Below are 72,089 nucleotides of genomic sequence, written 5' to 3'. Positions count from 1 at the left end.
CCCAAACACCCAGAAAAGCAGACGGTTGCTATTTTCCTATATTTTCACTTTTCCCTTAGAAATATTTCTTATTTGGCCTTGCCATGCTGCAAAAATTATTATGATCTTTCATAATGGAACTAAATTTACTCTATTATTTTAGTTAGTGGAAATAGAAAAGCCAATCAGCTGACTGGAATTGTAAAATAGAGCCAAGGGAAGTTCACTTCAATCCTTGTTCCATAATACTTATATAATTCAGACCTGGAGACAAAAGCACTAAGGTCATGGATTAACTGTGGCTTAAAGTTGAAAATAGCCTGAGGAAGTAAGGATGACAAAATAATTACTAGTGGGCAAATCATATGTTAATGGGTATGGGAATTATTTAGTGTGTGACATTTAATCAATGTAAATAAAAGAAATATAAAAGCAAATTCAACTTTTAGGGTCTCTATGTATATATTTATGGCCAGTCTCTATAACTAGAATAAATCTACAAAAAATTAGCTTTGAAATCATAACACATCAAAATAATTAACTGATTCAGTCATAATTAAAAAGATTCTTGAAAGACGGAGATAGTTCTCATGTGTAGGGCTTTATACGTTTGCTTTCTTCAGTCATGTATAAGATTAAAATCTGTGGCATTGAACTTGGGCACTAAGCAATTGAAAAACACGCTGTGCAGAAACCCATCCCCAAACGCTTGCCATAAACCGCACTTTTCTAGTTAAAAGATCACAGTTCAGAGGTAAATCATTTTGGCAATTCACTTTGCTATAGTATTTGAGGTAAATCACATCAAAGCCTTCCTGTGCATACCCAAACAAATTAGTAAAAGTCAATAATAAAAGCTCTGGTGGGGTCCGTGCTTACCAGTGCTGGAATTTCACGAGACACCTAGCAATGTTCATTAGGATTGCCTATTGCAAGAATTACAGCTGGTACAATAATAGTTGCTATACCAAAGATAATTGCAGAGATTGTGAGAGTGCAAAATGCAGGAAAATTCATAAAGGAATATTATGACAAGAATGCCATGCAGTTGTTACCACAACAAATAAGGGGAGAAAATTAGATTTATAAGCAGAGGGTAAACAGTTATTTGCCAGAGTAACAGCTCTGCATTGAAACCGTCCCTGGGAGCCTCTGGCGTGTTCAGGGTGGAGAACAGTTGAGTGCATCCAAAGACAACAGCAGTAATGAATTTTTAGTGCCTCTGCACTAGAAGAAATTACACTTGCGCACATAATCGTTGGGTGAAAAAACATGCGATCAGTAAAAATGTGCATGAGCTAGCTCTACTGCTGAACAGACCTCCAGCCTCATTGCCCAGACCCCTCTCTGAAAGTGAGCATCTGTCTCTGTGGTCAGGACTTAACGTTAAGACGTTCATCCCAGTCTTAATTCATAGTTCATGCAGAGCAGAGAGTTTACAGTCCTTTTGGTTCTTCCTGACATAGCATTACTAATAGCAGAAATAAGACCACCTTGAATAACGCACCTTCTTTTATACAAGTATTTCTGCTCAAAACCTTAAAAAGGGAATAAAACAATATTTAGAGTCTTGTGAATCTTCTTTGTTCGGGTTCATAATGTGCCAACCACATACGTACCTCATGTTCAGAACACCTAGAAACCTCTATTTTTCAGTCACCTACCCCAAAGCAAAAGTACCATTTGATTCAAAGATGTTCTAAAGAAGGCTGCTAGCCACGTCCAGTGGATACAGGAACGTAAGATGCTCTTGATTATTGGAAAAAATAAAAAAATATTTCGAGCATCAGAGGTGAATTTTGCACATCCTTATTCAAGCCCATGCTTTCTTAATTTGGATGTAGTTAGGGACCTTTAGGAAATATCTGCTGAGACCTTGATTATTGCCAGCCTTTGGATGCCACAGCGGGAAGAGGAGACATGGCAGAGTTTGCATGTATACACAGAGCAGTATCTCAGGCTTCTTCACAGTGTTTACCTTTCCTTCACTTGCCCCATGCAGAAGCAAAAAGATTCTTATATATACGTTTGGTACAATTTAAAGACTGCTTAACAGGCTGCTCCTGATTCTCTGTGTCCTAGGAGCCACATAATCCCATCTAGGGTTTTGGTTGTTTCATATATGGAATTGGTGATTCGGTACTGTTCCTTCACGAGTGATAGTAGATATTAATGCCCTTGGCATAGAGTGCTCAGCTAAAGTCATTACTGAAAGTGTTAAAGGCAGGATAATGTCCCAGTCTGTTGAAGTAAAAAATAAATAAATACGGGATTTACTACAATTTAAGGCTTAATGTGAGATCAGATACTTGTCAATCCCAAACACCTCTCAATCAGCAAAAAATAATCCTTCACAAAAATAGATTGTTATTTTCTGGGGAAAGTTTTCCTGGGGGAAATGGAGCCATACATTATTCCTCTGCAGACTGGAGGGAGGAGAAGTTTGAACTCAGCTGAAAACTTATCCTGGGCTTCTGGCAAGTGCAGGCCAGAAATGTGCGATTTGTACGGCTCACCAGACCGCTGTATTTCATGAATCCCAGATGACGTGCATGGGGATCTCTTTAAAAGGATGCAAGAAATTAAAACTGTCATCAGCTAACGAAGAGGGGAGGGAAAGGAGAGAGTGGGTCCGAGCTCTGCCCCCGTTGCGGCGTGCAAGAGGGAGGACCAGCTTGTCTTYGTGGGAATTGCTGCCTTGAGTCACCTGACTATAGGGTTAACTTATTCCCATCTTTATTTCAAATAAGGGGAGTCAACCTGACCTTTACTTTCAGATCTAAGAGAAGCCTTGAAAACGAGAACAGTGAAGCAGTCCAAATGCAAACACTGGCTACAGTAGACCTATTTATAAATAGTTTAGAAGAACACCATGAACTGCAGAAGCGGGGAATTTTCTCCCCCCTCCCTTAAGTTTGCTGCCTCAGTGAACATAGTGGCATGCTTGGATTTGCTTTGTGACATGCCAGGAGGCCCGCAGCAGAAAACGAAGCTAAATCCACACGCCGGCCCCGATTCAGCCAAGCGGCGTCAGCTCCAGCCCTGCTGCAGTGCATGAAAGGAGACATTCTGCAAAGCAAGTCCCAAACACCACCCTTAAACACAGTCCCGCAGACTTCGTTAGTGATCCTGCCTTCTGAGAATGGGCCCCTGGGGTCAGCCAGCACCCGAGTCGGACAGGGCTGCCGACCGGAAAATCCTCCACCGGGTCAGCCGGCAGGGAGGTGAGCCACCTCCGACAGGTTGGAGAGAGCCTCTGAGGCTGTTCTCGTCCTTCTCTTCCAGCTTTCTCCAATCTAAAAAGGTTTCTCTTTATAGGGTTCGTAAAGAATAAATAAACAAACAAATCAACTTGGCTGAGTGCAATAGTTAGCTATATTAAAAATTGAGAAAGTGAGAAAATGACCGAAAGAGCCAACATGCAAGTCCTTATGAATTCTTACAATAATTCAGATTTACTGTAACCCTCAACTTGCCACACAGATCTCAATCACAGATAAACCACACAGACCCAGCACACTTCTGCTGGGTTGCTGCTTTTGGTTTTGAACCTTAGCATTACAAGGACTTGTCTGACCAGATGGCTAAGCATTGTTTTAAAGGGTGTAATAAGTAAAAACAAACTATGGCCTTGCAAAGCTTTTCTGTCTGTACTTTCCCCCAAATGCCTCAGAAAAGTAATCCAATAGATTAAATTTCCCTTTCTGATAAGTGTCATCTAATGGCAAACCAGTGCTAATGTCATTGTGCAGATGATCCATTCACTAACGTGCAGATACTTGGTCAGTAGAGATGGCTTAGATGCTTAAAAAGACATTTCAGAACAAGGTACTCCCCTCTAGCAAAACTTTCAGGCCTTTTCATTCTTTCCTCTTGCAGCTCTGGTATTTTATGCTTTCATTTCATCCATTTTCTACCTGTCCAACACACATGCACAAATCAAGATCCTAGATTGCTTCCTTGATTCTGTCTGGCCAAAGCTAGAGCAGATCACAGCTGGTCATATTATCATCTAGATAGCTATATTATTGATATGCCCTGTTTTGTCCTATCTACAGATATCCCAGGCTCTTTCTTGTCCCCATTTGAATGACTTCACAGGTGGCACTAGAGCTATTTGAGAACTGGGAATAGAAGTCAATTAAAGGTGAGCTGCAGGGAAGAAAAATGCACATTTTTGGCACATCAGCACAGAAGAAAATTAACCAGCTTTTCTCTTTTGCAGGTCACATTGAAGGTGGGTGAAATTTTACCAATCCAGCCATCCCCAGTTACTGCTATCTTCTTTTTCCAGTCTCATTTCTCCTTAAGTCTCTATAACAAACTTCAYGGGTGAATTCTGGAGCCAGGATGGTGTCTTTGTATTTCATAGCCCTCAATGGAATTGCTTTCCATGAACTCATTTGGTTGCCCCTGAACTCAGGAAGCTCATAGAGAGCCAACTGTAAAATGCAATAAAAGTGAGATTTTKTTTGTTTGTTTGTTATGGGTGATAATCTCCAACAGGCTCCTCTCTCCAGCTAGTTGCCCAAAGCATCCCACTGCATTTCATAGTAAATGATCTTGTACACAGGCTTAGCTTGAAGGGTCATTGAGTTGCTGGCTACATGATCTGCTCTTCTCGAGTGGCTATGGCTAAGTTACATGAATTTCTCACAAGTCCTAAGAAGCAACACTCTTAAATTCAAGAAGAATAAGAAAAAAATGTATAGAGGAGACCTGGGCCCACTGTGTTGGTTAGGCATGGCAGCCCCAACCTTGGACAACCTGCTGGTTAAAAGGCAGAGTCCTCAGAGGCTAAAGCATGAGACTCGGGACCTTTGCAAATAAGCTCYAACAGGAGCCCAGGAACACCCAGGGTGACAAGGCAGGAGCTCTGGAAATGCTGTGCCTGAACCAAAGTCCCGGATGTTACTGGAAAAGCACCCACTGGATTTGTGTGCTTTGGATTAGGCTGATTAGAGAAGCAGCTGGAAAGGTGGGTGTCTTTAATTAAATGAACAATAATTTATAATTTACATTGGATGCCTCACTAAAAAATAAACTGTTTATTAATAATGGTTTTAAGGCTCAGTTCCTGTTTTTAGCAAAATTAATTTAAGTAAGCAGTTCCAGCTGAACTTCTGGTGGGAGGGAGTTTACTGGAAAGATTAAACAAGTTAAAAAAAAAAGGACTCAGAATTTACAAGTATTCATTTGCCACCTATAAGTTTTGAGGAGAACCTACCGCTTGCACTTCAAATTTTTTCATGGGCTACTACTAACAAACATAATCCTCCTTTGGAGGAGAATCAGAAYCTATATATCATAAATATATTTTATAAATATACATATATATACACACATACATGCACACAAAGTATATATATTTTTCTGTATTTCTGATGCAGAACAGCTTGAGAGTGTTCCTCAATAAAGATCTGGGCAGCTGATACATGCCCAGTTCAAACTGGCAAACTCTCTCTAGAATGTACCACACAAGAGAAGAAAAGGCCAGTAATTAAACACWGGTTTTGTTGCTGAAGAAGGATCAGTTCCCTGTGATGCTTCATATTCCTTCTGTAAGCATGGGTGGATGATTTAGTGCTAGACATTTGAGGGATTTAGGCTTGCAAAGATTCGGATAGAAGACATAGGAATTTCTTTAATGCCTGGTGCCAAGGGGAGCTGAACATCTGGGGAGAATTTTGAGAATTGCATTGTGTGCCTCTTTCTCTCCTAACTCATTTCAACAGATTTAGTTTTCTCTGCCTCACTCTTCCCATTTAGAAAATGGTAAAAATAGTAATTTTCTCCTTCATAAAGAAAGATCAAGGGCATGAGGTGCTCTGATAAGCAAGTCCACTGAAGAGAGAGATGGAGGAATGAATACCAGAACTTGATCAGAATTGCTTCTCACCTTTAACAGGCATGAATGACCTATGAAATATTTTCCAGCAGAAAAGTATGAAGAGAATATCAGAATCATTGTCCTCATTCTGTCAGGTGATGCTACTTAAAGTCTATACGATATTTTTGCTTCATATAGGAATCTTCTTTTACAATTTGCAAACAAATATTTGTGCAGAGCTGGAGGAAAGCTTTTGACCTGAAAGTGTGGTTCAGCTCCAGCACCTTTTCCCAGCAATGATAGGCGTGCAGTTGGTAAGGATGGTCTACTGAAACCACAGAGGTGAAAAACAGGCCCCCGTGTGTTTCCTGCCATGCAGTAAGCCTGATATCTAGCAGAAGCTCACTGTTTGATCAGCATTCAGAGGACTACTATGGGCCAAAACCTTGATACTGAAAGCATATGTTCCAGTCAGAGCTCTGGGATCACGGAGACRTCACACCATGTCATATTTATCTGATAAGTTTGTGTTTTGTTCATATACAAGCCTCTGTCTCACACCTGACGTTCTCAGATTGCCATCCAACTGCTGCAAGAAAGCTTCTGTGCCCTCTGCCCTCAAGTTCCTTTTCCTCTCTGTGTTTAAGAACTATGAGTAAAGAAAATACTGGAAATGTATCTCTCAGGACAGTTGCACAATGTTTAATGGAAAAAAAAAAATCTTTGTATGTTTTTAATAAGAGCTGACACGCAGATCTGAAGGTGAGGTTAAAAAAGCATTTAAGAAGCAAATCTATAAGCAACAGAAGCTGCAAAGCCTTGTTTCCCTTGGCTCCATGGCTCAGGGTTGGGCTCGTCTCTGGTTAACAATACACAAAGCCAAATCAAAGCATCTCCTACAGCAGGAGCAGTCTCTCCTGTTAGTATTCTGTGGGGTCTAATAATTTACTTGAGATTACATGGCAACTTCTTTCTTGAGTAGGAGCACAAATTTCAYCTCTCTCTCCTTTCCCCAGTTGCTTAGCTTGATATTGCTGACATTTCTACCTGCCTGCCAAATCTGGATGAAACCTAGCAACATATTCAGATGCAGAGTCTGACCGACAGTCTGATTACAGAAATCTGCTCTTTTAGAAACCAGGCTAAATAACAAACCGGAAAACCCCACCACCACCAACAAAAACCCACTCACTATTTAGTTGTAGTTTGACGTTTCTGCCTCAACTGTGTGAGCTGATCTCATGATTTGTGGGGAGTTACAGAAGTGAGTTCATGAACCATTCCTGAYGCATACTGTGGGAACCCTGCTGATTGCAATTACTAGTAGGTTTGGTTGGAACATKAAATGACAGCCCTTTATTGGACTAATAAACACACAGATTAATGTTCCTGTAGGAAAGGTCAGCAACTTCTGACACTAGACAAGAGTCCATGGAAGATCCTTTCCTTGTGGATATAGTACATGCAAAGAAGTAAACATATTTGCTGCATTAGAGTCACAACATGCTTCTAAGTAATGTTTCCAAGTGAAGGACCATGAAGAAATCCAGACACTGTCCATTCACTCCTCAGGATACACCTTGCTGGGTGCTCTTACAGGCCATTAATTTGTGTTATCTGCTGAGCTCAAGGCAACAAGCAAAGCCAGAGAAATCCAGCCTACTGAAGTTTGACAAGAGCAGAGGATGCATCATCAGTTTGCTACTTAAATAAATAATTGTTTAAATATTAAACAAAACTTTTTGTTTTAAAGGAAAAGCACCAATTGAGAGAGAGGCCAGATGGAAGCTGCGTTTTTTGGGACCAACAACAAATATAACAACTGATCCAAAAAACTTAAATATAGAAAGCATTGCCAGGTTCATGTTTGGATGGATAATGAATGGTTGAAGTAGTTATGTGAAAAGTGATGTTATGCTATGCTAATATGCAGTGTTCCAAAAGAATGTAATCTGACTGCTTCGATCAAGCGAAGAAAGAAGAAATTCCCACCTTGGCTGTCTCTCCACAGCAGAGATGGTTGTCTTGGCAAAGCTGAGAAGGAGAAGTAGCTAGGCTCACTCTGAATTAACATCGGCAGTCTCCTGCGGGCTGTCCATCTTACTGTATTGTAAAGAAAGCCACGAGACAGAGGAGAGGAGTAGCCTGAGTAAGAGTTTGGTGAAGTGACCCTGTTTTATCCAGATGGTGCTATTCCACTGCACCCTCAGATTTCAGCGGTTCATACAACATTGTTAGGAATGGCAAGGGCAGCCCCTGTTCACTCCTGGCATTTGGGATCCCTTGTGTGATAAAAAAACTCAACAGGCCCTAGGTTCTCCTCTGAAGGTGACTGCCAAATAGGACCATTCTGCTTTCTGGACTATGCTATGAAAGCTTAATCCAACAGCAAAAGACTGAACTAGGATATAATTCTGTCCTGAGCATTAGAAACCAAATAACCAAAGTGTGCATTATTTTGCAATCCTCTCTCAGGGAGGGTGATGCCCTTGAGCTCCAGGAACTCTGTGTGTTTTCTCTCTTTGTATACTCACCAGGAGAATATCTCATCTACCTAAATTTTACATACCTCCAACATCCCTTTCACTCCAGCTGTTCAACAAACTCCAGCCACTTTTTACTTCCAGAGCTGGTAGAATATGTGATTGTGAGAATATCTCGAGGGACTGTAACCAGTGAGTGAAAATACCAAATACAAGTTATTCAGCTATTGTTCTTTCAGTACCATGCTGGAGAAAAAAAGGAAATTCTGACCTTAGGCTATTTCATAATCTAAAAACTGCTGCATATTTGTGAGAGGCATCTGCTGAAGTCAAAGGAAAGATTCCCACCTCCTTTAGAGTTGAGTACTTCAGGCTTTAGAACAACTGAAGCTTTCAGAATGACTTATGATTGAGGATGCCCAGTCTGTCACCATTAAAAGGTGCACTCCCATTTCATGGTGCACATTCAGTGCTTTCTAAAAATCAGGAATCTTTGGCTCCAGCAGAAGTTACATATACGCAACAGAGCAGGCCAGAAGTGATCAGGCACAATGTGATATAGGCCCCTTTTTTCCTTCGGAGAGGCGTCTCCACACAAGTTCACTTTCTGGTATTGACTCAGCACCATTACCAGCAAGAGCCTGACACATATCCCTAGTTTTACTTTGAACACCTTGATCCTTAACTGTAGACCTGAGTTTGCAAAAGGACTAGCAGTCATGTCCTGTCTTCATAAATCTGAAGACCAACATCTTCAAGCTTGTAAAATCTGCTTAGTTTGAAGATCTCTTACGATCTGTGGTTTCAGAATATCTCACTACCGGCACATCCATAGATTAGGTTGGAATATTATCTCAATAACTGCACAACACAAAACCCAAAAGCTGCTTAAAGCCTCACTGACCTCTAAAACCAAGCTCTTCGCAGGTTTCATTCCATTGTAACAATATGTACTTCCTTAAATAATCTAGTGCTCAAAACCCTGATATATTTTAAAATGAAGTAGAACATTTCATGTGTCAGATTAGAAGTTGCACAGAAAACTTCATATGGACCATCTGTGTTTGACCACTCAGTTAACATTCATTTCTTGAGTTCTGGGTCACAAAATTAAATTCGTTTCACAAGCCGGCTAAAAGATCACTTGGATTTTATCCTRTTGGCTTGGATCTTGTATATCTTGTACAACTTCCTGGCTGTGTAGATGACATGTTGCAGCAGTAAGCACAGAACACTTGGAGGAATAAAACTGAGCAGTCTTTGGGCACTGGGATAGTTTTCAAAGGCCATTGCAAATGCACTCAATCCATCATTTGTTTTACGTTACTCTAAAGCGTGTATATTCCCTGGGAAATATAAGTAAATCTGGGGCCTGGGGGGAGGGCAAGGGAGGGAAAGCAAGCAAATGTAAATACTTGAAGTCAAAATTAATATCAAAGAAATAGTTATTTGTGGTAAACAAATATTCTCAGACTGAATATTYAATGTTTTATAAAAAGAAAATATCCGTTTTATGTAAGCATAGTTGACAAAGGGGAGTTTATTTCAAATAAACATCTATTTTTTTCAATAAAAATAATCAGTCAGGCTGGTGAGTGAATAATGCCTCAACCAAGTTTACAGTAACTTAACTGTGACTCTGCATGACTGCTAGGATTTTGCATAGAAACCAAGCCTTTGGTGTACATCACAGCATCAGAAGGTAGAGACTGTCCTACTGCACAATGCTGCTTCTAGAAGCTCTCTTGAGTCTGTAAAGTCCTGCCCGAGCTTTCTCCTCCAAGATTCCCTTTCTTGCAAAATAGAGGCAAAAGTAGGAAACAGAGCATTGCTGACCTGAGCTTTGCTCTCTAAATGCCATCACATATCACCTGCAACTCCTTGCCTAACATCAACGGGATAGAAAAGGGAGTATTCAGTCCACCTCTCTGCTCCGCTCCTGGCTTGGGAGAGCTTTAGGGTAAGAATCCCCACCATTCCCTAGTTTTACACTATTGATCATGTAACCCTCCCCACTCCCCCCCCCCTTTTTTTTTGTTTTCTTCTCATCCCCCAGTTGTTGTCCCCCATAATCAGTCTGTTTCACATGGGTTTCTTCTTCCTTTAGTCCGTTCCCCACTGGGGAGGCTTTTAAGGTTTTGTCTGGCTCTAAAAAGAAATCAAGTTGAAACAGTAGGCAGTACCAGGCTTAGGGAAAGAGCCTGGACAACAGGACAAGTATGGCTTGTTCCTCCCCACAGTCCTCCAGTTTCTAGAAAACTTGAGCCTGAGATTGTGTCTGAACCATCATTTGTAAGGCATTCATGGGCCTATTTTTCCACATATTTATGTGATTCCTTTTGATCCCATTCATGATTTAGCTTCCTCAACTTCCAGGGGCAAGGAGTTTCACAACTGAATCACACTCTTCTGGACAGCAGTACAATAAAACAAAGAATGCCAGGGACAGATGGCTTTTTGGCTTTCCTCCCTGCTCCTCCTCAGTCCACTCACAGCTGCAAACATTCATGCAAAAGAGCTGCAAATCCGATACGCTCAAGTACAGATGCCCTGTACTGAGCTCGCACTCAGAGAGTACATCAAAACACTGTAATCCGGTATGTTAGTTCTGTCCACAGCTCTCTCCTGTTTTATTGGAAACATAAATCTCAGAGAATCGAGCTGGAAGGTTGTCCAGCTCATCCCTTTGCTCTGAGGCAGAATCTGTTATAGCTGAACCCTTCCCAAAAGATCTCTTACCTGCTCTTAGACACCTCCAGTGATGGAGGTTCACACCCTCCAGAGCAACCTACCTCCATTCTCAAATATCCTTGCAGTTACAAAGCTTACCCTGGTGCCCAGTCTGAGTCTCCCTCACCACACCTGAAGCCCAGTACTTCTCGTAATGTGTTTCCTGTAATGATTTCTGGTTCCCTTTCCTGCTTCTAGAATGAAAGGGGATAAAATGAGGAAATGTAAACTGCAAGATGCCTGAGCAGGGGAGAAAATCTCCCCTGGTCAGTGTTCAGAGCAGGTGGATTCTCTTCCGAATTATGGCTGTGTTCACTGTCCCTCTCCATACCCACAAATTCCCCAGGTCCCTATTAGTCTTTCAAGGTGGGCGGGAAGCAGGGATAAGCTCCCTCAGTTCCTTTGAGGTAGTGCTGAGGAGCAGAAGTATATTTCTTGAGGCAGTTGCAAGTGGAAGTCCAAGCTTTCATTCCTTGGTCCTTCCCTAACATGAGACACACATTCAGTTCACCAGTAACGCAGAAGAACCTCATGGAGCTAATGATGTATAGTCAAATCTTTGCAAGACRAAACAGTGACAATGGATGCAATTCAAGTACTAGTAAGAAAAACCTTGCTAGAACTAAATAGTTTCCAGATTAGAGAGTTCAGGGAACGTTATCTTCAGAGAAGTGGATTTCTGAATTGCTTTGATCGAACGAGTTTCAAAGGTGATTACAGACCCGTAAGTGTTTCTCTAAGAAGTATCCTGTGGGATGAGGAAGACCAGAATTTAGGCAGAAGCTTTCTCCCGTACAAAAGCCTAGCCACCGACATTATCAAGGGATCTGTTGCACTCCATTGTGTCCATAATCTTCAAATTAAAGCACCCTAAATCCACAATAGTCTAATAAACCACAAGTCTGTAACAACCCCTTCAATTTTCCATGTTAATAATCCCTGGATTAAGAGTCCCTTTGCTGATACAATAGACAGAACTGATCTTCTCTATTATGTCAATGACCCATGAATTATAGGGCTGTCTCTCAGACGGTTAGAYAATACTTCACTCAAGTCGCTGAGATAGATTTTTCTAACATGGCAAATTCAGGACTCTGTTTTGGAGTAAAGACRCATTGTGGCATTCTCATTTTGGGGGCTACTCTTCCTCTCCCTCTTGGGACTACCCCCACACAAAAGCACAAACCCTTTTTTCATCATACTGATCCATTTATTCTTCAATAAATGGCCTAGTCACCCTTCATTTACAACTGTGYGTTTAATATGGCATATGAAAGTGGAATAAGAAAGACATACAGTTGCATAATTACTTAATCAACCGATGAAAAATCCTCCTTTTTTTGGTAMTAAGGTCTTATAATAACCTAGAATATTTTATACTGATTTATGGATAACACTTCTTAACACATTTACATCACTTAATAACCTTTTATTATATCATTTACTATGAAGTATGTACAGCATCTACCACAGTCARATGAGAGGGCAGAAGGAAGCAGAGTGAAGTCACTTCAGAAGAACTGCCTAAACCTGTCATCCGTAAAATGCTCATTGACTTTTCTGATCAGGAGCAAGCAAGCTTTTTCAACGGCTGCATGATTTCACCTTTGCAAATACCACTGTAGCTGGCAGCCTGGATTTTGCATATGGACAGAAGTGCACTGCCAGCAACTGGCATGGAAAGAAATGTGATAGGTAGGAATGGACAGATTGTCTCCATGGCATTTCCACGGGAGAGCATGTCCCTGGTGGCACATTGTCTGCCAGAACAGAATGCCGATGTAATTTTATTTTATTATTATTTTCTAAGTAGAAACCTACRTGTTGAACTTATAGCCACCCAAATCACTGCACATTGTTGCAAGGTTGTTGAAGGCAGGGAATGCCTATTAGGTTAGCCATCCATGTCTCCATCAAAGCCTAGGTGATCCATACCACATCTTTTACAGCCTTTGGTCCAGACTCCTATTACCTGGAACATTTGAAACTATACTGTCAGCTCAGATAGAAATGAGAGGACACTCTACTCTGCATGTAGTCGGCTACTTACATCTCTGCTGCTGCATCTCATAAAATGCATCGAACAAGCAGTTAGTATTTCTTTTGCCCTTGTTTAAAAGTTAGAGGAGATGATGCCTTTGGGCAGGTAAGACTTGTGGCCATGACTTAAAGGSCAGGATGATTCCCCATAAGGCAGGCTCTGTTACGTGCTGAAGAGGAGTCCTTGCCAATTCTCTGGTTTCCCACACTCAGCCACCAAAGGCCAGTTTTGTAAATCACCCTTAGTATCTATGAGACTCTATTAAATAAAATAGTCTCAAATAAAGACTTGTTAGCATTGATTCTGAAGCTTCACTCCACCACTAAATCTTTCAGTGTCAGAATAAAGATCAGTGCAGCCTCTGTGGACAATTAAAATTACAGTCAAAGTAACAGTGGTAGGAACCACTGTGGTGGCCATCAGAGGGTAAAGACAAATCTTTTCCAAGCAACAGCAAGAAGCTGATAGGAGCACGGAACGGTAACAGATGATGCATTTTTACTGTTTGCGTAGCAGTTATGAAAACAAATGTCAAGCCAAAGTAAGTTTTATGCTGCTGGCTACTCTGCATGATGTATTTCTGCAGCGAAAACCTGCAATACCACAAATAACTGGATTCACCTTAGCTGGCTGCCTGGTTTTACAGCTATCAGTGTCTTACCTCTTATTTCACCCTGGTGGAGATTTTCATGACTTACTTTATCGTCCTTTAGAAGATGATAAAACAAGGGTCTGAATTGCCTACATATATATCTTGGGCTGCAGCTCATATTTGTGAAACCGGATGTGCTGCGATAAATGGCAAAAAAAGAAACTTGACCCATTTGCCCCATGGATAGCCACTAAAATTCAGTCATTGGTTCATTTCCCTCTGCAAACAGGTGTAATAACAAGAGCTGTATTGTCGTTAGCCAGCATATAGAATAAATAAAAAGAAYGAGCCCCTGTTAGCTGATCCACGTGTGATAGAAAGCACTGTGTTATCTCCTGCTATTGCCAGGACTGTGTGATGAGTCTCTCCTGACTGTGACACGTCGTCAGTATTGTCTTCTGAATCCATCTCAGCCTTTACATTGACTTAGCAATATTTTTCCTGGTTGTCATGCTGAGCGCAATGTTAATCTTGTTATGTTATTTGTACAGACTGGACTATTTTTCCATAAGGGAGTTATCATGTGTCAAGCATTGGAAGCTCCAGAGAACCATATGCTTGGGCCGGGCTCCCTGCTCCAGCGATGGAGGGACCTTGCTGTAGTGTAGTGGGAATTTTATGCCATTGCTAAGTTCCCAGTGTCCAGCATGACATCCTTGGAATGTTCCTACAATACAAACCTTAATGGCATCTAATGCATCTGCTTATTCAGCCCATATTAGCAGAATAATTTTTTATTATGAGACCTATAGTAACATTTCAGGTGGGGAAATGCTATTATTCCATTTTATGGTAAAACACTAAGCCCAAGAAGCAAGGACTGTGGTACACACACGATCACTGCTCCAGTACCTGAGCCCATCACTCCTCTCAAGTGCAATCACCGCAATTCCCAGAGCAGACGGGACAAAGAAACGCTCCACTAATGTACTCCCTAGCCAGGCATGGGTCCACTTGAGAGGTGGGCAGAGGGGCGCCTAAAGGACGCTCGGGATAACCCCAGGCCCGTCGTGCTGAAAAGCACCTAGCACCTGCTCTGGGTCACCAGAGCGATGTAGCTTTCACACCCCTCCAACGTCCTCCTTCGTGCACTCAATATGCAGACAACTTGTTAGCAACTCCACAGGGGGCCCAGAAGCAATAAAGGAATAGGAGCCGGGAGTGTACGATCATAACAGGTTCTGCTGTCTTCTAAACTTCTCTCCCAAAGTAACGGGAGGAGTGGCTCCAGGGGAARGGTCGGGAATTTTTTATTTCCCTGACCAGAGGGCGATTTTTGCCTGGTCTAAGCCACGTACATTGTTCCCTGTTACTAAGGCAACAGGTACCTTACAAACGCCGATAATACACAAATACAACTCTACAGTTTGTTCTTTCTTTCCAGCGCAGCTTAATAAACAGCGTGGATGCTGCTAGCTGCCTCCTTCCCGCTGGGCTCAATGAGCGCTTCAGGAAGTATTATCTCCCTTCCAGCGCGGACGCCGCGGCGCGGGCACAAAGCCGGGGCACTGAACTGGGGAGCTGGGGCAGGCTCCAAAGGCAAAGGGCTTTCAGAGAGCTCCAGGGAGGAGTGGGAACTGCTGCAGGAGCACCACGGCCGAAGGGGAAGGGGGGAGCGGTGGSAGGAAGCCGCGGCTGGAGGAAAGATTTCCTTGCAAGTGGTCTGCAGTGCTGTTGGCTTCCTAAAAACAGCAAAGGATCCTTAAGGTTTGCCCTTCGCAGGGGACAGGTCACTTTTACATTCCTGTAGAAAAACCTTAAGCGCAAACTCTTCACTTCCAAGTTGTGTCCCCATCGTCAGCACCAAGAGCTAAGGATTAAGGACTGTGTGTTAAACTCCACTTCGCCCCCCCCATATACCAGCCTCTTTGATACACATGCCCAGTTACTAAGTGAGCACGCCAGGTCCCCGCTGCTCTCGTGGTGAGAGCAGGGTTAAAATGCTCCTTTGGTCTCCGTCTTAATCCCTCTCACATGATGTAGTCAACACCGGCGGGGGAGAAGGAGTGAGGAAGGTTTTGCGTCCCTTGCTCCCCCCCGCTCCAGAGGTCAGGGAGAAGAGAGAAATCGAATATTGCGCTTGTGCTGGATACAGCGGGAGCTGCTGAAGAGCGACAGGAACTACGAACCCCAAACGCACCCGCGGCAGCGTGCTGCAGCCTACCCCAGCTGCAGCCTGGGTGCTTGCTTTTTTCACTACTCGGCTCCGTTTCAGCCTTGAAAAGGAAAAAGGCAAGGAAAACCACAAGCGGATATTTAAAACACAGGTTCCTGGGCAGCTGCTCTGGAGAACATGTTTGTTCCCAGGGCAGTGAAAGCTGTGACTACAGAGAGGCAACACACACGCTTGCCCGTACTGGCATTCCCACTCTGAACTTGGCCAGGAGCGGCTTTCAGTCCTTTAAAATAGGTGCAGTGCGCTTCATTAATCTCCAAGGCTAGACTGAACCACTTGAGCTTCTCCCATACTCACCTCCACAGAGCTAGATACCTCCTTCCTCAGCAGGACCCAGGGAAGGGTGGGGGCGAAGGTGGACACAAACAAGTCAGAGCACGTTAGCGAGGCTAGACATTTTCTAGGGAAGAGATGAGCACAGATCACGGCTAATTCTCTTGCTTGAAGACGTTTGCTGGAAACACTGGGAATGTGTTCACAAATGCTGAAGAGACTTGAGACAGAGGTAACACGGCTATCTCACCTGCCACCAATCTCTCGCAGAAAGAGGCTGAGCCATGGTTGCATAGAGGCAAAGCCTTGTGCCATAGCATTAGTTCAGTGATGGGAAGGCAATCACTGTGCCATAACAGAAGGAAGAGCCACCAGGAAAGAGGCGTGATTGCGCACTGTGCTGCATGCATTCCTTCCYGGTGGACCTGATATGCCAATGAACTACCTACAGAATTTCCTTCTTAAGTGTAATTGCTCTGTTAGAGTAACTGAACAGGCGGTCCCCTGCTTCTAGGGGCCAAAGAGAGCCTGAGATGAACAGCACACAACCTTACAATATCCTAATAACTGCCCTGGAGAAACAAATCCAGAAACCAAAAGGACTTAGAACCTAATCGCTGATCCTCACTTTTTTTTCTTTTTCTGTTCCTTTTTTTGAAAAGGATCACTGGGGCATATATTTCAACTATTTCATACTTGCTACCRGCAGCCCCTTTGTCCTGATGATCTAACCATAACATAAATAACTTAAAATACTGTATGTTTAACTTCCTTCCAAAAGCATAACACAGGATGGGTAGTGCAGTCTCTCTCAAAGAGCTTTACAAGCACAAAACGAGGACAGTTTTACAGACTCTATTCTTGTGCTGGATGACTTGCTGCTGCTGTTGTTGCAAGACAAGGTTTTTTTATTGAAATCCCAGCAGAAAAGTAAACATTTGAAATAAAGCTAAACAAGAATTTAGTTGTTGAGGAAGAGACAGTCATCTGTCAGCATTTGGCAAACAAGCTCTTCTTAAGAGTGGCCTTCCGCAACACTGGACTGGGACTCCAGCACTCAGATTAAACCACTGTAGTCTGAATCCCTTTTACCTAATGAGAGGGATCCCCGCTGCATCCCCTGCTGTATGAAATTTGCAGAAGTGTTGTCTGCTGGAAGCCACATTCATTCAGGTTATTCATTTGCCAAGTAGACCTCAAGAAAACAAACCTGGGCTCCAAGTCTCAGGAGCACCAAAATAGGCTACTGAAGATTTCCCAGGAGAAAACACTGAGCGAGCTCATCACCACCCTTTGAAAGTCAGCAGCAAGGGGTGCCTATCTTCCAACTATCCATTCAGAAGCTTCCCATTTTGCCTCCCCAGACCTTGTCTGTGCTATCCTCTACTCAAACTGGTGCTTCAGTGAACACTTGGAGATGTATGGAAGAGATGGATGGGCCATAGGGTGGGCAGAAAAGTGGCTGGGCTGCCTGACTCAAAGAGCAATCATCAGTGATTTGACATTTGACTGGCAGCTAGTTATCAGTGGAACTCCTCAGGATTAGAGGCTGGGGCTAACAGTGTTTAGTATCCTCAATAATGACCTAGATAACAGGATAGAGTACACCCTCAGCATGTTCACATAAGATACCAAACTTGATGAGAATGGCTGATATGTCAGAGGGCAGGGCTGCCTTCAATTAGATCTTGACAGGCAGGAGAAATCAGCTGATAGAAACATCACGAAGTTCAACAAAGGCCAATGCAGACTCCTGCACCTGAAACAATAATTCCCATGCATGCTGGGGATTAGAAAACTGTGTTGCAGAGAAGGAGCTGCAGGACCAGGTGAACAGCAAGTTGAATCTGAGTCAGCCATGCACCAAAGAAGGCCGACCTCCTATCGCATTGAATTCACAAGAGTTTAGCTGGCAGGTCAAGGGAAGTGATTATTCTCCTGTATTCCCACCTGAAAGCTGCATCTAGAGTACTCTGTCCAAGAAGGACATGAATATACTGTGGGGAGTCCAGTGGAGGCCACCAAGATGGCCAAGGACTGGAGCACAGGATGTACAAGGACAGGCAGAGAGTTGTGTTTGTTCAGCCTGGAAAAGAGAAGGCTAAGGATGAAGGGGGTCTAATTGCTTTCTGTAACTATCTCATGGGTGGTTACAGAGAAGAAAAAGGCGCTTGGCCCTACTTTGAGCAGGGATTGCCCTAGATGACCTGCAATTTTTCCTTCCAAAAAGGTAAGGAAGGAATTAATTATTCCATGATTCTATGAAATCATTCCAACGATTATTGTTTGCAGAACACAACATAAGAAGTAATTGACTCCTGGAGAATTTGCTAAGCCCAGTTTCACCAAAAACTCACAGAAAAAAAAAAAAAAGTTACAGAACTGCTTCTCATCTACCAAGTCCTCTCCTTGCCTCTGGGTGACTTGCCAACCCAAACACCTGTTTCATGTGGGTAGAATGCAACAAATAGCTGACCCGTATCTGTAATTAATCTTGAGGGTGTTTAGATATTTCAGAAGATTAATGCACCCAATGTCCTTAATAAAAACAAAAAGCCAAAACAATCCCAACCCTTCTTGAAATCAAGCAAAACCTAAAGCAGATGGGTAGACAATGGTTGCAAAACAAGCAAATATTCTCCGGTTCAGCTAAACTTCAAATAAGTTCAGCACTAAAAACCTGAGTAAGCAAAGCTAGTGTGTTACCTTTGGCAATCTACATGACTTCAGCTTTGCAGTATCATTTCTGATCTTTGTAGTCTGCTAATCAAAAATGACTATTCAGATTCTTATCAAAACAGACCTCCAAATTACTTCAGATGTAAACCATAGTTGAGACTAAAATGTCAAGTGCTCACGTATTTGAAAAAGTTCTTTGTCTGYACACCCTAGTTCAGTCCCCTTGTGCCAATAGATTATGCTTCAGTCTGTGCTTATGTAAAGTGTACCTAAACTAACACGAGGGAAGTGGCCTACCACCCCCATTTCCCRTTTTGCTTTATCAGAATGACGCAATTTGACCTCCACAAGAGCAAGACAAGATCCAGTGTGCTCAGGAAACAGTAAGACCCAAAGGCACTCCACGGACACACTATAATCACCGAGATGCTTTTTCTTCATGAGGTATCACATTGATCTCATCCCATTTCTCACACTCTCTGATATCTACCAGCAACATAATGGCTGACCCTGGCAGATGTACAAGAAGCCAACTTTCTCCCCACTATGCCCCAGCACACAGAAGCTAACTTGAAGCCATCTATAATGTTTCTCAAACATGTATCTTCTTGCTTTGAAATTTTATGGTATTTTGGTACCAGCCTCTAACAAACACAGTTTAAGTTTCAGCATATTAATCACAAACTCCTCCACACCCTGTCAATGCTGACCTTGGCATGCAGCTATTTTGTCTCAGAGACTCCTTGAACTCTGTGGCCTGAGTCTACAAAAATTCCCTTCGTCTCCCAAACTCAGGAGGCAGACAGGGTTATGGTCCTGGTGAGGTGTGCTGAGAATATGTCCTCTGAAGACAACTGGGCACTGATAGCTTATAAGTATTAGTATTTCTACACTTGAAGGTAAGTTAGTACTAGAACAAAGCCTAAACCATGCAACATGAATAGCACTGAAAATGTGAGGCTAGAGAGATGCCTTAGACTTTTTCTGGTCTTTGCTGTAACTGCAATGGAAAATGGTGAGGAAGAAGGAACAGCTCTCCGTTCYTTGCAGAAGTCAGGATGGCTTTTCATGACACAAAATATTCCTGACAGTCTTATGATCTCTTCTAGGTCACTCCAGCTGACTGTGAAAACTCAGTTTATAAGTGGAAYAGGAAGCATCCTGAATGCAACAAACCTGCATTTCCTCCTAATGCTACCTCGGAGTGCCCAGGACTGGAGAACAGGCATCTGAAGTCCCGTCCACCCCTCACATTGGCCCRCTGTTCATTACTCAGGTTTTATTTGCTGCTGTAAGACACTGCTAGACCATTGCCTGTAATCAGATATGTTGCACAAATCCACATGAATAAGAGTTCCTTTGATCTTCAAAAGAGTTTTACTTCTTTGATTGTGAGTTTATCAGTAGCACATAAAAAGGCTGCAGACACACACACTCAGTTTAGTCTTAACCATTTTGATTGCAGGTACATAACCAGCAAGTGTCCTTTATTTTGTATCCAAGTATTTATTGAGATAAACTGCCTGAGCCTTTCCAGGAGACGGTCTTTCCTGGCAGGTGTAACAGGATGAGTTTCTCAAGATATCAAGAGCCATCACAGCTAATAAACTACCTGCATTGTGACTTTTCCCCTCAGGATGAACTTTCAAATCCTCCATATCTCATGTTGATCCGAAGAGCAGTGTTTTAAACATACAGCATCTTTGCATGTGGTTTGACTCTGAGACCAGGTTTAAGCAGAGGTGTGTCAGAACAAACTTAGTAAGATCTGGAAGTGGGGCTAGGAAAGGACATTTCTCTTTTGACTTGCACTGAGTTGAAAACAGAAAGGTAGCCAGAGACACAAAACCAGGAGCTTCACTGCATAGGCAGGTACACTCCATAAATAAGAAGAAATGTAATGTTTGAAAAGGAGAATTGAGAAATATTGTAGAAATAATTAATTACTTTGCTTCAGTATTTAGTAGCTGATTTGATTTCCTGAGCCCAGCAGAAATGCTGGCAGGGCAACTCAGAATGCACAGAATGCCTACTGTCATTTAACCCCCAAAAAAMCCAAACACCAAAAACAACCAAAAAAAAAAGGGGGGGGGGAAGCTTTTGACTATTTTGTGTTTGCAATCCTACAGCTAGTACTATGAAATCCATTCGATTTTAATAGCATCCTCAGCTCTTCATTCATTAGAGGGAGACAAAATTCTGTTCTAGGTGCATGCGATGAAGTGTGTTATCCTAAGGTACAGAGGAAAAGGGACTTGCCATGCAAGCTCCTCTGGCCGTGCCTTGCAGTCTCATCTCCTTCCTGATCCTTCTAATTTCATTGCTGCTTTCTCCAGCTTTCTGTTGCTATTCCAGAGTCAAGAGTTTTTTGCATTTCTTTCTTGTAGGCAGCACCAAACCAAATATGAGGCTCCAGTCAAAAACTGAAAGTGTTTCCAAAAAATAGTCAGAATCAGAAAAACAAAGGGTCAGATTTTTTGAAAGAGTATGAATCCCTTCCATAGCAGCCAAGAGAGGACCAGATTTTTCAGAAGAGTTCAACTTACTGTTTAATGTATCCAAGTGTCTCAAAAAACCCAGCCTCCATTACAAGCACTGAACACCTGGAACTGGCGTGCTTGTTTTTGGAAGTCTGGTCTTAAGAACAACAATAGCTTATGCTGTTGTGAATAATTCAGTGTTGGAAGCAGAATTCCTGTTTTATATGAACTCTGTGCTAATGGAGAATTACTTCCAGTTTGTTACAGATTTCAGCACTGAAATTAGGTGGCTTTCTTGACAAATTTGGGCCCAAAGCGATTCCAAGTGAACGGGTTTTGAAGAGCTCCAGTTCTAATATAACACTGCAGCATAGCTTGCAACCAGCTTTTACATGTTTGGGGTTACCCAGCACTACAAATTGTTGTTTTATCAGATGCAGCTGACTGAAAAATGAAAAAAAATACTCCCTCTGTCCTCCCACTCTAAAAACATTTGAACTACAGTGTTTCCAGGAACCTGGCTGGGTGGAGGGAATTGGCAGAGTAGGTTGTACTGTATAAAATATGGAGGGACAGATGTTCAGCTGATCATTTTAACAGATACAATGGTGACATGAGGATGACAGCTCTATTAGATTTCAAGAGGTGATGTGTCACTCGTGCAGTAGGCCACTCCACATCTTCATAAAAAGCACTTTTTATGGGGTGAGACAAGAGAGATCCTGATAAAAGTGACATAAGAATGCTAGCCAGCCATAATCATGAATTTGATTAAACATTTGCTGGAAATCACATTAAAATGGGAGCTCAGATCTGCAGATCRGCTCTGTGGTGTTCCCACTTGGCAGAGCTGGCCATGCAGCAGTAGGGCCCTTTCTCCTTCCAGGTCACTGATTCCTGGTGGATCATTTCACCTTATATTTGCATCCAGGTTGCTCAGAGAGGTTTGTTGCTCTTTTCAGATGTAGAAGACTGCCTGCTGCCCAGAGTGTTGCTACACAACAGGCATTTAGGGAACAGCCATGTCTGAACCAGTAATGCCACAATAGCACTGTATTCCTAGCGACAAAAACTGTGACCCACATCTCCAACGATGTCTGCYCCTCCCTGCTATTAGGTTTAGCTACCTCAGTCCTTGCTCTTTGTATGTGACCTTTTGCCACTTCAGCTTGTATTTCCCTTTTAAATGGATTTTTCAGCTCTTGAATCCCAGGTGTTTCTTTCTTCAGCTGACACTCAGGCTGTGCATCATGCAACCCATCATGACTTGGCAAAGGTTTACTGGGTCACTGGATGAAGACCCTCAGATCCAGATTTTTGCTATTAGACTTGTCAGTCATACAAGTCCGTGGAGACTGCAAGAGCATGAAAGTTAAATCTAGAGATTGAATTATCCTGCTTTTTCTCCCCCCTTAAGTGCACATGTGGTCTTGTCATCTGGTCATTTTTATCATTGTTAGTGACAGTCCTCAAAAAATATTGGACAAGACCATCAGATTTCTTGCTCCTGCTRCAAGCTGAATACAAGCTCCCCAAATTATGATGACTTATTCTGCTTTGTACACAGTATTGTTACAGAGAATGTTTATGTAGAATTTGTAATCAGTGCAGTTGAAAAACTAAAGTTAAAAATTAAGTTAATGTCAAGTTAAACTGAAGTTTAAAGTTAAAAAACTAAAAAGAAGATAGATTTTATTCCAGAACAAATAAAAGAATAATTTTTTTTTAAAAAAAGGTTACTTATTTCTTATTCCATTGATACTAAACTCAGATTCCTAAAAATTAGGCCAGTGATTCAGAGCACAGAAGGAGGATTTCAACAACTGGAACTATCTGAAAACATCTGCTCCATGCCTGGAGGGGAAGGTAAAACTGATACATGGGCTCTGACCTATAGATCTCAATCCCTAGCTTTGAGACACTTGATGATTAGRAACCACAATATTTACAAGAGCCCCTAGAGATCCAGGACAATGCATGTACCCTTGGCAGCTATGGAAAAAATGATACTGTTTCTTCAAAGGGCAAAGTTCATTTCTACTGTGTGATGAGAACAAAGGCCCAAACCCATGAAAACTTTTGCTTCACCACTTGTAAGTATTCTCCAGCAACCTCATTTTTGGTAAAAGTAACATRGCAGAACTTTAAGATAGACCAAGAAATCCATACAATCCTTTTTCCTTGTGAAAAAGAGGAAAAGAACCAGCCTCCCGCGAGAGCTGCACAGCACATTGCGCTATGAGGATCCAGATGGTATGCCAAGGGTGACTACACAAAAATACGGACAGAATTTTAGTACCTCTGCTGTAGACACAGTGCCTGAGAAGAAGGAAGACACCAGTGGTTTTTAAATGAGAAGTAAACAACCAAATGTTTCAGGTGTGAYGAATATTTCAGCTGCACAATTTTTTGTCGTCTCATCTAAGACATCTTGGAGCACTCTGTCTTCGCTTGAAAATATACTTCAAGCTGGGCAATCTTACATAGTATAGATAATTCAGACATTAACTGAGAAAAAGTTGGTGTGCCACAAGGCTCGATTTCCTAGGAAACTAACAGCAAAGGATGGGATTTTGGAGGTGGAGGTCACAGTCAGTGGGTTAAGGACTACTGCCAGCTTCCTGGGTGGCCTGACTTCTGTTGAGAGTCAAAGTATGCTCAGTCTGTCTGGTTGAGAAACAACATAATGGAGGACTTCACAACCCAGAGTGACAGATCTGAGCACCCTACATATGGGCATCAGGGGCCAAAAAATATCTAGTTTAAAAAGTAGCTAGTTTCACCTTACATTCACCAGCTGGCACTTTTGTCAGTCTCAAGAAGTACAACAAAAATCATCTTATGATGATAAATGACTACATCAAATCAGGCCTGATGGCAAATGCAGTTTTGTCTCTAGAGCTAAGCAATCAATCTGACATCTTATGCCAGGACTAAATATTCATGTAAAATTGAAGAGGAAATATTTAAAGGAGTTTGGTCTGACAAGCAAGTCGAGCAGTTTCAAAGACATTTGCTACACAGCCTCATACCACAGAAACCAACTGTTCCAACACACAGCAGGCTTCGGGCTCATCTCCACACAGAGAGCACCCCCTGAACACGGATTTACCAGGGAGTTATACACGTAGCTCCCCCTGATCTGGGGTGCGTGCTCTCCTCTACTACCTTGTGGGCCGGATCATCGATTCTTAGCCTCTCCCACCCTTTCCAACATTTTGCTGAACCCTGGTATTGGAAAATTCAGCTTTCTGGTAGGTGATATAGACTTAAATGTGCCCCATCTTTTTTGAAGAAATAATAGTTTTATCCCATAATAAAACCTGGCAAACAAGACATCCAGCTCTGCAGCCTGGTCACCCCAGGAACCCTTTCCAGTCAAACAGAGAAGAGAGGAAGCTGAGTGATGTGGTTCTTCAGCYGGGCTGGTCCACCTTCCAGAGCTGGCTAGAGCCACTTAACTGATCTACTGTTGAGAGCATGTGGCAAGCAGGCAGCTGGCTGAGGAGCCTCCGAGAAGTTCCTCACATGAGGCAAAATGAATGCGGCTCCATTTTTGACCCTCTATGTTAGAAATTTGTTTCTAAAGCTTAGGCCAGCACATGGTATTGATGCTAATACAGCAATAAAGATTTCTGCATACCAACTGTGCTGCTAACCCCTTGCTATTCTGTTTTCTGGCACATGTCCAACACTCACATTTATTACTCTTTAAATTATAGTTTTTATGTAAGAGTTGTACAACTGTAAAGCTGTGTTTTCCTTGCATTTTTGCACATTGCCCCGCTAGTGCTGGTATCCTAAAGAACCCAAGAGCTTAAGTACAGGAAATATTGCACAAAATGTCAAGGTCATTTTAGTAGTGAGTTCCTTTTCCAGGCTGGATTACAAGAGAAAGGTAGTCCCACAGGGAGAAGTGAACATATGTACAGAGTAGATTCTTGATGCTTCATGGAAAAGCTTGGCCAGGATACAGCTATGGCTAATAGCCCAAAGTAAAGTTAGTGGGAAAAAATTTCTCATACACAAAATAAACACTCAGTTTGAAAGTTGAATTTAAAGCCTTCTCCTGAATAGACATCCAGACCACATTAATTATTTCATGCGCTAAGTAGCTAGATGAAGAACTAAGAAACAAAGTTAGGCTGAAAAATAGAAAGAAACCTAAATAACTGTATTAAAATTATGCCATTCTAAAGGTATCTCACTACTCTCACCTGGAGATACGTAGAGCATGAGGAATCAGTCATGAGGCACTGAAAGGGATATACTCTCTGCATGCCTATGTTCCCATGAAAGCCTTCACCAGCTTATGGTAAATGAGACTGGAGGAGCTTTGTAGGGACATTTTTAGGTGATCGTGGTTGTTCCTTCTCTCAAATAGCAAAATGATTATTGAGTAGAAGGCCTTGCCGTGCACACTGATAAAAAACACATCAAAGCAGGAGAAATTCAAAAATCAAGAATTTCTTATTCTGACATTTGAAACCAGGCAGAAGAAGGGTTTGTGTTCCTCACCATATTGGATGTCAGCCCAGCAAGGGTGCTTGACCCCCCAGGAAGGACTGGAATATGAATGCCTCATACTCTTAACTCCCATAAGGAGCAGTGGCATCATGTGGAATGAAAATGTTTAGGTTTTTAATGAAATATTATTGTGCTCATAGGAAGTAGGAGCTCAAGCAAAAACAAAAGAATATGTTTCATTAAAACAGCCCAGTTTGCTATTAAGGAAACTATTTAAATTAGGCTTTTTACCAGCCACAATAGAGCATCATTTCTGCCTGTATTCTACATGTAGTGTGACCCAGTCTCCACAAGGAAAACAAATATCCTAAGTCTTTCTCATAAGAAATCTTTCCTGTGGCTTAGTGTCTCAAGAAAACTTTCTGCAATACAAAAAAGAGGAAGAACAGTTGTATCCATTTAGAGCAACTGAGATTTGGCCCTCAAACTTTCAGAAATCAAAAACACACACAGCAGATGCAATTTTGTCTTGCAACAGAAATAAATATTAGACTTACTATAGTAGTGTCCCTATGGACAACTTTTCTAGAAAYACATTTCAACTAGAATTCATTTAGTAGTGGAACAGATGCTTTGAATTTGAGTCTTCTTGCTCTCAAAAATATGAGACAACAGCCATATTTTGATATCGCCCCATCCTTATATCAATCTATAAACTGCTGAATGAAATTAAGAATAGAATCGATCTCTTGTTTAGGATTAACAAACCATTTGAAAGAGTTCAGCCTGCCCTGACTTTGTTTTTGTCACTAAGACAGTCATTAACTACTGTTAAGGAATCACTGACTAGTTTCTAGGGATCGTAACACAGCTATTAAAAGCCTTTTGGATCCAAACAGTAGTTATTTGACACTTTGTAACTCTTGACAGGCACCACACAGGCAGACATCAAAAAGAGCCGTGTATTTGATGAAATTTTTACCAAATGATCTACTAGCAGCAAAAAGGTTACATACCTTCAGTGTTTGTGCAGGGTTTAGCTCAGGGGGCACAAGCTGGAGGCGTCCCTGATGTACCACCACGAGATTAATGTTCAGCATCTTTAATCATTCCCTACGTTATTTGAAACATGAACAAACCTAAGGCCTCTCAAATAAACATTGTTTATAATCTTGGGCAGCAAACAATGTAGGAGTTAATGTGCATATAGAATATATGTATTTAAAACTCCCTTCCTATTTTCCTATTTCTTTAAAAGGGTCCAAATGAAAGTAGCACTATTCTCTGCTCTTTGAGTTATCTATCAAAGGGAAATGTCTCTGCAAATGCCACCAGCTGCTTTATATCCTAATTAGGGGACTGGTTTGTTATTGRTACTTGCAGAAAAATATATTTTACTGATAACTACAAAGTAAATATTTATGCCTATTAGTTATAGCCAAAGAGAAATAGTTCAGAAATAGCTTTAATCAGTTGTTACTCTACCTGCTAGCAGCATAACTACTTAAAGTATCATGAATGTTAAACAGAAAATCAGTGATGAGACCTAGGGAGTCTTCATCCTTACTTTGTCCTCAAAGACAAAGGGAGACTCTAGCTCAGATTTTACTGTGCTCTGTAATTATATATATATATATATATATATATATATATAACATATAATTTTTTAATCACAAGTGTGTTGAAATGAAAATGCTGTCAGCGAAGGCAGGATGATTGTTGTCTGTATTACCTTGTGTGTATTTATTCTACTCTGCAAATGAGTTTGCTTCAGCTGTGCTGCTCTGTGAATGTAATTTGTTAGCAAATCTCTCTGCTAGGAATTTCACACAAACAATGTTTTAAGCAAATATTGGAGCATATGAGTGAGAGACAATATCTACATTCACAAAATATATACTTGAAAAACCAAGTCYGGATGCCACAAACACTTATCCAAGGTTAACTTTATGCACGCTAGAGATTTGAGGCCTCAGGACTGCTAAGGTGTGTAAATGAAGTGACTCATATGCGACCTTTTAGAAAATAGCATGCATTTACATTCATTTATTGTCAAGAAAAACACTCAGTTACACCCTTTGTTTTAAACATGGATTTAGGTCTCAGTAAAATATGTTTAAACACTTAACTGCACAGGGGTGAAATCTGATTCAGTGACTCCATGAGATAAGAAAAAGCTAATGTGGAATGATTCGCTCATATTCGGGAAGTTGCTTACACTAAATAGAGATACATAAATCTTATTTACTAAGTTCCTGAGCAAAAGCATGGCATGTTGATCTTATCCTATTTTTCATAAAGAAGAGGAGGCAAATTCAACAGAAATCCAGCAACTTACATGGATTGTTCAAAGCATGAGTGAAAGCATATATTTGGAAGATTTCTAAAAGTAAAGATTGGGTGGGGAAATACAAATCTTTAAAGCAACTCTGAAGGTCTTCTATGAAGAAGTTATATTTTTCCTCAGCAGGTCTTTGCACACTGAGATCACATTTGTCCCAGAAACTTTATATGCCCCATCAGCTCTGCTTTTTGATGAACTAAAGATATACAGAAATTGAGAAAATGAATGGGAATTAGTTGCACTTAAGAGAGAGAACCTGTTGTTACCATTGTACATTCTCCATCAACCACGATATAGCTCAACTCAAAGAGTCTACAAACTAAAATGATCTTGAAAGGCAGCATGCCTTAGAGACAATTCTTGATCCAACATTTGCAGAACAAGGTCACTACATTCTGGTAAAACTTTTCCAATTTTATTGTTCATTACATAACCGTGCACATGTAATGCACATGTTTAAATGCCCTAATGGATTAATGCTGTTGGAAAAGCAGCTTATACTCCTCAGTCATGCATCTGTAAGCATAAAAACTTAAAGCAAATATGAACTGTTCTGTGCTGGAGACATTGCTAATATGAAGCATCAAGAGAAATTCAAAAGCGTCCCTTCCTCATCCCCCCAAAAGACATATGCCACTTTACCCCCAGTGAACACACACATACAGAGGCAGATTTCCCACTGATGCCAATGAAAATTGTATTTGAGTAGGGAACTGCAAAACCAAGCAGAAAGCTGGTTTCAAGTTTCCTATCCAGCAAAACCACCTTGGTAGCCAATTAACTTGTGACTACACCATGTATTTGAACCAGGTGTGAATATTGCAGGTCTGATTCRGCTTGTTTAACACTTATTTGGCACAGAGAGCTGATTAAACATGAGTAACTAATGAAAACAGGTGTGCTGTAAACAGGTATAATCACAGGCCCATTCAATAGGTCTGATTCCAAAAACAACAAATATCAGGCTTCCAAGCAGGTCTTTTATCTTTTATAATCTGACTAAATATTTTAGCTCGAATGGTTATGTCATCTCTGTGAGCTTCCTTCTATAGCAGTCTGATGGTGGCAGTAACCCCACCTGGGACATGGCGGGGACTGGCCTGACAAGACACCACTCTGTCACACCATTATGGGTATCACCAGAGCAGCTTTTTAAGYTTGGACTGCTGGTGCATCCACACCTCAAACAAATGCTGAGTGTGTGATATGTAGAACATCTGTATTCATGTAACATGGGCAAGAGCAATGAATTGGCATGCCTAGTTAGGCCAGTTGCCAGGAACACATCTTAATGACAGTAGGCTGTTAGCACACATGATCCAAGGCTAGTGCTAACTCTTGGAGCACTAAGGTAACTGCTGGAGTGGTGAACACAACGAGCACAAACCCCCAAACGGGTTTCCAGTTTCTTCTGGATATTACAGTCCCCTAAAACCCTACCATTATTTTGGTCATTCCCAAGTTCCACACTTCTTCACTGTCTGGTGTCCTGCTCTGTGCAGATGACATTTCCTTGCACTGCCAGGGAAATGGCTAAGCAGTTAGTAAAAAAAACAAAGTGCAGCATTCTGACTGCTGTTGAACAGCAGTCACTACTCAAAGCTTTTTCTAGGAATATTTGCATCCCCACAAGTGAAAAGCAGGGCTTTCAAACAACATCTCAGGGCAAGCATTTGTTTTGCTTGGAAACTTTCACTAGGAAACTTAGACCAATAGATCTGGGCTCATGAGACAGTTCAAGTTTTTGAATTCTGGGATGAAAAGATTTCCAGCCAACTCCAAGTTAACATATATCTATTATCTGTCATCACTTCTCTGCTCTACAGAGCAACTGGAGCAGATCACCCCTTTTGTTCTCCCAAAGAATCTGGTTGTGCTAGGTATCAGAAGATATCAGACCAGTTTGTGCCAGGTGTCTCCAGCTCTGCATGCACAAGCCCATCCTTTCTTTCCAGATAAGGAGAGTGTTCTGAACAAGGCTATGGCACGGCCACAAGATTAATTCTCTCTCCTCCAAGATCCTCCCCATGCATCCTTGCTCCCTCCTTTGCCCACTGCTGTATTCCCTTCCCCTGCACACCAAAGCAGCAATGCAGAATGCCAAGACTGATCCCCACTGTCCCTGATGGTTTCTTTGATACCGAAACAAACTCCCAACTCAAGGTTTTTGGTCACTGAGTTAATCTGGTTCCATGGAGTACTCTGGGGATGCTGAATGTATTAAGCAGGGAGAGGTATGTGGTAACATAACCCCGGTGTTCTGCACCACCAGGGAGCCATCTTTTACTTGAAGAATTATTCATTGGTGCTGAGCAGTGGATGTTGTTTTTCTTGACTTTGGCAAGGCTTTCTGCACTCTCCCCCATAACATCCTCATAGACAAGCTGATGAAGCACGGGCTAGATAAGCGGACAGTGAGGCGGACTGAAAACCAGCTGAACTGCTGGCTCAGAGGATAGTGATCAGTAGCACAAAGTCCAGCTGGAGGCCAGTGACCAGTGGGGTCTCCCAGGGGTCAATACTAGGGCCAATGCTGTGTAATATCTTCATTAGTGATGGGAATGAATGCACCCTCAGCAAGTTTGCAGATGATGCAAAACTGGGAAGATTGCTACACCAGATGGTTATGCTGCCATTCAGAGGGACCTCAGCAGGCTGGACAAGCAGGCAGAGAGGGACTTCAAAGTTCAGAGGGAAATGCAAAGTCCTTCACTTGGGGAGGAATAATTCCATACACCAGTACAGGCTGGGGGCCAACCAGCTGGAGAGCAGCTTTGCAGAGAAAGACCTGGGGGTCCTAGTGGGCAACAAATTGAATATGGGCCAGCAATGTGCCCTTGTGGCAAAGGCAGCCAAGGTTATCCTGGGCTGCAGCAGGTAGAGCATTGCCATCAGGTTGCGGGTGGTAAATCTTCCCCTCTGCTCAGTGCTGGTGAGACACTGCKGGAGTGTGAGGTCCAATGCTGGGCTCCCCAGTGCAAAGGGGAAATGGATTTACTGGAGTCAGTCCAGCAACAGGTGACAGATGAAGGAACTGGAGCATCTCTCATGTGAGGAGAGGTTGAGAGAGCTGGAACTGTTCAGCCTRGAGAAGAGAAGGCTCAGGATGGTGGTGGGGTGGAGGGGCACGGGGGGAATCTCATCCATGTGTATAAATATCTGATGGGAGGGTGTAAAGACAGCTGAGCCAGGCTCTTAGTGGCGACCAGTGACAGCACAAGAAGCAATGGGCACAAAATGAAAACACAGGAAATCCTGTCTGAACACAAGAAAACACTTCCTCACTGTGAGGGTGGTTGAACACCGGAGCAGGGTGTCCAGAGAGGTTGTGGAGGCTCCATCCTTGGAGATATTCAAAACCCACCTGGACAGAGTCCTGGGCAGCCTGCTCTATCTAGCTGACCCTGCTTGAGCAGGGGTTTGGATCAGATAGTCTCCAGAGGCCCCTGCCAGCCCCAACTATTCTGTTATCTACCTGCCCTATGCAGAAGACATGCATGGCCAATACTTGAAGTCCTTTGTTTCTGCCACCTGAAGCAGCAAGCTCTGAACAGCTTATTATATATGGCGATCATTTTCCCTTTACCCCCAACAGAACAAACTGCTGACTTCATTCAAAAAAAATGGAATTGGACACCACCACTATTAGAAAGTTCCATGTCATTGCAGTTTGAAGGCATTTTCTAAACAGATCAATAAAGCACAACAGACAAATGGCTGAATAATACCTCAGATGACTGTCTAAACAAGACATTTTTCTTATTTTCATCTGTGCAATATGTACACAAGCAATGATAATGATAGCAAGGAAACAATTTAAGTACTGTGCGACAGAGAATAATAGAATAAACCAGCCATTGTTGACTGGGATTAAGATCAGATGGCTGCCTCAGAAGAAAACCTTTAAGATGTGGCTGGACAAACACCAGGCACAAATACATGTAGAAATTCCACGAAGCACTTTATTAGCTGGGCCATTCGCTGAATGGCAGCTGATAAGGTTTTCAATAACATGGACACTGCTAGTTGTATAATGCTCTGTAATCTAAACATAATTAAAAGTGTTAACAATTTTGTAGCCTTTATCTGAACACATTTTTCCCACATGCTTTAGGTGACCGGGTCATAATCCAAAGACAAGCAGCTCTCTTGTTTTACACTATTAGCCTAGCGAATGGCAACTTTTTTCCTGTGCACAAAGGTCATTGTACCCCAGGCAACATCTCTTGTCGGTATCTTCCACAAATCCAGGATGCACCAAAACAAACACAGATGGATTACATGTTGTCTATTAGCTCAGCATTTCTCTTCCTTTCCTCAGATGCCAAAAAATAATTAAAGAGCATTTGTGTGTGAGTGGTGGTAATGCATTCATATAATTCGGCAATTATCTTGTCAGCTACCTTTATTAGMTTCTCAGTACTGTAAATTGCTTTGAAGTATGTGCTATATGGCTCTACGATGCTTACTACATTGGCTTCTGCAATTGCAAGTTCAGAGATAAGTCYTAAACTTCACCAAAATTTGTTAACCATTAAGACTTATTTATATAAATAAGTTTGCTGTTTGTTCTTTTCAAAGTCAAGGGGCTAAAACTTTCCTAGGAGGTTAAGTGGGGTTTTTTTGCTTTGCTTTTGGAAGAGGAGTTCAGTTCCCTTCTAGACATGTACACAAATAAACTCATAAAATGAAGGATGCTCAGGGTCCCAAAATATCTGCTTTAAGCATCAGCAGACACACCAGATTTTCCAATGCATCTGAAAATCTGGCCCAAAGAACATGAAGCATAGCAGTAGGAAAGGAGGTCTAGATGTCCGAACATGCAGGGGCCCAGCTAAAAAGAAACAGCTTCACTCCCAAACAGAAGGCAGCGGTAGAAGACCTGTATCATTGGCAGGGATGGGTACAGAGGCACCAAAGTTTGAACCTCCCCCAGGTACAGTGCAAAAGCTGGAAAAACAGAGGAGTAAAATAGCGAGACTTTGTAGAGAACATCATTACTTAATCCAACAGAAGTGACTGATGGACCATAGTGCAATTACGATCTTAATATCCCCCCAAATATCGTTTTAATCCCGTGAATATGAAAAGCTACAAGAGCAGTTTGCAAAGTGCTTGGCTGGGTCTGTTTCTCCCATTTTAGCTACATTTTTAAGGAAAGATTTATCTGTCTCCAGTTTCCAATACTCACTGACACACTGAGATAGACCATAACAGCAGCAAAGCCAAACCTATTCTGTCATGCTGAGAGGCATACAGTGCCTACAAGCCATTAAAACCTACTTCAGCGCTACTCAGAGCGCTGAGGGATACTTGGAAGATAATTACTAGCTCACTTTAATTTGCAAAAATTTCTCACGAGCCAGGATAATTGAATGCACAATGAAACTATCTGAATTGTTTGAACATTAAATTCATGCTATAAAGCACAACTAACAAATGCAGAGGTTTTGGGGGGTATATATTCCCCTACCCTTTTTGTAACATCTAGAAACACCATGCAAAACTTTTCTGCTACGTAGCTTTTATTAAGACTGCACATACTACCTTTCCGCATGGAAAGGTTTCTTCCCTGAAATACATAAACTACATATGCTGGATGGAAGAAAAACACAGATGTGTGAAGGGTGAAAAGAGATCCTAGGGAAAACATGCACGAAGACAGGTAATTTCAAATATATTGGTCAATGCCTTTTCCAACATGAAATATGGAGCACAAACGTGGGCATATCATGCTTGAYTTCACAATCAGTCACAATCACAACACTCAATTTTCAAGGCCTGATTTCACAACCTTGGCAAAATAATACAAAGCAGAGACTAACACCCTCCTCGCTCAACTGTCTCCATCAGCTCTTTGCCCACGTGAAGCCATGCACACAAAGACTACTTCAGACCCGGGCTGAGACAGCTTTGCACTTGGAAAAACATCCCTGAGTGTGGGATTTTGAGTCTCCAGCAATCCCCGCTGCCTGAACAAGTACTGGGGTGCATCAGGCTTTGGTAACAGGTGACCAGGCAGGATGGGGTACATTGGCAATGTGCAGAAACTGGGCATCACCAAAAAAATGGAGTAAATGTTATATTATCTCTAAGTGCAAAATGGTCAAGATGGCAGAAATCAGAACACAAAATACCAGTCACTGGTGTGATGGGAACCYAGAGCAGAAGGTCCCCAAATGTAGGGATACCCGACTGTGGCTCTTTGAGGAATAGACCAACTATGAGGATAATAGAGCTAAATTTGATGCCAGATGTCTCCAAAATTCAACTCACGGATTTAGATATAGGCTCTTCTTCAAACATTACAGCCATCAGAGAAATTTAAGACATGAAAAACCACAGCAGAAAGGCACTAAAATTACATAAACAAAGAGACATGTTTTTAAAGTTCAAAACTAAGTAAGGTTCAGAACAAAGTTAACAAGAGTTCATCTGATGGATATTTATGGAAGTCTTGTAGCAATACCAGTGTTTCCCAATTTACAAATGATGTGATATCACATTTTTGAGATGGGCTAAATGATTATCTTTATATGAATTTTACTAGTGACTTCTATGGATTATCTGCATCTGGAAGATTTGAATGGAAAAATGACTTATCAAAATGGGCCAAAGGGTTTCCTTTTCTTCCCCCCCCCCACCCCTCTTAAAATGCTTTTCTTTCTTATGTTTTCTCCACCGGGAATGAAAAACATGACTGCAGAGATAGTCTACTGGTTAGGATAATAGCTTGAAATTTAGAAACTCTTGCTGTGAATTCCTGCCTTATTCCAGAATGAGTGACCTTGAAGTGATGAGCAAGTGAATCATGGACATGCTCTGAAACCCAAGGCCTGCTTTTATAAATGACTTAAGAACCCAAATCATGAAGAGTTTATTATCTAAAATTGCCTGCAGACATCTGATGTTTCTGGAGTCCAAAATGTTTTAGAAAAATCTCACTAGGACGATACCAAATTTAGGTATCTAAATACCTGTAAGCCCTAAACACACTGAAGTACTTGGACGCATTGCCATCACAGCGGGATCAGAAGCCCCGAACTAGGCATTTATCTGATGTTTAAACAGTTACTACACCAGTTCCAGGCCTGGATCCCAGTATCTGCACCCCCAGGTGAGTGCCCTAAGCAGTATGCTGCCAACTCACTTTCTCTCTTGTGCCCTTCCTTTATGGCCCAGCCTTCTTTAAATTAGTCCATGACAATCTGAATAACTGAAGATGTCTCTGCCATGCCTACTTTATAGCCAAACAGCTAGAGAAGGGCATGTGAGCCTGCCTTAGGCAGGAGAGCACTGCTCAGCAGGGACCAGAGTGAGGATCTCRCCCATCCTGGAACTGGTGGGTTTGCTGGGACCCTGGCTAAAGGTTGGCTTTTCCACTCCGTTACACAGACATGCCAAATTCACAAAGAAATCTAGCAATAGATTATTTTCTTTATGATATTTTGAGTAGCTGAAAATATAGATAGCATTGTTCTTGTACCATGTTAAGTGCTGCTAATCCCAAAGCCACTGCTTCCTCTGTTTGTAAGGGGAGGAAATATTGCTAGCAAAACAGTTGAGCTTTTTCCTTAGCGTTAAGCGTCCGTGCAAGCAACGATCGTTCAGCATTGCAGCGACAACCCCGTTTTATGATACTGCAACAATGTTATGTCACAACTATACTGATCTCTGCCAACTTGTGCCCAGATTTTTAAGCTCAAATTYGAGCCATACTGTATATCATCCATAAAATGTCATTAGTAATTATGGCTCTGTTAATGCAACGTTCAAGCCATTGCGGTGTGGCTGTAGCCTAGCACACTCCCCAGCACACGCCGATGCCACCTACGTGAGCTAAACACACTGGCCAAAATATCCTCCTCGAGGATTAAACATACCCTAGTGTGACTGTCCTCTGCCCTACTGAGATAGGTCAGGTGGTAAGCCTTGTTTTAGCGATACCATGGCTTGGAAATGGGATTAAGGGGAAAGAAACAACAATTGCAGAGGCTCTGCTAGAGGTCAGCTCACACATGCTTCCCTGTATGTATCTGGCAGCCTCAGAGAGGCAAATACATAATCACAGCGGTATGCGATCTGTATGGAAAGTTCAGACCAGATACAATTACACTACCAGGAAGCAAATAATGGGCGCTCATTTGCAAAGAGCCGCATGAGGAGGGGACAGTAGTATGCCTCCCCAATGATTTATAAGCTATAATTGTAATTACCTCTTTGAAACGGCCCAGAGAATTATGGCCCCTCACCAAATGTGCATACAACACCCAGACATTGTTTCTATCCTCTTCTTGGAAGAGAGGGAAACGAAGAGGATTATTTAATTCTAGCAACAAAGGACTTGCACAGAGGGAAAAGTTATTCATATTAAGTAATTTCCAAGAGGTGAAGTGGCTCTAGAGGTAACACTCCTGCCTTTGAACCCGAGGGGAAGAAAAACTACAATCCTGTCCAGTAGATATAAATATCAGCCTCAATGTCAAAAACACCTCAAGGTGGGCATGACTAGGAGCCCCTTGGCCAGGTAATAGAAGACTCTGAAGATCAAAGCATCGGCACAGCTCTGACCTGGAGCTGTTGGTTTGTTTAAGTTTGTACGTGAAGAACAGACGGAGAGCAGCCAGGAGACTGAAGAGACAGGATCAGTTAAAATGCACTCAGGAAATTACAAAAGAGAACAAAACGAGCTAGTGAAGTAAAGAAGGGGCAGAGGCGAAGGTCAGGATGAACTACATTGGTGCAAAACCTGAGCAGGGCAAGCAGAGATGACTGTACACCGTCTTTGCGCAACACAGCTCCCCAGGGAGGCAGGTGCAGAGGATCTGCACACCTCAGACTGATCCTGCCACATACATGGCACACCCTCAAAATCCCCTTAAGGAAGAGGACAGGACTGGAGTAGAGCCAAGGGCACCAGTTGGAGGCCAGCCTGGCACCTCCCGGCCGTTGTGCTCCAGGACGCTGCAGCGGTGAAGGGTGGCTCACCCTGGGAGCAGGGACTTTCTTCACTGAGTATATTTACTCATCAATTTAACCAAGCTACTCCAGTGGAGAATGTTTTGTTGCCATAATCCACAGAGAAACAATCAAAGAGCAAGAGTTTTCAGATTGATATTGTTGGACTGAACAGCTGAGAGCACATTGCAGAAGATTCCTTGTTGGTAACATACATTTTCATTGGTTTTGTATTATTTTTGTGCACTTAAGATTACAGCAAGGAAGGAGAACATCCCTAATGTTTTAAAACAAACATTTACTAGCACTATTTCCCCACATCCCTGCCTAACTTTGGTGCTAACAGGCATTGTTTCCCCCAAGCCACCCACACTGTGTTCCAGGGTTTTAGGAGGAGCTTTCTTGCACAATGAAACAAGTCAGGAGCTGGAACTTGTTGAACAAAAAGAGTGGGGAAATAAAAAAAAAAATGAATAAATAAAAAGAAGGATCAGCTACAAGTCATTTCATATCCTCATCCTGAGGGCTCACAATATTTCTGAACACTTAAAGTCAGACCCACCTTCATTAAATTGAGAAAAGAAAGGATATCTCTTCTGCTTGAGGGACCAGCTTCCCTTTTCCTCCATGTCACCACCCAGATCAACCATTTAACAGCCAAAATCTGAATTCCTCTGACATATCATGAAAGCCAATTGCATCCATATTAATATCGCCAGAATTCATGGAGTCTCAGTGCAAGAAAAAGTGACTGTTACGACAATCCCACTATAGAATCGGGGCCTAATGGAGAATTTGTACACCAAGTAGCATATGGTGAGAAATTCTTTCCAAGAGACAGAGATGAGAATGAAGGGGACAATAATGAGTGGATCTAATGAGGCATGAATAAGAAATCAGGTGGACAAAAATTAGTTCTAGTCTAAAAGTGACACAAAGTAGCATATATTTCTCTGTTCTGCAAGTATTTTGGGGCATCTAAGTAGAACAAGAAAGCAAAGAAAAATTTGAAAAAAGACTAAAGAAATACAAAAGATGCACAATTGGTGGGAAGGATCTCATGCCTTTGCCAGGGAATAGATGTATTCTTATCTGAAGACGAGGGAGTCAGGAGCTAACACCAAGACACAAACGAAGAGCATGACATGTATAGTGCCAAAAGCAGAGCTGCTGTCCATGTGAGATGGAGAGGATGGAGCGGCATGTTTCGTGACCCATTATGCATCAAATCCATAGCACACTGTGTACTCAGCTGGCTGGGTGCATTTTAGAAGTGAGGGAACTTTCCTTAAACAGAGACTTGGAATTTTTACAGCGCCAGAGAAGTGTGTAACTTTTGTCATCCAAAGGTTTGGCTTAGCACCCTCTCTAGATTAAAAAAAAAAAAAAAAGAAAAAGTAGAGCCAAAGTGCAGGAAACAACTTGGAAAAAGAAGATGGATTTTCAGAGCACATTCAAAAGGAGGAAAAACCCTCACAAATGCCAGAATGGGGCTCTCAGTCCTGAGCCCACACCAAAAGCCACAATTGAATATTTCTGTGTAGAGCCCATTCTTCTAAGCACAGAGTTTTTCTTTCCCATTTTCTGCAGCAGAAGTCCCCCCATCCCAACAGCACCCAGCTGCTCCATCATAGTTACTTCTGGGAGCTAGTGGCAAGGCTGAGCAGATGCAGCAAGTAGAGGCTGCATTTCTTGCATATTTCACCAGAAAATGGCACCTTCTTGTGCAAGCAGTGGTGTGTACATGGACTCTGCACGCTCACTTCTTTTGCTAGCCATGAGTCAGAAAAAAAAATCTGGCATCCCTTGGTTTAATTAAAATAAAAGGTCCGGCAAAACCCAATAACATGTCAGGAAAGGCTCAAAACAGCAAAAGTATTAACAAATGCAACTGAATTATTTAGTAGCTGTTTTCCCAAAGACCACACAATAAGGGTTTTTGTTTTTAAATTCTGCTTCACTTGTGTCCTTAAGCTGATTCAGAGCCTACTGCCAGTGGCTTCAGCTAGCAAAGAGCTGGGACGTACATTAGCAAAGTTCCTATTTATAACTTGCCTAAAGTTGTGTTGCTTCCCACAGACACCCTCAAACATGTCCTGGTGCCAGTTACAAACACATTCATAGATGGCTGCTTGGGAGCATTCTCAAAGAAACCCAAACCCCGACACCTTCCTATGATGGTGCATCGTAGGATGACRAAGGCAGACTCATCCCAGGCTCTGAAAGTGCACAGAGAACCCCTTTCTGGCCAGTGACTATACTGAGAACCCTCTACTAGCCATGCCATCTCCAGTCCCGGAAGGTTAGACTTCACTTATGTGCCAAAGTGTACTTTGTTCTTCCTCAACAGGGCAAAAGGATCAATTGAAGCAGGATGACTGCTCTAGCTTGTAAGTCTTGCCTGCTTTTCTGCCCCTAGAAGCCTAGAGAACTAGCCTGAAGTTAAGTATAAGAGTTAATAGTCAGTTCTCTGAGGATATTTTTCCTTGCTTGCTCACGTGTGTGCTGAAGTCAAACTCTGCAAACCACTGCAATGCACTGTAAATATTACTCAGGGGTGCTATTGAATAAAGTCATGTAAAAACATATACGGCTTACAGCTGGACTGCAGCTTGTTTCTCCTAACCCTCGCAAATCAGAAACAAACCCTCTATGCAATTTAGAAAGCAAAAAGATTGGAGATTTATACTGGCACCCGGAGGCTTGTGGACATAGTTCAAGAATATGAAAAATTATGTGCAAAATTCACATGGGGGTATAAGGGACTCCAGCTTAACCATGAAAAATGTCCATGCAATTCCACAATTGCAATGTATACAGAGTGAGCAGGATGAAGGGGACCTTCTGGGGCAGGGAAATGAAAGAGGCCACCAAGACTGAGGGGAAGGGTGGGTGGGGACTGGCTTGGGGAAGCATCTAAGATTAATACAGCTGACGAGAGAGGAATCTTCAGCACTTTCCTTTGTCTGCTTATCCATCTTGCCCTTCCTCAGCTATGTGGGGACGCACAGCAAAAGGAAGCAGAGTTCGCAGTGGATCAGTTAACACTGCACTAAACCTCTGTGCAGATACCTTTTTTCAGAACTGAAGCAGGTTTACTTCAACTAGAGGGTAGTGAAGCCTAATATCCTTTTAAATTCACACTTATCTTACCCTGGATTAAGTTGCCTGAATGCTCTCATGCAGACAGGTCATTAGACCTCTGGACAGATCCACTGGATTTGTGGATCTTCACTATAACTATCACATTCTCAGTGCTTTGTGGCACACCTGATGGAAGACTTTTTTTCCACCTGGAAGAAGGCATGGGAAAATAAGAAGGGTATCTCACTGCCAGCATCCAGAAGGAGGTGGGCCATTTTATTTGCTATTCTGTGCCTTGCTGGGAAGTCACAGAAACCCCCTGAACTTTTTTCCCCCCTTCTCACTCACTGCTCACCAGGACTGCTTGTCTCATTCTCTGGGAACCACTGAAATAAGTAATCAGGCTCCAAGGCAACTACCTGCCTGGGCTGGGAGAGGGAAGACAAAATAAGCTCAAAGCAAGAGTCCACAACCACGTTGCATTTCAAGACTAACCACCAATGAATGTCTCCAGAAAGGTGTAAATGCCCGAACTGCCCGTTCACTGGCACCACTGAAGGAGGAGCCRGGAATATTGCTGCATTTTAAGTGCTCCTGCCTTTGAAGACAAACATTAGCTGGAGACAATGCACTATATTATCTTTTGCTCATTTAAGACCAGTGTTAYAAAAGACCTTTCAGAACTTTTTTCTTTCAAAAAGGAAAAATGTTTTTGATATAAAACCAGTTTCCCAAACCAAAATTTTTACCCTGGACAGAGCTAGTTCAAGCTCTTTCTGGCCACAAATTCACAGTGGGAGAGAGAAACTGTTGAGTGCAAAACTACAAGCGCTATTTAGTTGGGTTCTCTTTAGATAGCTAAGAAGTGAGTCATAGAGACAMCACCACTAAGCTGGTCATTCATCAAAACCCATCTGGCCACAGACACCACAAGTCCTGTTATCTCCCTGCCAGACGCTACATTTCTCCATATCTGTCTGTCTTGCAGCCTGGTCTCCTCAGAGTCTCACAGTCTTCATTTTGGTCTTCTGCAGATTTCTTTCCTTCTTTCAAGCTTTTTCCACTTTATCTGCCAGGTAACAGAGAGAGGAGAATGCTCTGACAGAGCATGTCCACATTTTTTTTTTTAAATAAACTTACCGGCTCTTTGAAAAGCAAAATGATTTTCCCCAGCTATCTTCAGGCGGGTGAAGAAAGAAATAATCCACATAAAAGCATTGACAAGTTTATTTTACTAACGTTCCTCATCTGTAGAAAAGAGTTACCCAAGAGAGAAATAAGGCATCCTTTATCCCAGCCTCTACTTTTCTGCAAGACACAGGGCAGCATATGAATTTGGGGGGGGGGGGGAAAATCACCCCCAAAATCAACACAGTAAACAGCTATTTGCCCTTGGATGAGAAACACACAGGGAGTATATTAGCCACGTCACTTAGTGCATGATCAGGTAGATATTACAGCAGTGAGGCAACTGCAATGACATGCACAGAACAAGCCAGGAAGGAACATTTCTCCTAATACAGATCTACATTACACAAGGGGCTCTAGAAAGAGAGCTCTCTGCACCTCTGCAGGGCATCCTGGAGTTTGAAATGGCTGGTGACATGCAGGCAAGCCATTATTTTCTTGCACAAAATCAGACATCCCGATTTCTCTTTGTTTCTTCATTTTCAGACTTGGGAACCAATTCTGCAATTGCTCCTTGTGTACCACGAGCTAAAGTTGCTCTGTGCACAAATCAAGGAGTCATCCAGGAGTGCTCAGCAGCTAAACATGCACATCTTAGAAGCACCCTACAAGACGCAACGTCTCGTTTTGCAAGAGGCTCTGGGTAAGTGGCAGACAAAGCACTCGCATCTCTCACTTGCGATGACTACCACCCAGAACAACTTCCCAACAGTGCTTTTCCTGACTGCAAGGAACACAAACCCTTCCAAAACATTTGTACCAAGGTTCATATCTGGTTAACTACTCTGGAGTACGTGAGCAACCATAATGCAAATACGCCATCTTCAACTGGGGGAAAGTCGATATGGCTCCCGTGACCAGTACTGTGCTTAAACCATCTTACACCCCCTGAAGCTCTGATCCAACATATTTTCCACTATGTTACAGCAGCTAATACAAGTTCCATTCCTGCTTATAGTGCCTGTGCATATCTGATTAATCCTTTTTTCTCACAGGAAGTCCAGCAGCCGTAGACTACCATTTTATTAGGTAGAGTATATCCAGATGATTTCAATAAAGCACTAAAAAAAAAAACGCTAGTTTCCTGGTATTACAATAAAAAACTACTTGGAAGGAATAATCTCAGATGATAAGTCTGCTGCCATTCATCAACATTTGTATAGCTGATTAGAAACAGTGCATTGTCCCAAGCATGTCCCCTCCGACTCCCCACTGGGAACACTGTAACTCTCAGGAGTACACACACAAAACATATCCCCACACACAGAGATTTTAATATTGGCAATAAATTGGTAACATTTGACAGCTATTGTGCTAGATTCCTTGACAGATTGTACATATCCTTACATACAAACTTTTGTAATATCTTGCTCCCAATATGTTGGGCATTCTCCCACCATCTTGAACTTTCTATTTATCAAGTCTGGAGAAGGTAGAATGATTGACTGGCAGCATCAAAATCATCGGAGTTTGAAGAAGTGTACTGAGGACAACAGCTATAGTGTTATTGATGCACACAACAGAATCCAACCACATCCATTATACATAACTTATTCTTGCATGGGACTGATGCTGGGTTTTCAGTATGCAACATATTAGCACCTCTTGCTTACACTTGCATTTGAAATGAGTTTGCTTCAGCCAGTCTTTTCTACTGCTGCATCAGCGCTTATGGTAAGATTTTAAGCTCGTAAGCTCAAGAATTGCCCCAGAAGYGCTACAGAGGATGGGGCACTGCTGCTAACACCGTAGGAGATGCTACTCCTTGAGCTGCTGAGAAAGAATGGAAAACCAATGCGAGGGTGGAACATGCATTTTCATGGGAGCACCAAACAAACACACGCAGTCATTTTGTGTGAATTCAGCAAGAGAAAAAGCAGTCTCTGCTGGCCCATAAAGGCAGGGTTTTGTTTGTTTGTGTTTTATACTGAATACAGACATTCACTGTTTCTCTTATTTCTCATGCAACATTGCCCCCAAAATCTCCATATATAGTTGCTTAGAGCCTTTGACCCATTTACAATGCAACTGCTGCTTTTGTATCACTGAACATTCAGTTACCAGACCAGAAAAACAAATGTAACTGATGAGAACTTGTTGATTTAAAGCTCATTTTAATACTGAGCATAAAGTATGTGGGGTCAAGAGTCTGTGATTAAATACAAATATCTTTTAAAAATAATTACTGCAAAGGCTTATTTGTATGACAAGAGTAACCTCCTTGCTCACAGACACTCCAAGAACACAAAGCAGAAAATACTGTGAAAAAGGAGTCTCTGTCTAGTTAATAAAACAAAGACTAAATTCATGGGCAAACAGACATGTGTTAGCTCTTTGGTTATTCAAAAATCTGTAGCTTTTTAAAAAAGGCCTGGATATCACAGCAGGCAGATTGCAATAAATGCATCTTTCTGTGTGGGTGCCTGTGCATTGACTACTGGCCATGAGTCATACTTTAGCATCAATAGCTGCAACCAAAAATGAGAGTTTGAGCACAGCACAGCACCAGTTTTGAGTTAGATCATTGTGTTCTTGCAAGTTGCAGCTTTGGGCCATCCCTGTAGTGTCAAATGCTTGTGGTCTACTCAGCTTCCTGTAGGTCAGTCACTTTTTGCTTAGTGCCTGCCACAAGATATGTCAACTACAACATCTGTACACGCAACAAAGATTCACTTTAGTTTACATTCTAGCAAGATGAAGTAAATGCAAGTTGTTTGGATCTTTGATAAATTTATTTCCTCCCACCTCCTCCTTTTGCTCTTTAGAAGAAGATATGCCACTGACAGGTCTCAGCTCCATACCAGATTAGCATAGCAAAACATTATGGTTGACAACCATGGTTGTTGTATGTTCTCCTAATGGGAAGAAATAAATAAAGCACACGTTCAGGTGTTGATGGCCCTTCCCGGAGAGCAGCAAGAATGTTGGCTATTCAAACTCAGAAATGAAAACTAGCCTAGCAAGAGCAGCATTCCTATTTCTCCTTCCTCTTTTCATTCCCTCTGTCATCACTACAGACAGCACAAGTTCACCAGGGGAAAACCAAGGTTGGTATTTACATAAATGTCTGCACTAAAGAACAGGAACCCCACTGTACCACTTACAGCATGAGACAAATACTTGGTTTTCAGCCATGATTTGTTTCTTAGAGGGAAAACAGGCTCAGTAAGTAGGACACTAGTGTCAAATTTAAATTGCCCTATTCATTGCCCTGTCCTGCCCTTAGGCACTTAAATATTTCAATGACTCTGGATCCAGCTCCCCCTGTGCGTGCTTTGATGCCATAACTGTTAAAACAAGGACAGTAGCATTCCCCTACCTTCTGCTTTAGGAGAATAACTACATTAAAGCCCATAAATGCTCAAATAACATGGCAACAGGAGACACGATTACACCAGCGAGCTCTATACGGCACAGTGTCCGGCCCTTTTCTTGGAAGGGCAACAAGACGCTGCCTATTTTTAGGCTTCCCAATCACCTGCACTCTTCCAAAAAAATATTAGCAATAAGACTCTTTGGGATATCAGTTATAAGTAGAGGGACAGCTGAAAAATAAATAGATTTGAGGCCTGCAGGACGAACAGCATGAACCCTTCTGGGGGCAATTCACTGGTACATACACACTCCCAAACGCACCATTAACTTCTACCCTCTAGAAAGCATGGCTGGATTAACCGAATTCTGCATTCTCCTTYCATCCATAGCCACATACATGTAACAAAAACACTGGTATCAAGTCAGGTTGTTTAAGAGCAGCTTCTGGCTGTTCTCRTCTCACCGGGTTTTGCTCTAAATAAGGATTGCAAGTACTCAGCTGCCTATAGCCCATATCCATACATACAAGGCACTTCTGACTTTTTTTTTTTTTAAATGAAACAATGTCACTAAAGTGTCTCATTTTTCTCTTTGAAATTTGCATCTTTCAAAGTAACTTGTTTACCTCTTCCTCRTTCATATAGGCACACATGCATTTGTTTCCATGTCCAATTATAACCTTGGTATCTCTGAAACTGCCATTTTGTTCTTTTCTTTTGAAACTTAGAGCACGAATAAGCCACTGATTCAACAGAGAATATTGACATTTTATTCTTACTGGCCTGGATATCTGCCCAAACAAAGAGCTGGTTAAAGACAAAATACAAAGAGCCCTTTTGTGAGGGGCTAAGTTCACCTGGGAGAAGTATTAATGAAGTCCCACAGGGGTGGGGACTCAAACTTCCCTGCTTTCAACTATAAGAGAGGCCAGGCTGAGAACACCAACGATCCTGCCTTCCTCACCCCTTTCTCTTTAAACTGTAAGAAAGAGCGCTAATGTAATTGAGATTTCAGGACCTTTCTGCCATTAATCTGTAGGGTCTGTGACGAAAGAAGCTAGATCAGACAGCTCCCCAGCTGCTAGATGGCAGCTGACAATTTAAAGCAAAGYTTCAGTAGGTCAATGCAAGAGGACTGTTAACTCTGACAGGCAAACCTTTAAGGAAATCAATATCATAAGCAATAATTATGTACGATAGCGATACAAATGACTGAACTCAGAGTACGGGTGTTCTAGTCTGTTTTAAGCCAGTGGATCAATTTGCTTGTGTCCGCTGCAGCAGCAAGAACAGAAGCGTTGCTTCACCAGGTGACATGAATGTCTGCTCTAGTCAAATACCTTCCCTGGCATTGCTGCGTAAAATATAACTCTCCTAATAGACAGCTGCTCACCAACCATACCAGGAAACATTTTTCCTCTGACCTCATATGTTCAATAATTWGTTGATAGTCTGACACTGGACTATTCTAGTCTTTTTTCTTTGTTTTGATTCATTTTTAGCTTTTCTTTGCCTCCTACTGAGCTCTGCCTTAAATGTCAAGCATGCTCCACGTTTTAAATCCATCACCTTTCCCATACATTAAAAAATAAGACAATAGACTGCTCTTTGTTTGCGCAGTATTAAAATTGAGTTAAAAAGTGATGGATGCTTCTGTCCTTTTTAGCTCTTCTGTTGCTATACAGACAAGGGGGAAGTCTGCTGAAAGCCAGAAAATGTGTGTAAAAAGTGATAAAAGCTAACCTACTCCAAGAGCCTCCATTTTACAAGCCYCTAGCACAAGATGAAGAAGGAGGGCTTTTCAGCACGTTCTTGTCCTTGTCCTCATCCCATTTCCAYGGACTTTCTCAGAGGCCTTGAGGCACATCTGCACCACCWYTGGGAGCAGGGTACCCCCAGTAACAGCAGGAGAAGAAAGCCTCATGAGCTGGGCTGATCCCCTATCCTAAGGGAAAGGTTAATTCTGCAACACGTGAACTACCGAAAAAGCCTTGAACTGGCTTCTCCTACCTGCGGGACAACCGCACCTCCCGCCGCAACACAGACGCGGCCCCGCTCTCGTCAAAGGCGAGCCYCCTTTCCGAGGGCCTTTCGCGCTCTCCTTTCTTCTGCAGTGCAAGTCCTGCTGCTTCTTTAGTGGGAGCATCAGAACTGCTCCCTGCAGGGCTTACGCTCTGCAAAGCGCTTGAAGCGATCTGCGCAACGCGGGGGGATCCGGCTGCTTTTGCAGCAGTTGTAACTTCAGTGAGAAGGGCATATTTCCAGAGAGTCTCATTGACTTTGAAGTCCACCTCTTCAAACCCCATAAATCTCCCTCTCTATCTCTGATAGAGATTCACTTTTGGTACAGAATACATCATTACAGCTTGCTGAGGAGGGCCATTAAAGAGCCCTGGTTTGTGGATCACAGCTACTACAAAAGTTTCATAAATATATACTTCTGCGGAGCATAGGCTGCTGACACAACTGCACACCTCTCTCTTGCAGAGGCTAAGAATCACAACTGAATGTTATTAAGAACACGTATCTTGAATGAATAACTCAGAGCTAGAAACAATTAAGACAGGCTGCCAAAGCAGAAAGATTTATGGCATTCAGGAAACCRCTATTTTACAGCAGACATTCTTCAGACTTACATTAAAAAATAAAGCAAAACGGGCTCGATGAGCCAGTTTCCTTTTCCCCTTTCATTACCCTCCCCCCCCCAATATGCACACACTACCTAGGCTTTCTATTACTTTATTTCCAAGAAACTTAGAAATGCTGAGACCATACAAGGACTTGACATTGATGCACTGTCATTTCAAGTAATACTCATCATTCAAGAGAAATACTACAATAATAAGCTTGCAATAGGCTTAAGTGGGGTTTCATTGAACAAGCACTGTAGAGTCATTTAGACTGGACTCTAAAAAGCAAAAGTCTCATAGCTGGCAAAAAGCTAGCTTTCTCTTTGTTTGTAGAACTAAATCAAAATGAATCTGGTTAGTGTTTTTAGATAAATTATACTGTCATAAAAAAAAAAAAAAAGCCTGTGTAGACATAATTGAAGGTTACTATTTTCTGAAACTTGATAGAGAATATAATGATTCCATTCTAGCTACACTAAACAGGCAACGTGTTATGGTAAGTCAATATAACATTAAACAGGATATATTATACAGCTTTTGTTGTGGAAAACCTATAGCCAGAAAACAGAACCATGTTTTTTTCAAGAAATACACCCAAATATTTTCTGCAAAGAGTCCTTAGAAAAACTGGATAGGGAATAGTTTTCCTATTGCAGAAACATTTTAAGTTAAAATACAGACAAACCAATTCTTTACCTGGGGAAAAAAACCTCACATATGCAGATCTTCTGGCTTTTCACAGGAAAGGGCATAGAGTAGTCTGGCTGCTGGGGCTTTCTCCCAGGAACACAAGGTCCCAGCCTTGTGAACCACAGGTCATCTCCTAACCAAAGAGCCTTCATAAGCACTGGCTAGTTTTCTCAATCTCTCCTCTGAGAAGGAACAGCTGGACTTGTGCTAATCACAGGGTGTAGGTACCTCTGTCAACCTGAGCAGATCCCACCTGCAGCTTCTCCTGCCCCTATCAGAGCTGGTTTGCGCACAGGTGCTGAGGGGCTGCTTGACCCCTGCCAGCTACACCCACCCCAGCACCCTCTGCATGGACAGCACGCCTGTACCTGCAGCCTAAAAAGACAGCACTTCTTTTGCATGAGCAGGAGCTGGTAGAGTCAAAKAAACTTACGGAGTCYRMCTGAAAAATATGTATTAAAAATAAATCAGAGGTTCCTTGGCATCCCAGATAAACTGAAGAAGTGAGCTAAGTGCTGCAACCTGCAGCCTTTTCCCCACCGATTTCAAAGAGCAGGCCAGAACAGAAATTAGGTGTGAATTTGGCTAAAGTACCAAGTACAGTCTTTCACGTTAATTCTCTAGTGGTTCACCAAGAGGTCTCTATGCAAAAACTTGGGTGCAGACTGTGGTAGTCTCTTAGTTCAGACCTGGATCCTCAAAGTGACGCCTGGCCTCTAAGCAGCTGCTTCAGCCTGGATGTGTTTGGCAAAGCACAAAAGCACAGCAGTAAACTCAAGCATGCATTGAAGTCACTTTGGCTGAAATGCTTAAGTGAATCAGAGAACAACAATCACCTTACCTGCCATATAAAATGCTATTATTATAATTCTTACAAAACATATATGTGTGTATATGTATATAAAACAAATGCATCCCTTTCTCACAAGATTGAAGACATGTGAGTAAAAAGCTCTATACATGTCAAWTTTAATGGGCACCTTGCTCCCATTATGCAATAGTATTTGTCCCATGACCACTTTATTAAAATTTCAGTACATAACTGTTAAAATAATAACAGTATCAGCATGAGCTTGGCTCTTTTGGTTTAACCTGAAGACTGATGGTTTTTCTGCCAACTCTTGCTGAAAGATTTGATTTTATTAGGTCATATTTCAGACCTATCTTCCTGAAGAATGAAATAAATTCATCTCCTTGGTGACAGCATGCATGACTGACATGATGCACTCACCAACATCTTGTAGACAGCTGTGAACATTTGCAGTGGTGCCAACTAATCTATGATAGCATCGATGAAGAGAGACAAACAAAGAAGCCGCCACAAAAAGCTCTATTGAATAACATAAAAAACGAGTGATGCAGGTGTTCTGTCACTCCGTTTAATTTTTTCAGCCTTGCCGAAAGGTGACACTGGAGTCAATAGTGGTCAAAGTGTATYGCAGTCACTGCCTCCCTGCTGTCCCCCTTCAAATGGCAGTGCATAGCCCACACTGTGGGTTTCATATACAAATATAAAGCTGTGTGTAAACACATATTAGTTTATTCATGGTAGGACTGGGTGGATATTGGTTTCTAAAACAACCTTCAAAGTTCTGACTTCAATGGATTTTTTACAGGAAATTTTGTGGCATCAAAAAATATATAATTTAAAATAACCATATAGAAACAATAATATCCACATAACAAAGCAGCAAATCCCAAAATGGTGTGCTTAAATATCACTGAATTAGATGGGATCTTAGCACATGGTAGCTGTTTTGCTGAACTGGGGCCTTGAAGTCTATTTTAGGTTAATGACTTGCTTGGTAAGCTCTCAGCCAAACAGAGCTTGGAATCTTTAATGACCAAAGTGTGCAAACAGCAGCTACTAAATAACATTTTAATACCCTGATAATCTTTTATTTCAACGAGCAAATGATAAGGCAATTTTAGCTATCATCATAGCCTTAATGCAGCATGGCTTGCACACTGGAAAGAGCAAAGAGAGTAAGTAAGCACAAAGGATGAACGATATCTAGTACAACTCAGATGCTCTGATCTGCTTCCCAGAAATCAGATATCCAGCACTCGTCTCAGTTCCAAATGTACCTATTTTAACGGAATAGCAGTAAGGTGGTGCTTTAATCATGATATACCCTGGGCCAGGGTTTTAAAGCCATGTTCCCACTAATGCTAAAAGATGCAACATGATTAAAGCACACTATTGAAAAACCACCTTGGCACACTCACAGTGGAAAGTGAGATGCAAAGTCCCAGCCTGGTAATATCACAGCTGAGTCAGGTAGGGCTGTGGAAATGAGGGCTAATGGATAAGATCATTATGGTCATACAGTCACTTATAATTCCTGCTCCCTCTGCCCCAAGGGTTGGGTTAGGCATCAATCAAGCAGTGAAATCAACTCTTTAGGAAAAAGGTGTGGTTAAAGCCACAATGAAAGCAGGGATATATATACTTACAGCACATTGCAATATCTTTAAAGAAGTGCCGACCATTTGCCTGGAAGTGCATAAGCCAAAAGTACACCTGAGTTCTGCATTTAATCTGCTTGTGCGCTTACGGTGATCGCATGTGCAATAGAGCAGCCTGCAGGTGTGAGCGCTCTGTGAACCCACGCATCTGAAACTTGGCCACAGCTCTTTCCTCTTTAAATGACATTTCCATTGGATCCTACTGAAGATGCCAGCTACCTATAGGGTTGCTCCCTCTGGACCAGACATGTAAAAACACTTCCAATATGTGCTGAGTTTTCCCCAAGGCTCTCCTATTGTTCACTGCACTCTGAAGCCTCTCAGCTCAGGCGGCTCTTTTTCTCTCTTCCCAGCCCTGTACCTTCATTACTGCCTCCTTCTCCCTCTCCCCAAGCTCTGTCTTTGATCCCTATTAGACTCCTTGGTGCCCAGCAGTGCTGTTTCACGCGGAGATGCTGCATTGGGAGTCTCAGCAGGTCTGGTACTTTCTCTGCTGGGGTTTGGCCAAGTGCTGTTTTCCAGCCTTATGATCTCTAAGGTTTCTCTGAAGAAGCTGTGCCTCAAAATATATCGTCTCTTTCCCTGACCTCAGAGAAACCTCTGAACTCAGGACATCCAAAGACGGCATCTACTCTCTTACTCAAACGGAGTTCAGGAGAGAGGTAAACTCGCTGATGGGTTTATATAGGCTCTTTCAGATATGAAAAGGGGTTGGGTTGAGTTCTTTCTAAGTCCTGGGATGGAACAAGTTCCTCTTTCCTTTCTGATCAGACTCTTTCATTCTCAAGTATGCAGTTTTCCTAAACAACAATTAGTCATAGATTTAGCTTTTTTTCACCTGCAAATGAAGCTGCAATCCATACCATGTTTTCATAGGTCTCTATCATAAAGATATCAGTGTTTGAACAGGCTAATGTTTGAGACAGCTTATTCCATCACATTTGGGAGAAAAACTGTAGAAGAATGGGAAAACATGCAGTAGTACTGTGTTGCTCTGTAACTCTTACCTGTTGGAGGGCAGCTGCAGAACTTCTTATTTCTCCTTTCATATTTGGAGGCAGCCTGAGAGAAAAGGGGGGATGTTCAAAAGAGTAAATATCAGTCTTTATAAACTGACTCAACCTTGGGCGGGCAGGAATACAGGGACCTGAAGAGCCGTGCTTCATGTTTCTCAGAAGTTGTAGGCTCTTCTTGAGTGGCTATTCAAGAAAAGTGGCCAAGGAAAACCTGTATGGGACTTGTCAGCACATTCAATGGACCTGGGGGAGAAAGCAGGAACCCGGAGAGAGGCCAGGAGGCACACAGGAGGCAAGGGCAATGGCAAGTACATGATTGAATTAAAACAGAATTAATCTTTTAATTGTCAGTGCAGCAGTCTGTGTTACACACAGCAGCTCCCTACTTTGATCTGCTTTGATTTGTTATTGGCTTAATATCCTAAGATATTTTATGCATCTTTCAGCCTCTCTTCATTTGGGGCTGATTTATACCATCCATCCCAAGAATGAAAGCAGGAAGCTGAAGGAGGGTTCTGAATCTGTGGAAAATAAATTGTCAGGCTTTTGAGCACAATTCTTCCCTGCTTGTCCGAAACTGCTGGCCACACTGTTCCTGTCTGGCGCAGGGCACCAGCAGCTGCTCTTCATCTCCCAGCCACAGGATGCTTTTGCTCCGGGTAGATGAGCTGGCCCATCCTGAACCACTGATAATAGCGAGAAACTTCTCTTCAGTGCTCAGCTAAGTGGCTCCTCCATTTAGATAAGCCGCTCTTTACTTTTCTTGGACATTTTTTCCTTCCTTGATGTGGCTGCTGATCCATTCTGTGTTGTTTTTATAGGTGTACTAATGCTTCTTCTTTGAAGGTTTGCCTGTTCGTTATTTAATGGCTTCATCAAGACTAAACAAAATTCGCCCTGAATCCATCCACCTCTGCAGAAGAGGCCTTGTTTGCCAGACAAGGTGCAGGAGGACTGTCCCCCTTGCTGAAGCGGAGCGTATTCTGGTGTTATGCCACGGTCATGTCCATGCCTTATGTGGGTGGTGCTCCTGTGTGCCAGCTACTTTTATAAAGCCCAGGTGGTAACCTCACCCATTCTGTGAGTTTATTATTGCTAGTCTGCCTTTCCTCACTGCCCTCAAAATGGCTTTTTGTTACTCTAGCCTAATTTTCCTGCTTATCAGGGGTTTGGAGATTATACTGCAGATGACTCTACAGTCCAGTTGGCAGGGAAGTGGCTGTTGACTCAATAACGTAAGTGCAAGTATGGCCGGATGGTTGGCAGTCCTCTTCTGCCTCAAGGATTTATTGAGTCTGGATCTGACAAAGTCACACTGCAAGCCTCTTCCCTTACACTGTGTTCTTCCTCTTCTTTTAGTTCTTGCAGTCACTGAAGCTTTGGGACAAAGCGAAGCTGTTTTGCATGTCCTTTGCACAATATATCTGTACATCCTGTGACCCAGGATACTCACACTTCCAGACAGCCTCTTCTTTTCTGCCTTTTGTTTCCTCTGTTTGACCAGTGTCCCTACTCTCCTGGGATCTCTCTCTGCTTATGTCCCAGTGCTGCTGGCTTTTAGGAGACATTTCTCTAGAGTTACGGCTGCTTGTCTCACCACTGTCTCCTGAAAGATGGAGCCCCACATTTCATAAACAATCCTATCTATAATAAGCAAAAGCTTTTCTCTCTCCAGACTTACAGTTTCAATCCTGCACTGTTCAGTGCATCCCTCCTCATTTTTTCTTCTTTGAAGCTAAAAACGTCACTCTCCTCCTCTTTGAGACTGATGTGCACATGTGACGCCACAGACAGCAGTTCCAGAAACTGGGACTCTCCCTCTGACCACAGCAGCTTACTCAGCTTGCCCTTATCTCTTGCAATGAGATGGAAAAGCCCAGTCTCTGTTGTCACCTTTATCTCCCTCCGCCCTATTACCAGTTCTGAACGTGGACTTGGCTCTTACCACAAAACATGTGTAAGGCTTTTTGTCTACTTGTCCTGGAGGTCTGAATCCTTCCAGATTGGTGCTGTTTCCTTTCCATCCTACCTTTTCCACTTTCCAGCCCTCCAGATGCTGCTTTGTGTTTTGACAATTGCACTTTTCTCTTTAGCGGGGGACGGGCTGACTGCTGCCACCATAGCCCATGAACAGAGGGCTCCAGGACTGTTGAGCCAACCCAGCCCTTCACAAAGGAGACTATTTACAGACCTGCTTCCACCACCATTCAGCACACAGCCCACGCCATCCTCAGGCTGACTCCTGCCACCAGAGTCTCCCTGCGACCTTCCCTGCAGGTCCGTTGTTCCCCTAGGGGTTCATGAGCACAGGATGAATGGCAACTTAGTCACTCAAAGGCTTCTGGAAAGCAGTGCTTGACGATGCGGCATGCAGAATAGTGTGGAAGGAGCATCAGGACACTGATAATTTCCAGTTCTGATGGGCAATGTCAACAACTTTCTCTGAATTATTTCTCTCTCTCTTTCTTTTTTGATCTCTGCCATATTAATCCACATGTGTTTAAATGTGTTATTACTTACATCTTGGCCTCTGGAAAGATTTTCTTCTTAAAAGTGTTCAGTCTGCCAAAAATCCTCCCCAAATTTAAGTGTTGCTGCTTGAACGGTTTTGTTATTCATCAAAGGCTACTTATGACAGCATATGCTCAAAGAAAATTATTGTCTACATTCAAAATTATTTTATAAAACCCTCAGTAAAACATCATTTGGATATTTTTAAAACTGCTGACAGATTTCACCAGAACAGCTGTCTATAGAGAAAATCCCCACCAGAAGAAGAGCAATGACAAGGGGCTACCACATCAAGTGCCCTTTGTGCATTCTGATACTGCCAGGACAGATGCCCTCAGACCTGAAATTACAGATTGAAATAGTGCCCAGGTATTAGAAATGTTCAAAATACAAGCTACATTTGGATGACAATTTTGCAAGTACCTCTTCCAGCTTCCAGAGATGAATGAAACACTTGTGACTTTAGATAAATATTTCTGCCTGATCTCCTYAGCATACATCAGAAGTCCCGTTGGATATGGGAATATCCAATACTGCAATATGGTTCCTGAGCTCAGTAAGCATGTCCCTAGGCCTGTGACTCGCTAGCTGTACAGAAAGCCCCCACAGCAGAAGGGTAACTGCAGCCAGCACTTACCCAATGGCTTGTGTGCTGCCACGTGTGTCCCACCAGSCTGTCTGAAGACTGCTTGCAGCCTGTAGATTGTGTTGTTAAAAGGTGAGGCTGTCTGAGAGGACGCTGTGCTATTAAAACACAATACTATATATACATACAAATACATAGAAAAAACATGCTGAGTTGGCATAAGCTATTTTTGTACCCAGCCGTATGCACACCTAACCATTATGTGCAATCACAACTCACTACTTACAATGGGGATAGACCAATGTTATGATTTTACTTTCTCAGACGCTATCTAGTCTACTGATTGCAATACAGAAAACTGGAAGTTTTCAAGAACTTTGTGTGTAATAGAATTTTCAGAAAGCAAGGTAGAACTGAAAGTAAAATACTCTGGAAGAGTGAGCAAACCAAAGGCAAAATCAACTGCAAACTCTTCCACAGCCATCAGTAGCTGAATTGAACATTTAATTAGGGGATGTCTGAAATATCTTCAGATGATAAATACTCCTTACATATAGCAATGCTTCATATACCTACATTTTATACAAAATGTGAAAGAGTTATAACGCTTTCTTTCTAAATATAGCAATATTCTTAAGACTCTGAACACCCTTAGTCAGACATCTTTGGCTATAACCAGAAATAAGTATATTAGGTGAGACTACACCAGTAAGGATGGTAGAGAATGTCAACTTGCTATAAAGGACTAAGGACTTTGCCATGTAAAATCCTGTGCTCTTTCCATTCCTGCTGAAATCAGTGGCAGGTAGGGATGTTCAGGAAGCCATCTGGACCTGGTCTTACACACATATCATGGGGATGCTGGGCATCACAACTTTCAATGCAGCATCTCCCAACTGCCAAGTCTTTTGGGGGAATTGAAGCAGAAGTGGCAGGTTTTCCCTCCTCATTCTCCCGAGGTGGGTTCATCTCTGATGTAACAGTAGCTAGTTAGAGACAAAAGCACACTTTTATTTTTGATGGCTGTTCATGGCCAGGGACTTTTGATTTTGGAACTTGGTTCCCATTTTCCAGAAAGCCATATGTGTTTTTTTGCACTCTAAGCAGCCTTATTTAATATGGAAAGTAGAATATCTTTTAAAACAGAAACCAGCTGTGTAGTTTATGGGTATCATCATATGGCTCTGCTTTTTGTTTCTTTACTTAACTGGAGTTTGGGGTTTCCAAGTTGCCAAGCTGCTAACACTAGTAAATGCAGTTTATTAGACACAGTGTTTGTTGAACAATAACATTTTATATAGTCTGTCACTGTCTAGTACCTTAGATGAGTTACAGATTTCTGGTCTCTATTTTTGCCCTGATTGTTTTGGCACTTGTGATCTCTTTTTCAGCTGTGAGCACCAAAGAGCAAAATCAAAGACCTCATCTTGTGCTTGATTGCGCCCAACAAAGGCAGAGTCACTCTCAACTGGAGCCTCCGGGGTTTAATCCCAGGGGGCCTTTTGGCTGAGCTTAGCCAGCGTGAAGGYACTGGACAGCAGATAAAGTATCTCCCCAGGAGATCTCCTCCAGGAGAGGGGCCTCTTCACCCAGCTGCAGACTCTACCATGTCCACCAAAAGGGTGTTCCACCGCAGTATCGTTGACTGGGTGGATGGGAAGACTGGGAGATGTGTGGACCTTCCTGCAGTGATACTGTTCCSTCCCACAGGCTTTGCTCAGCCTGTCCCTGGAGCATCACCGTGGTACGAGCAAGCAACACTTGCGGCCTGGGGCATCTCTGGAAAGTTGCTCACAGGGCTGAGTTTGCATTTTGCTCACACAGGCATCAGGAGAATCAAAACCCAGCTGGATGGCCAGAGCAAGCTCCACTCCCTCGTGGCCCTTCAGTGGTTAAACTGCGTGTGCAAAGTGCAGGGATGAGTCCAAGCAATTGAAACGTTAGAGGACAGATGAAGTGACTGTCGCTTGTAACAGCACAGTTCACCATCTCCTCCTTGTGCTCTGCAAATACAGTGAGTCAGCTTGGGTAGATATCTTTATCKTGTTATCTGTTACTCTTCTTCCTCTAATCACAAAAGATTCTTGCACTGCCAACTTTAAACAGCAAGTTTGCTTTTAATAGCACATTAGTAAGTCCAAATGTCTTTAGCGCTCCCTTTCACCAGGATTCCCCTTGGTAGTGGAGAAACTAAGCTTTTAAACAAACGCTCTGAGGGTGCAAAGTACGGCTGACATGCAGAACAGGGGTTACACTGAGTTCCTTCTCGATTCAGGAATTATGTTTTCTCTGACTACTGCTAACTCAGCTCTGAAGGAGGTGATTTATCTTTATGGTTCATAAAAATAYTTCTTGAGAAATTTCCCTCTTCCTGTCCCCCTTTGGAATAACCAGATTGCAGCATGTCTCAGATTTAAAAACAAATACGGAAAATAATATTCTTGGATTTCCCCTACTCATACATTCTGCTATAGACAATGGCTTCACTCCCAGCTGTAAATTAGAGGAGTGCTATGCTAGCRATATACTTCACATACAGACTGAGAGTGATGCGTAAATAATTCCAGCAAATGGGCTCAGTAGATATTTGTTTGCCAAGTGAAAGCTGTGGCTAAAAGATAATTTTCATTCCCAGTTTTAAGAGGCTCTTACCAATAGAAAAGGTTTTAGTGCTTCAGTTTCTTGAGTTATCTTTAAAAACGAGAAAATTACCTGCATCATGAGGAAGTTGTGAAATTTTTTAATGCTCATAAAATCTTTCAGTGTATGCATTTTACCCTCTATGCCCTAATAATGATGCATGACTCCCATATGGGGAGCTGAGTCACACTACTAAAGGCACTCTTATTCTAGATCTTCATGCAGAAAGGTAGAGTATGCCCTTAGATGTTCTGTTGCCTTTTTATATAGTTATTTTGTACTTGTTGCTAAAATAATTGCAGCACACAGGCACAGGATTCATGGGCCAGGAATCCACTGATAGGCACTGTACAGATACAGAACAAAAGGCAGCATCTGTCCCAAAGTTATGACTGTTTTTWAAAAAAAAAGTCAGAATAAGGCTCTGATCCCTCAAAAACCATATATGCCTAACATTAGATATTGTGCATAGCCCAGTGAAGTCAATAAAGACAGTAACTGTGCAGAAATGGAACATATGAATACACTTTTGCAAGCCTGAGGAATGAGGAAAAACAAATGTATCCCCCTAGGTTTTAGCAATCAGATAGTGTATGTATTAATAATGTGCAATACCCAGCGCGGTGCATGGAAGGCCATAAAAATGTGCACCACTGGAGATGGTTCCTACGTACAAAATTCCCTTGCTCTCAGAGGTATATGCATTGATATCTACACACAAATCAACTGTAACAATAAGAATTTGTTTGGCACAAGCTTCCAGCAACTAATGGATAACACAGACCCCAACTGCTTCTCTCGCCTTTTGTTGGCTCTGGAATGCCATTCCTCACTGGAGACGATCCACAGCAGAAACGTACCCTGGGGCTAAACTGGGAGGGTAGCTAGAGCTAACCCATCTTTGACTATAGAAACCTTCCAGCCACATAAATGTGTTTTACAGATGTCCAGTGGTAATTTACTCAGCCCAGAAGAATACACTTAATAGCGTGGAGAGGGGCGCGGGGTTTAATGAGCAGCCAGTGAATTGCATGTCACCACCACCTGCAGCTAGAACAGACGCACCAGAGAGCGTTTTATGGCCAAAGGGCTTGATCCACTCTTTCTGGCACAAGGTGGTGCCAGCTCCACCTTTCCCATGAAGTTAGATGTTCACCAGTTCAAAGGGGTCATCCTGTGTCCACCTTTCATCCTGGGGTTTTGTCCAGGAGGGGCTCCAAGCCTGGGTCACTGCCACCTTCTGAGTTAGTGTTTCTTTTGGCCACCTCTTCCAGCAGGAGCAAGGTTGTGGTGGCTGGTGTCTGAGCCCCACTGCTGCAGCGACAGCCCCTTATGTTCCACTTTTGGAATAAACAGAGCAAATGCCTGTGACTTGCATGCTCTAACCAAAGCACATGGCAGAATTTTTAATATATACATATACCAGGAACTAAAGAAACAGAAATATCCTGCCCTGTGTATGCGTCTCACAGTTCAACTCCAGTTGACAGATGACTTTGGGCCTTGCTCTTCCTCCAGCACAAGCATTTGTGTCTAGCCAGAATCTGGCACTCAGCTTGGAAAGGGAAATTACTCGTCCTTCCCTGAAAGTCAATTACTGCTGGTGAAATCCCAGATAAACTGGGAAAGGCCTGCCAAGAGTCCACGAACACATTCAAGGCCAAGTTTCTACAGGTGTCCACACCGTTACAGTCAATTCTGAGCTGCCACACAGTACAAAGAGTCTGGGAATACGCGCACCAGCTAGATGGAGTAAAAATGCGGTATTAAGGAAGCTATTAATTTCACGTCCATTTCCTTAAAACATGGAGTGTAATTTGTGGAAACATCCTTGACATCGGTTGGAGCAAAAAGGGTATTTCAGATATATGCCGAGAAGCTAGAAGAACATTTTAACTTCCTTCCCCTCGGCTTCTGAAGTGATTTACAACATCCTTCTAGTAAAGGATCCAGAATCATTTGGAGAGGGGAAAAAGACTTATTGGAAGATTAAAGAAATCACTGAGCTTGCCAAAGCTGACAAATACACTCAGAGCTCAGCTACGCCTCACTGGAAGGATGACCAGACTTCGGGTTAGCAGGAGAGTCTGTACTAGTTGCAGGATTTTACGCGCAGGATTTTATGACAATGATGGCAAACAGCAAAGAGGCACCACGTTCTGCTCAATAATGGAATCAGCTTGCGAAAAACACCCTTCGCTGGCTGAGCCAAAGTCCAGGGGCATCTGCAGGAAGGAGATACCAATGAACAATAACATAGAGAGGAAAAAGGAACAGTTTAATAGGCAAAATTTGCTCTCCCAGGACATGCCCCTCCTCTCACCCGAGGAGAGGTCTGCCATTGTTTCCAATGTCACTTTTGGTCCAAGAGAGCGTGGCACACTGATGATGGCAACAGTAACGGCTCCTAGGAAAGTTCCAACATTTACATGTCTTATTTCCTCTGTCCATGCCTATTCAAAGCATAACTGAGCAAGGTTTTCCATAATTAACCTCTCTTACATCATTCCTCCCCACAAGGTATCGTATTGACTGCCCCTGCACTGAAGAATATGGTCAAAATTATTAGCTGCTTTCTAGCCTGAAGATTTTTTTTTTTTTTTGCGTCCCAAGTCTAATGCTCTGAACTTTCTTTTGTCTCACTATAAATCATTCCATTATCAACCTGTGCAGCAATTAGATGGAAGATTGCCAGGGCCTGGGATTTCTCTTGGTGAATTGTATTTGCAATAATGCTTCCTGTTCTATTTTTCAAGGTAATCACATTAAACTTCATTTTAAACAATATGGCTTTTGATGTAGTACACATTTCTTCTTGATACAAAGGTAGTAGAAGTAATGCAACCTTGGTGACTCCTGGTCTTTCACAACAGTCAGACCTTTAGAACCGACTGACTTTCTTAAAAATCAACAGAATGAACAAAAACATATCAGGGATTTTGCTATTTATCTCTTTGGATATAGAACCTTGGAGGTCATGTTTAAGCCCAAGATGAACACAACCCTGGAGATTAAAGCTGTGTGTAGAAAAAAAGYGGCAGAGATTTTTAGGCAAACATAAACATTTCAAGAATCTTGAAGTTATGGGCAGAACAGCAGTAAGGTGGCAAGTTAACAACACTGTGCTGATAACACTGCAGGAATCGTTAGTTTATTATAGAGTTTATTTGCACCTTATTGCAAAGGGTTCAGTGACAGCATAGCTATAGCTACATATTTCTGAGAAAGCTGCAGGAGTTTCTCTAAGAAACTTATCCAAGGGTGAGTTTTCCCTCTGTAACTGTTATCAGGCTAAATTCTGTCTGATATGTTGGGTATGGTACAAACGTGAGAGACCCAGGTGAATAAGGATTTTAGAACAGTCAGAGAGTGCCTGTCCTGATACATCGTTATAGCTATGAACCTTGGTACAGGGCAATGATTAGCAGCGAATTATGGAAAACTTGAGCAGTCTATCAGGAAAGTCTATTGCCTTGCTTTCTGGGATGAAACCATGAAAGCACCATTAAAATCTGAGAGACAATATTTGTTTGAGTGTCTTTCATCGAAGTTGATGTTTATATTGCTGCTAAGCCTTTTGGAGCATTGTATTTAGAGCAGGCTGGGAATCTGCCAGGGAAACAGCTACACTGGAAAATGTCAGGTCATCACAAGTGAGGCTGTATTGGTGCTGATGAAACTTTCATCAGAAAAGGTTTCTCAGGTCCTGGCCAGTACAGAGTGCAGGGTAAGGGATTGCCTCCTTTCTGGGCAGATCATCAGGAACGTGGGAGAACCAAATTTGCAAGCCTGAAGTGCCTGACTCAGAGTAAGCTGCACCTCCCAAATCCCACACAACTGGCCTCACCCTCGGGCTCTCCATTATTTTTGAATAGGTCTTTTCCATCTCTCTCGCTCTTCTTTTTTTTTTCCCCAGAGTTTTGGGAGGCCCTGAGTTTGTGCTAGTGCAGAGTTGAAATCTAGACATTCTTTACGCATAGAAGGTCTGTTTCCCACCTTTTCACATACAATTTTTTTTCCTTAAGCCTTTGATGCAACAAGAATTGGAGATTTCAGAGAGAAAGACTGCAAAGAACATCAGCACCGAATCCTCCTCTTCAGGAGTCATTTGAGGACTTTCAATCAAAGCTACACTCTGACTTCTTAATGCCTAATGAGTATCCCACACCCTGTGTATAATTAGATTAAAACACTGGAGCTATTACAATACTGGTCTCAGCATTATGGGTACCCACTATCCATACTAGATTATTTTGCTTCTAGGTTAGCCTGCCTAGGAGTATGGCTCAAAACTGCTCAGAAAACACTGCTTGTAGCCTTCAGTCCTCTCATTGGCAAGGGACGTGTCAGCCCTAGCTGTGTCAGCCCGCACATCTGCAGCCCCGACTTGGTACATTTTAAGTAGCTAATAGCTTGGCGCACAGACCCGATGAGCCTCCTTCTGTATCTTGGCAACGGAGTCTATAAACATTTCAGACATGCCTCTTTTCTTCTCCATGGAACAGGGCATGACCAGACGTTGCAGCCATACAAAGAGGCAGGCGTGGGGGAGGCAGGAGAGGGCTTGTTGCACATAAACGAAGAGAAAAAAAACCCTTCGTAATTCACTAAAAATTTCTTTGGAAGGCTATGTTCAGATTCAGATGATTTCCCCTGGCACAAAACTGGCATCGAACCCTGTCATTTCACACCACTTGAGAGGACTGTGGAAGGATAAAGCGTAACTGAGCGGTGGAATCAGATCCTAGTAGCACTGCCACCTTTCAATTGATTTTTCCATTTGAAGTTCAATAATAAAATAACAATGTTAGCAGAAAACACGTCCTTCCAGCTGCGATGTTTGCAGGTACGTGATGTCTAGACCAGTAAAGGCATCTCAGCATCTCAGGCTTGTGGATTTCCATGGGAGCTGAAGCGCTGCAGAGCCTTCATGGCTCTACCTAGGGATTAATAACAGGCCACRGTTGTTTTAGAAAGCTTGGCCCTAGGACAGAAAAAAATAATAGATGCACTTTGTTGGCTGTTTTTCCCTCAGCAAGATGCTCTCAACTGGATTCTTGGCTCTAGGCAGGTTTATCCATTTTCAGAGGCTGTTTCAGCTCAAGTCCTTGCCTACATTTATGCTTCATCAGCAAGCACAATTGCAGCACTTGCAGACACGACTGATTTAGCTTTCCACAAGCTCACTCCCACACTGARAGTACTGACTCAGTATCAAAACAGGCACTAGCTCAGATACTCTAACCGCATGCTTACCACCTAAATCTGGTGCTTCATGGCCATTTGGGAACTACCTTAGGACCATATTTTGGCTCCATGACTCCGTGCTTCCTCAAGCTCTTTGTTCAACTCCTACCCACTGCTCCTTAGAGCTGAGATTTACTCCAGCACAGCCCTCATGGCTGGARGGACAGCAGCCCCTGGAGAATGCTGCAGTGGCACCAACTCAACTGCCATGGCATAGAGCCTCCTCCCACCCTCCTCACCCCATGCCTGCTCCCAGCATGTCATCCCTCCTACTTCCACGTGGTGGGGAGGGACTCACATGCTTTCTTTCACATTCTGCAAGGAATGATTTACCTATGTGGATGGGTAAAAAATAGACTCAGTGGAAAGCAGAGCTGTCCTACTGTCTAACTAGAGCACAGGAAGAGCACCCATGTGMATGGCTACATCCATCCATGGGGCATTTCACAGCAAGGGTCAATCCAGGCATCTTGCACTTGCCGTGCTAATGTGGATGGACCCTGCTTTACAGAGCTCATGTTACAAAAAGGCACAAGAGCTCTGTCATTGTGCAAGTTTCTCTGCTACAAATGCTATGCAAGTGGGGTTTTTTTCCCCCCCATGAAGCAAAGCCCTATGCTTCTCTAGAAACCACAAAAACTTCCTTGGTAACTCCCCAWGTCCCTACACCAATCTTATCGCATTCCTGCTGGCATGAGGAAGGAATGAAAATGGGTGATGGTAAGATATCCTCATGTTTTCCCCTTGTTGCTTTTGCTGACTCAGAAATTTGAGAAGAAGAACAACAAGCAGCAGCAGACGGAGTAACCCAACCTTATCGCAATGGAATCCAGTTGTGGGGCTCGCATGGAGCATGCAGAGCATTTCCACGGCAGGCTGTCGTGCTCACTGTTTACGCTGCATCACAGAAAACACAGCTGGAAAAACTGTAAACTCCTTAGTTTTGCTAACTGTATAGAAAGTTAGTTATTCCACTCGAGACCATTACACAACAGTGGTGAAGAGATTTTTTTTTTTTTTTTTAGCTTCTGCAAAGGTTCAGACTTGTTTAAAAAAAAAAAAAAAGAAAAATCCTGATGGCTGCCAACTTTAATTGCCAAAAATGTGCTTTCAGTTATTAAAGTCCTAATGAGGTAAGTAGGGGAAAGGACAGTTTCTTATTTCTTGCTCATGACAAAATAAAATAAAATAAAATAAAGACAGAGAGAAAGAAAAGCAATAAACGGACTAGCTGGAGCTGTGGGGTGCAGATAATGTAATGACCTGTTGGTCAAAGCATTCAAGCCATCAGTACTGTAGTACCAGCCTTGCCATTTTTTTTTCCTAAGGAAATAACTTTACTTGCTAATAACAGTAGCGAGGTATTATCCACTCTCCAGAGAGAGCACAGCACATACGCAGACGTTTTCCCTGGACCGCTGAGCGCCTCCTGATGTGTTAGCAGAGACTGGGGCATGGAGGGGGGAAAAGTAATGAAAACGCAGGTGAGGGACTGCCACGTTTTCTCATTTCCTGGCCGCAGCCTATTCCCAGAAGCTCCCATGAAATATGTTGCCTCTTCTCCTGTGCGACTCTAACGCAGCCACAACTGAAAGCAAAAGGCACCTGCACTAGACAACAAATGCTAAATCTTTATACGGCCATTGCGTTCCCGTGGAGACACAGGATGGAGCCTTCCCTTTAGCAGGCACAGTACTTCTGTAACATCTCAAAACTAGGGATGAGAAGCTTTGCTGAAGGTCTTGGTATGGGAATGACGTAGGCCTGAAGCCRGTGCTAATTTTTAGAAGTCAACAAGGATTTAGGGTTTTTGGAGGCAGTGGGAGCACAGATGCCTCTAGCCCAATTTGGGCAAGTAAGGGCAGAGGGCAGAAAGGAGTGAGGTTACTTTGGCTTTTGTTAAAAGTCAAGTTAGGTGGAAAACGTAGCAAGAAATACTACACTGCACATGAATTCCAACAGCATGGAGACTGCTCTGGCCTTWCTAGCAGAGCACTAGTGGAAGTCCACTGCGCAAATACCACTTTCTGCTTGCGGGTAAATTTGGCCCTCTGAAGCAGCCAACCAACGGGCAGGCTGCAGGGCACACCGACCAGGAAAGCCCTTGCTGCAAACAGGCCCTGTTTCCACCCACACCAACAAGTCAGTGCTTAGAGCAGCTTTTTAAGTGCCTTATGACTAGGTCTGCATGTGCATAGAGAGAGAAGGGCCAAGCTATAACCTCCCCAACCTGTGCTGTCTAACCATCCACTTCCCTGCTTAGTCAGCTTTCACTTACTATGTCCTGTAAGCAGCAGCTTAATATTCTCTTTCAAGGCTATTCCTAGAATTAAGAATTGAAACTGGCCCAGACTATTCAAACATCTTTTTACAATTAGCGAAATAAATGCTTTTAAAAACAAAAGTTTCCTAGGGTGGCTTCAGATTGGGTTACTTATTCCTATTTTCATTTTGGCATTCTCTAGCGTTTCTGGGAGTACGTGTGTGTCTGAGCTCACATGCTGATCTTCGGTTGGGGATTCGTCCCCATAAAACAGGGCAGAAGGACTGATTTACCATGTGTTTTTGCAAGACGCGAGATGAAGAGTTGCTAACAACAGAGTGGACAGTCTCCAGAGTCAACACGGGGTCCGAGCCCAGCGGCACCAGGGGCAGGGCAGCAATGGGAGGAAAGGAAGAACCCGGCTGCAGGCCCTGCTTCTTCCATAGGGGAAGGGGCAGAGGAAACGCTGACAAGAGAATAAGCAGCTAGATATAAATTAATTCTGGAACCCTCTCAAGTCCCGTACTGTTTATAATTACCTATCATTTGCCCGAGCCAAACATTCGCTCCCCTGAAAGACCCTAATCCATTACCTGCCATGTACTGCCCCTTCGCAATTTCCTCATCTGCACTGCAATGCTCCGCGAAGCTTTGATGTGCTGGCGAGACCGGGGAGGCTCTGAAATTTGGGATTAGCAAACATCCGCAGGCATGATGTGGGCTCTCCAGCGCGAGCACATGTTCCAGCATCTGAATCTAATAACGGCATGCCAAAATTTGCAAAAGGCAGCAAGGTGATTCCTTTCTCTTTAGGGTGGTGGTACCTGGGCCAAGAGAGYTATTTGAAGCCAGGGCAGGCTGAAAACACACGTAGCATCAGCCACAGCTGCGTGCTAAAGGGTGCTAACACCTCCTTTCGTCCGGGTGCCTCCGTCCGAAGGGAGTTTGCTTGGTTAATATTGAACTTGGATCTGGGGAGAAAGACATTAGCCCTTGAGCAATGCTGCCCCAAAGAGGAATCATTCGGTGTGGGTGTGGGTGCTTTTTTTAAACCCTGTTCACATACCTTTCATGAAAAATCTGTGCATAAAATTTCCATCAGACTACTGTTTACACACCCCAGTCGGGAGCTCAGAAGCAGTGCTGCAATATGCTGTATTTAAAAATTCAGCCTGTCCCCCAGACGTGTTTGCAATGCTGTCTGTCGATTCCTGGGTATACATACGTTAATTACTGCAGAAACAGAGTCCCGTCTGCATGTACGTCTTGAATTAACAATGATATCAAAGACAGGAAAAATAGCACACAAATTCTTTAACCAAAGAGTCTAGCATCCCTTGCATTAAAAGAAAATCCTGGAGATGCAGAGCATTAGTCATAAAAGGTGGGTATTTCTTTTTGCACTGACAAAGTGCCTTTGCTGGACTCTGGGCTGAGGTTAAATATACATTGTCTCAGACCACGGTAAGGTCTGTTTATAAGGCTTAAATGGATGGGGTGTAAGTAGCTCTCCAATTTTGGGATAAACATCTGCAAACAAGACACAAAAACCCCAGCTTTGTTTTGTTTTTGGCTAATTTGTATTTTCTGAGAACACGGGGTTTGTTCCTGTTGTTGCAGCTGTAAATTTCAAGGCAGCTGCAAGGTAAAAATTGAGATTGTACAAGCAATTAGTCCATGGTAATGTCTAATCACTGCTGGCATCTAAAAAAATATGAAACAGCAGGGATGTTTAACTTTGAAAACCAACTACTGCACAGATGCAGGAACTATGTTGAGGAAGTTTTCCTTGGCATATCACCGTGAATTGTAAAAATTGGCTCAAAACATGGCAACATAAAGGCCACAAAACTGTAGAAGAAAGCATTATGGTTCATCAGGTCAACGTTTGTGTTCCAAGTCTTAGGAAACCGAGGTGGCTGGGGTTCAGCTGAGCCGAGGAAGAGCCGGGTTTCCCGTGGGGAGGAAGGAGCCTTTTCCGGCTGCCTGTTCCCGAGYGGGTCCCATGCACGTGAAGCTGGAGCCAGAGCTGGCCCGGAGGGGAGAGGCAGAATGGGGTGCYGAGGCACAGTGGGGTCCTGCCGCTGGTGGGGACGACAGAGGTGCACGGGGGTTAACGAACGCGTGGGAAAATGCAAATTTATTTTAATTCATGTGGCACTTTGTAACTGGTGTGTAATCTCCTATCTAGCGGGGGGCTTAGTCCTAGCCTTACCGCATTAAAGACCCCTTCCTGATGTATGGGGATACTGCCATTGCTTCTCTGCTTGAAATTACCGCTGTGGTATATTGCTGTCTCCAGAAATGGGTCTCTTAGAGAGATGTGCTCCAAGGTTCAGAGATACAGCAGCTGATTCCATATTTCTTAAAATTAGCTGTTAGGCTGCCTGCTGGAAAATGCTGGAAGAATTTAGGATTTCCTAATTATAGGCCCAGAAAACTAGGCATTAGTATTCAGAAGGCACTTAATACACACACGGGCACACGCACACAGAGGCAGGGTCCACATCAACATGTGCAAGAAACATCTGTTTCACCATGGCGGATAACAGAAGAACTAGCTTAAAAAAATAGAAAAAAAAGGAGGGGAGGAAAAATCTGTGAATCCTTTCTGTTTCTGAGCCAACCCAATGCCAGCACTGATCTGTGTCAGAGCATGTCAGCTCACATAGCATACTGAATCCATTTTGCTTTTTTTTCCTCCTCTTCTTCTTTAAGAGCTTTTCCTGTATTGATTTAAATCAATGTAGAATAATGAAATCAGTGGGGATATAACAACATGTGTCTGCACCAACTGCCAGCCCTAAATTTTGAGATGAATCAAGAAAACAAGAATGGCACTGAGACCACTAATTAAAATTGCATTAGGAAATATAGAAGCAGTTAAATGCACTCTGCAATTCACCTACCTGTTTGCTGTTGGTCCTTGACCACCATCAGCAGAAAGCCACAACAAAGCAAGGCAGGGACAGGAGAGTACAAGTACCCCAGGGTCAAAAAGGGGTTTACAGCAAAAGGTCTGTGCTGAGAAGAGCTGGGGCACTGCAGTGGGGAAAACAATCTGTGTAGCTCACCAGACTTTGCTTCCTCCTTCCTCCTCCTCCTCTTGAGGGACCGTGCTGGCGCCTGGGTGAATCCCCATCTGTAAGCTGGATCCTGAGTCCCCAAACAGTGCCTACAGAGAGAAAAGCACCTAAGGATGGGATTTCTGCAGCTCACACTCACTCCAAGGAGCCTCCTCAACCAGCTAATAGCAGAGGCTGAGGAGAGGAGACTTCAGCCCAGGCATCAACAGTCTTAAAGTTTTTACTGTGGTCACCTTGTGCTCCTAGTGCCAGTGTCTCCCCACCCCAGGCTGGGTAAGCTGGATGTTATTCTAGTAGCAAGGTTCATTAAGCACATTTAGGCAGGTGAAACATTTCAGTAATTGGGTTCAGCTTAGATTGATATTTGTGGGGAATAATCTAGATACAGCTGGTCTTCCCTAATGGTAGGAGAACAAACAAGGTGACATCTCAGTGTCACTGCATCCTCTGTGATCCCAAGGGGGAAGTGTCTCAAAATCTGCCTTTGGAGCCCTTCCAGCCTGGTCAAATACAAAGTATTCACCAGGATCAAGGACATGAGCCATCTCCTCTCCACCCCTGGTGTGTACGTTTAGCCAAGCATGCTCTTTCTCAAAGTCTTCAGGAGAGACTGGTGGAGTATTTGGTCTGCAAATCCAAGTGCACATCCCAGGCCACAAACAAAAAACACACGGGCACATGTAAAATATTCCCAGGTGGGAACTGGCCTGGGGCTGGGGCATGAGCTGCTTTCAGAGCAAAGAGTAGTCAAGTGGGAATGGATATGACAAGAGGCTCAAGTTGCTATCAGTATGGGGAAAATAAAAAGTGACTGGGTTGCCATGGGTTGCTTCCTCATAATCAGTACGGGTCATTTCTTGAGCTGATTGCGAAATTTAATTAAAACAGTTCAAATCCTTTTTTCTTTCATTTTACAGCTTTATTTTCTGCCTTTTTGGACTTTGGGTTTTTTTTCCCCTGTTTTTTGGAAAATTATATATTTCTATCCTTTTCCATCAACTGTCATAATATTTTATGACTCAGTAAAGCTGAAAGTGGGCTTCAACCCATGTGTTTTATGCCTTTGTTAGCAAAATAAAACTGGAAAAGCATCTTGCAAGAAATTGTGTAAAGGGCTGCTGTGTATATAGTATTAACTTTCTTTAATCTATAGCTGGGCACATTTTCAAGGCAGAGAAAAGGAGGTGGAGACGTAAGTACTATTAACCTAATCCTCCAACATCACGTAAATCACAGAAGGAAAAGCCAGCTCCCACAAAACACCAAACCGAAAACGTACACAGGTAAATCTGATGGTTCTACAAATCTGATGGGATTTTGCTGAGCAAGCCGAAATATGCAGGTTCAAGGTTGGCTGAGCAGCAGTATTATGTTCTAGTCTAGCCCAACTGTCATATATTTAATCTCCAGTAATTAAACTTCTAAATGAATCCATTTCACAAATGCTACAGTGCATAGAGTGAATCGGTGGGTAAATTTTCATAACCTCCTGTCCGACCCCAGATCTAGGTGGAGCTGCGTTTTGTGCAATGGCCTGTGGAAGAGATAGAGATGTAACTGTCAAAATAAAGGCAAAACTCAAAGAAAAAATACAAAGAACTCCCTTGGCTCAGGGTTTTCAAGTTCTTTCCTGTTACTAAAAAAAATATTTTCTAAGAACACAGTGCACATTGTTTTGCGGCAACCCCTGATTAAAATATGATTAGGAAACTGATTAGAAACTTCTGATTAGAGGTAAAAAAATACCACTGATAACATCTGCGCACAAAACAAGAATTCACAGCATCGGGAGCAGTCTGTCACCCAGATTGCTCAGTACATTGGTTTTAGTGAAACAAAATGAATTTTAACATGGCCAAATCAAACTCGGACATCCAGGAACAGGGGATGGACATCATATGCCTTCCAAATGGAGCCTGGGGCACAGGCATGACATGATGCTATGGCAAAAAGGCCTGTGTGATCCCCAAATACTGCCCGGAGGACATGGCCTTTCCTGGGTATGCAGCACAGGGAGGCCGGTGCTGCAGCACCGCCAATAGCTAGTTTAACTTCCAAGGGTGCAGAAGAGCAGGAGAGGCTTTACTGTAAAGGAGGGCACAGTGACCTGAGTGCTAGGGAAACGCTTGCTTGGCCACGCTTACAGAGTTTGTTCTTTAAAATAAGATTAAGAAATGTCTTGACTGTTGAGCCTAAGAAACTTAGAGGRAAAAACACTGGGCGCTGAAAGGCTGTTTAACTCGTGGGGGAAGGCAGAGCAAGAATGACTGCGTAGGGACTGAAGCCAGACAAATTCAGATGAGAAATAAGGCATTGCATTCTCAGAGTGAGGAGGATTAACCTTTGAAACAAACCCTGTGAAGTGATAGATCATCCATCTCTTGGTATCTTTAAATCCAGACTGGATGCCTTCCTGCAAGATGTGTGCAAGCCAAATACAGGTTATGCAGGTTACTTGCTTCGCACGGGAATGGATGGGTGAAGTTTAACAGCCTGAGATACCAGGGGGGCTAGTGCAGATGATCTAACTGCCCCCTCCAGCCTTAAACTCTCTGAATGTGTGACTCAGTGAAACACAATACAACACTGAAATGTCCTCAGGTCTCTGCATCGCTGCTGGTCGCAGGTCATTTTGCATCCTCCCTTGCGCAACAAGCAGCAAGTCCCTCCGAAATGCACGGCATTGCTGCAAGAGACACTGCTGTGCAGTGTGGAAACCCACGGCTCCGTCTGGACGTAAAAGACTGGCTCCGTTTGCTTCTCCGCGTGACAAAAACAGCTAAGGCAGCACATTGCTCATCCTGATATGAGCCCACAGGTCCACACGATACACTGCCACCAGGCTCAGAAATCCACAGAGCAGAACGGGAGTCATTCATGCTTTTAACAGGGAAAAGTTTCTTCCCCCACCCCAYACGGAGCATGCCCTGAACCCACCAGACACCTCTGCCCGGCTGATCGCAGGGTGGTACGTCCCTACCAGGCCCCTGCAGACAGCCCTCCACTGCATGGGCGCTAACCACCTCTTCCAAGTCACGCAGTCAACTAACACAGTGAGGTTAAAGCAAGACCTGTGGTCTCAGCCCACTGATGTCTGTTTCTACGTTACAAAACTGGATGAAGGGACCCATAAGAAAATAATTATTGAGAAAAGAATTCATCCGAAACAAAACCAGTAAGAACTTCCAGTAAATTCAAGCAGAACTTAAATTTCTGTAGGAGAACAATGAAAGAGGCTCTCAGATACTATGTCCCATCCATGATACGTTTATAAAGCCCAGCCTGCGCATTCCCAAAAGGCCTGACCCACCGCAGGTGAKGCTGGCAGCGTGCCCAGAAAGCCAGAGATCCAGACCAAGCAGAAAGGATACTTTCATCACGATGCAGAATTGCAAACTCGAAAATTCTCCCTCAACTGCCCAGAAAATCAAATTCCTTTCGGTGTAGTGATCCAACCAACACATGGCAAGCAAGGCCACATAGTCCTACTCCCCTTTACTTTTTCTCCTCGKTTTTTATCTGTCCCATGTGCTGCTTTCTTCCCATTTAGAAACATAGGTCTCATTTATCAGTATTTTCACATTTCACTCCTGGACACAGCTATCCATGCATTATCCACCCTTTTATCTTAGTGTTTGAACTGTGTTCTGCAGCTCTGTTTCAGTTTTACCATTCATTCATCAGCATGAAGTTAAACAATTACTAAACAACTCGGGGAGCTGGCAAGCAGTGAGAAAACAAGATCCATTTCTGCCCAGAGGGAAGAAAGATTTTATACAATAGCACGGCCTTTGTTTTGCATCATTTGCATGGGTGATGCGATTGATGTGAAGGTTATATCACATTATGTGCCAAACCACTTGAGCTCGTTTCAGATTGCAGTTCCCCTTGGGGTGTTTCCGCTTGATATATAAGAAGATAACCAGATCTGCTCCCTGTCCACCCCTTGCCTGGACACTGCTTAGTCAGCTCCCCAGATTTTGGCACGCTGAAGTGAGAAAGCGGAGCTGCGCTCCCCGTGGTTGTTACCCTTTTATCAGGGATCGTTCCTCCTCGTGCTATGGAGCACATCACAGAACAACGAGCAAATTGCGTGTTTCCCTGTGGTGAGCAGAAAGCGATTAAATGACTGTAAAACACAGTGCCCCGTACGTGTCAACATATTCTGCTTGCATCTGCGAAACAGTAGTACTTTGCTTTGGCTTTTTGTTTATATTCACAAACTGTTGATTGTCTCGCTGCAAAGAAATGGGCTTTAGGTGCATGACGTGGA

This window comes from Apteryx rowi, unplaced genomic scaffold (assembly GCF_003343035.1).
Source record: "Apteryx rowi isolate R43461 unplaced genomic scaffold, aptRow1 scaffold_4, whole genome shotgun sequence".
Taxonomy (NCBI): domain Eukaryota; kingdom Metazoa; phylum Chordata; class Aves; order Apterygiformes; family Apterygidae; genus Apteryx; species Apteryx rowi.
The sequence above is the reverse complement of the archived record's forward strand: the minus strand, read 5'-3'. Positions refer to the sequence as shown.